The 71,304-nt window shown below is 50.0% G+C and overlaps 1 protein-coding gene across 1 annotated transcript; it reads right to left on the reverse strand.

Annotated features, from left to right (window-relative positions):
- Positions 1-37,789: 37,789 nt before the first annotated feature.
- Cd82 (CD82 molecule) lies at positions 37,790-59,771 on the reverse strand. Its single transcript, XM_051144200.1, has 9 exons — positions 59,686-59,771; positions 54,655-54,737; positions 50,499-50,571; positions 46,405-46,529; positions 46,213-46,287; positions 40,298-40,414; positions 38,996-39,199; positions 38,670-38,753; positions 37,790-38,363 (listed from the first exon to the last, which is right to left on the reverse strand). Exons 2-9 carry the CDS (start codon positions 54,715-54,717, stop codon positions 38,286-38,288), a joined length of 819 nt encoding a protein of 272 aa, XP_051000157.1. The 5' UTR covers positions 54,718-54,737; positions 59,686-59,771; the 3' UTR covers positions 37,790-38,285.
- Positions 59,772-71,304: the final 11,533 nt, after the last annotated feature.

The raw sequence follows: 71,304 nt of genomic DNA on the forward strand, positions 1-71,304 counted from the left end.
GCACCGAGAGGAAGTCCTATAAAATGGATGTTTATTTTAGTGGGAGATGAAGGGAGAGAGGTGAGACCTGGGAGTGGGTGGGTGGGTATGAAGGATACGATGATGACATGGGGTCTGTGCTCACCAGTCACAGGGTTAGGCCTGGGGTTGCCAGTGAGGAAGGAGTACTGGAGACCAGGATGTAGAAGGCTCAGGCTTGGTATTGAAGCAGGCATCTGAAAATGTGGTGGCAGGGCACATGGCCACAGAGGTTGTCAGAGAACCAGGGCCCACCCCACAACCCCCACGTACACAATGCCTAGTCAGATGGCTTATTCATTGGCTCGTGAAAGTATTCACTGACTCACTCATTTATCTATCCACCCACCCACATTGTATTCCTAACTCTTAACCCTCTTAACCTTTTACCCTTTAGCCATACCTACGTGTTCCCAGGATCCTAGATACTCATGCAGCTGGCAAGCCGCCATACCTACATGTCCTCTGGATCCTAGATCCTCATGCAGCTGGGCAAGCATTGATCAAGCAGTCTGGTATCTTCCCAGGGAACAATGCACAGCATATGGAACTGTGCTCCCAGATCCTCTGTCCTTTCCTGAGTCTGGGTCAGGAGTCCTTGTCACCTTTGATAGAACTGAGGACCTTCCTCATAAGCGTCCAGAGCCAGACACACTTTAAGGAAACTTGTGTCCACCCACATCCCCTTCTCACTCAGCCCACAGCCCTTCATGAGCCCAGTAAGCGAGCTCTGAGGTCAAGGCCAAACTGCTACAACCACTCCCTCACTTGTTGCTTCTTTCCTTCATTCAACAAACTCTCACGGCTTCTTCTGTGCTGGGTACCATTCTGCATGCTGTGCCAGGTCCTGGGGACTTGTAGAGGGAAAAAAAAGGCGTAAGAAGCCTTTCTTCCCTGAAATGCTCACAGAGGAAAAGACTAGGGATGTGATGTGGCTCAGTTGGTAGATTGCCTGCCTAGCATGCATGAGGCTGTGGGTTTGATCCCCAGCACTGAATAAACTGGGCATAATCCCAGCACAGAGGAGATGGAGGCAGAAGGATCAGAACTTCAAGGTCACCCTTGGCAACATACTAAGTTTGATACCATCCTTGAGGACACAAGAGCCTGTCACTGACAGGCTATGGGAGGAGAAGCTGAGGGGACAGTCACAGCAATCTTTCTTGTACTAAGCCTTATCGAGTGGTGCACCAGATGCCAGCATCCCACAGGCTTGTCCCCACTTCAGTTGCTGCTGGCCTGAAGCTGGCTCTATGGTCCCTCCTACTCTTTGCATGGAAATACCTAAAGAGGCTGCCATAGTTGCCAATGACGACAACCCAACTGGGGTACAGCCAAAGACCAGTTTGTACCTACCAAGGAAAGGTGTTGTCCCCACCCCCTGTCCTCCAGCCGCCCCCCCCCCCCCCCCCCCCCCCCCCCCCCCCCCCCCCCCGCTACCAGGAACTTCCTATCTAGGAGCCTGCCATGGTCTTCTGCCTCCGTTCCAACCCTTGCTGACTGAGGCTCTGTCTTAGGAGAGGCCCAGGATTGCCTGTGTCCCAGGCCTCTTGCTGTGTGCTCAAGAGAGAAGACACTGTATGGTGGCCAGAAGGTGGGGCTTTAAGTTCAAATCTGCCCAGGTGGGTAGATGAGGATGCTGATGGTCACCTCTTTGCCTCTTAGCCTTCTGAACTGTGGGTTATCCAAGGCAATCCCATGGCTCTGGGCATAGACAGTATAGTATCCCTGTCTTGACAGGGTGGCTTCTTCTGTGAAAGCAGAACAGTGAAGAGGAAGTTCTTCTGAGGCTGTCCTCTGCCTTCAAGATACACACATACACACACATGCGCGTGCGCACGCGCGCTAAAGGAAGTTTTAAACTTAAGTTCTTCCACACTTTCTTCTCCTGTTTGCCTTCCAGGAACAGGAAGGGATCTGCTTAGTAAGTCTGAGGTGCCTCACTTGATCTGGAGCCTGGCTCACTGATGACAAGGACTCAGGGCCTGTGTCCATTCCTGCAAATGCTTCCCTAACCTGCTTCCAGCAGGTCCTGTGGAGCATAGAGGCCTCCCTCCCCCGGAGTCATTCGGAGAGCCCTCCCTCAACCACAGGTGCACAGACATATGCACACAAACACATGTGTGGTACACACAGAAAGACAGACACACAGAGAGAAATTCCCAGACAAACACGCACACATCCTCCCCAGCCCCCTGTCCTCTGGGGCACTTTACGAATCCCTTAGCCAGTGATTAGGACATATTTGCTAAATAATAAATGAATGTAAACTCTCATATCCAGGAAACCAGAGAGCAGGGCTGGGCTCTGCCTGTCTGCTGCCCAGGCTGCCTACAGTCAACTCTTAGGGCGAGGGCAGCTGAGTCCAGCTGGAATGGGGGAAACTGCTGAGCTGGCCTGTCTCCCATGGGGTGTGGGTGTTTCTCTGCAAGTTGCTGAGACTGGCTAGTCTTAGAGAAGGGAGTCTAAGAAGGAGGAGGACACCAAGGGAAGCTCCTGAGCTGATGATCTGTCCTGGCCCAGGAAGCCTCTGCTCCACATACTGCCACCTCCAAGGGGCCCCCTACATCTGCCTTTTGGGCCTTCAGGGACACAGTAGGGGGAAGGGGCTTCTCAATCAATCTTCCACATGTGTGAACACTCTTAGCCTTTAGTATTGTCTTCTGTGGCCTCACCCACCCAGCCCAGTGGGGAGTGAACTTAAGCTCAAGTCTCTCCAGATGCAGAGCACTTACAGAGATCCGTTGGCAGCCATGTTGTCTCGTACCGGGCTGTCCTTGTGTGGCTAGTCAAAAGATCCCTAAGGGAGTGGGCATTGCTAGTTAAGCTGAGGACAGAGGTGGCATGGCTCACCAAATGCAGGGTTGAGACACTGCTTGTGAGGCAAGGGACCATGCTGGGCCTGAAAGAACTCTGCCTGCATCCACACCTGTGGGTACAAATACCTCTGGGGACAGTGAGAACTCAGGAAGGACACAGTAGCCATTACGTTTCCATCAGAGATGTGGAGGGGGAGGAAACCATTCTGGGAGTCTGCCTCAGATGGGGACTTGAACCTCTCTCTGAAGGGCCTTTTAGAAGTGGCTTGTGTAGGACTTCTTAATCTTGGGTTCTTTGTGCCAGTCAAAAATAACAAAAGGAAGGCTGGAGCGCAAGCTCAGTGGGCAGCGTGCTCACCACAGAAGCATAAGGATCTGCAGCGTCCGTGTGAAAAGCTAGACATGGCAGCCTGTATCTGTAATCCTAGCACTGGGAAGACAGAGTCAGGATGGGCCCTGGGGCTTGCTGGCCAGCCAGGGCAGCCAAATCAGGGAGCTTCCGGTTCAGTGAGAGTTAGCCTCAAGAAATAAGGTGGAACAACAACACGATGACTCAGCCGGTGAAGAAGCTTGCTACCAACTTGATAAGCTGAGTTCAATTCCCAGAATTCACATGTTAGAGAGAGAGAGAGAGAGAGAGAGAGAGAGAGAGAGAGAGAGAGAGAGGAGAGAGAGAGAGAGAGAGAGAGAGAGAGAATATTGATAACTGATTTCCCAAAGTTGACCCTTGACCTTTACATTATGGTACAGTGTACCCACCACCATAATCAATAAATAATTTTTTTTAAATGGAGAACAACTGATGAGGAAATCTGAATTTGACCTCTGACCTCAACATTGCATTTGTGTGTGCACTCACACATATTAACATGTAACACACACACACACACACACACACAGAGAGAGGAGAGAGTCCGAGAGAGGAGAGGAGAGAGGGAGCGAGGAGAGGAGCAGAGGAGAGAGAGAGAGAGAGAGAGAGAGAGAGAGAGAACCATCTCCCAGCTGGCCCTTTTTCACAGAATCACAGAGCACTGGCTTGAGCATCAGCCTTCTACTTGGTGACCAGTGGTCCATACTGAGCACCTTGGGTTTCTGGGGTGTCTAATACCCCATGCTTTGTGTCCTGCTGATAAGAACCTCACTACTGGGCATCATAGTATTTGTAACAATCTAGAAACTGGGGGAGGTCTGAGAAGAAGGCGGCATCAGAAGCGCCATTTTATAACGATGGTAGATAAGACTGAAGGTCAGACCCCTGCACCCTAAATCCATCACTCTTTTCTCTAGGCTTGATAGGGGAGCTAGAGGGGAAGGAGACCCTGTAAGCGGTGGCAGCTGTCCCAGCAGGTAGCCTGGGACTCTGTTGTTCCCCAGAAGAAGTGTGGTAACTGTGTCTGAAAACATCCTAATGCTGTTCACCCCTCACCCAGAGCCCTGTGGACAGACAAACCCCAACCCCATTTATTCTCATCTCAGCTTCCTGCAGGGCCCACCCCACAGCCAGGCTCCAGGCTGTCACTTCAGTGCTGCCTCCTGCCTGCCTGCCAGTTCCCTCTGGGAACGCTCTGTGCCCTCGGCTGCCAGCATCTCTGGCATGACAATCCTCTGATGCCAGGAAGAGGAGGGACACATGTTCCCCATATGCCACTGGGATGGAAAGTTTGGACCAAACAGCTGATCTGGCCTCACCTCCTCCTCCCCGCATGGAGACTCCTCTACTTTTCTCTTTGTCTTTCCCAAGGGACCTTCTACTCTGACCAGGCAGGAGATGCGATGTGGGATCAGGTCATGGCACGTGCCATTCTGGCCAGCACTGGTTTCAAGTCAATCAATAGCTGTGGCCCAGGAACCAAGCTAACCATTCAGGCACCTCCAGTCATGACTGGCAGGCCAGAGAAAGGTGAACTCCTCTGTGGGGTGGGGATGAGCAGCCTTGTCTCTGTAGACTAACCTCACCTACACATCTTTCACTGCTAGCCCCACTTCCCAGGTTTCTCCCTCCATCTTCCTCTCCAACCTGTTTCCTCTCTGCCTCTCCATCTTTCCCCAGGTTCTCCATTGGTTATGCTTAATTGTGCCCTCCCACATCAAGTTCCTGTGCCCGGGACTGTATCCCCCATGCCCAATGCAGTTAGCATTGAGAGGTGGTTAGATTGGGGAGCTCTGATTGCCGTCGCAGATGGGCCGATGTCACCCAAGGAGTGACCTCACAGCAAAGAGCACTCAGCATCTCTTACTCTCTCTTGCCTTGTAAACCTCCTTCCCTGGCAGGACACATCAGGAAGGCCCTGCCTGGCCACCTTCTCCATACATAGCTGTTCCTTATAAATGGCCGGTCTGCAGCCATTTCTTACAGTAGCACCAAAATGACTTCATTCTGCACCTTTCTCTGCCTTTCAATATCTTAATCTGTCCACCTCTCTCCTTCTCAGTCTGTCTTCCTGTCCTTCCAATATTGCTTCCTCGAGTCTCTACCCATTTCCATATCAACTATCCAGCCAGCAAGCCTTCCTTCCACCGTCGCATATTCCACACACCCGATCATCCACCGATCCGCCCATCCATCAACACTTCCATATCTTAATCGCTGGCTGAATCTCTCTCTACCTCTCTACTGTCCCACCCAATTCCTGCCCTTCCATCTCTTCATCCGTCTCTCTTGTTCCAGCCACCTCTTTCTCCATTCCTTTCTCTTTCCTTGCCTTCCATCCTATCCCTTTAATCCCTCATGTAGCAAACAAGCCAGTCTCCGTCGCCTCCCTCTCTCAGGCCCCTCATCTGTCATACCCAACAGGAACAATTGAAAGGAAGAAAGAGCTACCAGGGCTCAGGGTTTCAGGTGATTTCAGTCCAACATGGCAGGTAAGGTATGGTGGAATGGTTCTCCATCTGTGCTTCTGAAACATGTGGCTGGGCTCCTCCCGTGGTGAGCGGGCTAGGAAGCTAAGAGCTAGGCCAGAAGCAGAGGCAGGAATAACCCTCTGTCTAGTATCTTGCCTCCCACCCACCCACTTCTCTGTGTCTCTGTCCACTTAATGAGGGTTCTTCCTGGCATGGGACCATCATTGTGTCTTCTCAGACCAGCATGTCTCACATCATGGGGTGTCAGTCAGGTTTCTCTGATTGGGCCTCATGGTGCTGCCCCCAAGAGCTTATGCAGAGGGAGAGTTCAGCCTCCTGGTAAATTCCGTTCTGCAGGGTCTGCAGTTTGAATGGAGCCTGTGCTTGGGAAGCTGCTGGACAGCAGAAAAATACTGGAGGGACTCAGCTGCTCTGAGCACATACAAAGAGCTGGCTTTCTCATCCCTGTCTCTCTGTCCCCTTCACTGTGAAGCTATAAGGAAGCTCTGGTTTGTTTCGTTTAGCCACTGAAGTACAAGGCCAGAGGCCCTGGTGTGGTGGGGAGTGTGAGTGTGCCTCTGCCCTCCCACAGCCCACTTTGAAGGTTTTGTCAGTGGCTTTTTTAGTCTTTCAGAACATATCTGACAGAAGCAACCTCACGAGGGGACTTATTTGGGCTCACAGTTTCTGAAGGCTTCGTACATCATGGTGGGGAACAAATGACAGGACAGCTCTCTGCCTTTGCTACAGCAGCCAACGGCAGGGCTTCTCACATGGTGAATAGACCAAGAAACAGTGAGCCACACCGGAACCTCCCAAGCCCCACTCTAGTGGACTACATCCACAGCCAAGCTTTACATCCCAAAGGTAGCATGGCCTCCCAGCACAGTACCACCAGCTGGGACCAAGTGTTTAAACATGTCAACATTTAATCCAACCTACAGAGGGACTCCAGTGAATGGTGTTGTCAGCTTCACTTTTACCCTCTCCTCAGGCATGGTATGGCTGTAGAGCCTGTCTGCAATTTTCACAGTGCACCAAGACTGCCCCCAGCCCCTCCTGACATGACATCCACCCATTGTGTAGGTATTTCCTCTGAAATTCCGTTAAGGCTCAGGAAAAAAACAAAACGTCTGTCTTCAGAAAGTTCTAAGATTCCCAAGACCCCCTCCCCAAGGTTATATGAGCAATAAGGGCTGCTAGGGAGAGGGGGCACTCTGAGGAGGTGCTGAAAGTCATCCAGGAGGCCCAAGGATGCAGCTTTGTGAGTCTCTGTGCTGAGGTGTGGAGAGTGATACACCTGTGTTCCTGTTAGTGACCCCTCACCCATACACCTGTAAATAACCTTCACCTCTACACCTGTATGTAAACCCAATAAACTCACTAGGTCCGCTGAGCTGGGCTTAGGTGAAATCACTTCTTCACCTCTCACTGGTGCTCTGTTGGGGTGAACAGGTCTCCGGGGAATGCATACATCACCTGAACTTGGAAAAGAAGTTGGTGTCTTTGTTTATCCAGGGAGGTGCACAGAATGGGGAGCCCTGGCTCTGAACTTGATCTGACCATCTCAGACCTGAACCTTCCTTTGCCTTTCTTACCCAAGACCAGCTCTGTCCAAACTCTGGGGCAGTCTGGGAAAGGATGTCTGGAACCCAGGAACCCCATACAAAGAGCTGATGTGTCAAGTGGACCCTCAATGTGGAGCTGACTGGACTGGTACCACCCCATTTGGTCCAGACTGTTCTCTGCAGTGTTCACCATGGTAGCTCCCACTCTTCAGATAAGGAAAGTGAGGTCTAAAAAGATGAAGTGATTCCCTCAGACTTCCTAGTGAGTACAGACCCAGGACTGGAATTTGGAGATTCTTAGGACAAGCAGCAGTCAGCCACACCCCGAGCATTTTCTTCTTAGAAGAGACTAACCCTAAGTAATGGGCGTGGCCTCCTAGAGCTGGGTACTGGAAGCAGGATGGTCACTCCTGGTTGTGGGGTTTGTGGAGGCTGAGACTGCAAAAGCTGTTTAGAAAAGAAACCCACCCAGTTGGCAGAGCCTGGCTTTGCAGGCAGCGTGGCCTGGTTGGCATTGCTTCCCTCCCCTGCCTGTGTTTCTGACTGTGAAGTGCTTGTAATGATATTTGTATCTGCTGAGAGGATAGTGTGTGGTCAAGCTCTTGCTGGGATATAGAAGGGATCACGATGACCCCAACCCTTGGCCTCTTGCCTCCTGGGCAGCTGGGCAAGTCGGACAAATGAAGCTGTAAACTCCACTTCATCTCTGAGTGCTTATCAAAAAAGGTAGCATCCTGTGAGGTCTCCAGCTGGCTGGAAGGGGCAGAGACAGCAAGGATCCACTGTGTCCTCCTGGGCCATGCAGTGCACAGTGTGCTGTCCCTAGTGACTGTAAGGCCGCTTTCCTCAGGGGGCCTGCTACATGGCACACTCTGGGTCTGCCCAGGTGCCCAGGTGCCAGTTGCCTGAGGAAGGGAAGAACATTTTGCAAAGCATCTGAGGGCCAGAGGGACAGAGATGGAGATGCAATTGAGTCCCTCCCCCTTCTCACTGAGCTTTAGAGCCAGCCCAGGCCCCACCTCTCCCAGTTTAAGGCCTCACAGGTGAAAAAGCAAGGGGAGAACAATGCTGCCTAAGAATGAAAAGGCCCCACATTGCTTACTTTGATTCAGTCAGGAGCAAAAAAGAGCACAGTCAGCAAATCCTGCCCCTGGCCTCAGATCCTGCAGGGTCTCTCTCCTACTCTTCCTGGCCTAAAGCTGTGGACACCTTTCTGATGGAACATGGGGTCCAGTGTGGGGATTACCCTTGGAAGTTCTCACTTGGCAGATTGCTCCAGGTTGGTGTGGGGACACAAAAGAACTGGCCTTCATCAAGCCCTTCTTGTGATAACTACTGAGTGTGTTCTTAGGTCTACATGGTAGCATGTGGGTGAGAGGCCTCCACACTCTTACAGATGCAAAGACTCAGGAGAGAGTACCCAGCTGAGGTGGGTAGGTTGGCACCCTAATGACCTGCACAAAGCAGTCATATTCTCTCTCTCTCTCTCTCTCTCTCTCTCTCTCTCTCTCTCTCTCTCTCCTTCCCTCTCTCTCTCTCCCTCCCTCCCTCTCTCTCTCTCATGGTAGGATGCATCCACAGGAGCATACAACACGTGTGCACATTTGTGCTGCCTTCTTTTTATTTCCAGGTGCTGTCTGCTCTGAAGGCTGAGTGAGTTTGCTGGCCCACCTTTGAAAGTCCCCACCTCACTCTAGTGAAGTTCACCAGTGCCCACTCTGGTCCTCTGCTGTGTGAACAGCCTAGTTGGCCCACGCAGATGCTCCTGAGCTCAGCAACTGCCTGGCCTTGTACTGCAGGTTAGAACCCACTGGGAAGGCTCAGACTGACCACCCACAGGCATGTTTTCCCTGTTACACACCCTGCGAGGATCAGATGAACAAGAAGATATACTGTCATGCTGCTGTACATAACAGATGCCAGGGTGTCAGGGTCAGGACAACATTTCTGTGACCATACAAGGGAATTCATGCTGGTTTTTTCTGGAGGTGTGACTGGTTTGGGCCTAGGGACTCTCATTTAGGGCCCTTACTCTTCTCCCCACTTGTGTTCATGGAGATGCTGAGAGGCAGGTGCCTTAGTTCCCTGCACCTCTCCCAGTGGGTGATCCCTGCGTTCTTTTCTCAGGAGGGGTCCTCGGTATTCTTCACATTAGCCATAACCTCTGATAGACTTGTTTCTCTGTGTGTTAGGTTATGGTTGGGCTGCATCCCTAGCCTCATCTCTTGGTACTCCACATCACAGGTCTGCCTGCACTGCAATTCTGCCTGGGACACTATTTTGCCAGTCTGCCTGTGAGACCCTGAGCCGTAAGTGCACTCAGGAGAAAACACAAAGCACTTTTCATTCCTATTCTGACAAATCCCCACCAATGGACTTGCAGGGAGCCAAGACTCCAGTGTAGGACAGGGCAGGGTGGGCATCTAAGCCTGAGAGCTGGGAAGGGAGAGGGGAATGGCCAATCAACACCAGCATTCAGACATCCAGGCCACCTTCCCTCTTCCTTCCCAAATCCCCAGTCAGCACTCCCACCTGGCTCAGGGCCACCCTGGCTCCCCTGGTCTCTTCAGTAACCACCTTGTAGAGATTTCCTCCTGCAGACAGAAGGGGTCTCTAAGATCCTCAGGTCAGAAAACCACTACCCCAATGGGAAATGGGGGGGTTGAGGGAAGGTACCAGGTCAACAGAGCAGGGAACACAAATGATGTCTCTACTGAGGTCAGAGGCCAGCATAGAAAGGAGTGTGTGAACCACAAGAGAGCAGGATACTGCTCGCCTGGCCTCCTATCCTGTGCTTTTCCACCTCTGTGGTGCATCCCACCATCACTGCCCTGCCCTGCAGTACATCTGTTCTTCTTTATGACATTTAGCCAGAGTGGATACCAGCCCCTTCCTTCCCTAAGAACTCTCCTACAGCCCGAGCCACACTGTTGCATCAGAAGCCTCGAACCTCAACACCTGTCAAGGGCCCAGGAAAGAGCGTCAAGTGAAGGGGCACACCCACCTATGACCCGCTCTGCTGTCACCGGGGCATTCTCTGCCTTACATGGTGATGTTCAGGTGAGGCTTCTGCCTGTGCTCCTGGAATTCCTGGGATCCGGGGACCTGAGTGTGGCCAGGTGGTCCCTGAAGTGCTTGAACCCAGAGCTGCAGGGACTGATGACCTCTACTGACCCAGTCACTCTGCTCTTTGTACAGTTTACTTTCTTGTTCTGTTGAATGGTCATGTGGCCTGGTGAGGTAGGCATTGCCATTTAGTCTGTGGAAGAGGCAGCTACTGTAAACACGGCTGTCAGTGCTCTCTGAGCTTCTCACTGTTGGCACCAAGGCATAAAAAAAAAAAAAAAAAAGGTTGTGTTAATTCCATTCTACTCCTCCACATGTGTTCTTCCCTTCCTCAGGCAACTGGCACCTGGGCACCTGGGCAGACCCAGAGTGTGCCATGTAGCAGGCCCCTGAGGAAAGCGGCAGAGATGGCTCAGCAGTTAAGAGCACTTGCTGCTCCTGCAGTAGGCCCACTTTCCATGCTTAGCATCCACATGACAGCTCACAACTATCTGAATTCCAGTTCCAGAGAAATCTAGCGTCCCCTTCTGGCCTTTGAGGACATTGCACACACAAGGTTGTACTAACTTCTTCACCATGTGCTGAGGGGTCACCTCATCTACTCTGACCTCTTAAATGCACTAAGTGTGCTGTGTAACACTGGAACCATCCAGAGCTGGAGTGCTTGGCAGAAGTTGTCTGTGAAGCTGTCTGAGTGGATTCCCAAACTGTGGAAACTTTGAAACTTCTGATTAAACCCTGAGATCACTGGGCCAAGGTCCCGGGTAGGACCTCCTTGATACTTTTATATCATATTTCTTAAGTTTTACATCTCTTTTTTACATTTTAATCAATTCACTAATTCATATTTTATGTGTAAAAGTGTTTGCCTCCATGTAGGTGTGTGTACCACATATGTCACATGTATGCGAGTGTGTTCGTGTGTGTGTGCATGCACACATGTGCATACATGTGCATGTGTGTGCATGTGTGCACACGTGTGTGCATGCATGTGTGTGCACATGTGTGAGTATGTGTGCGTGTGCATTCACATGTTGCATTGTATTGTTTGGTTTCCATTGGCATAATTATTTTGAAGTTCATCTAAGTCACTGTGTATTAGCAGCTCATTCCTTTTCTTTGCAGAGTAGTATTTCACTGTGTGGATATACCACCACTTACCTCTTTACCTTTCAATGAACTTCTTGGTTAACTTCAGATTTGGATACCAGAAACAAAGCTACTGGTGTGCAGTCTGAATGAGCACACCTTTTAGTAGAGGAAGGGCTGTGTCATGTAGGGGGTGTATGTTTAGAAACAAACATTCTTTCCTAAAAGGTGGGGCTACTTTACATTTCTGCCAGCTGTGCATCACAGATCTCCTTGCTCCTCACCAAACACTTGATAAGTTCAGCCTTTTAAAATTCAATCATTCTATTGGGCAGTGGTGGTGCGTGCCTTCTACACTCATGTGGATCTGTGAGTCAGAGGCAAGCCTAGTCTACAGAGGGAGTTCTAGAACAGCCAGGGCTACAAAGAGAAACACTGTCTCAAAATAACTAACTTGCTAAATAAATAAATCATTAAAATGATAGCTCACTGCTTAGAGAGGGAGATAGAGAGTGAAAGTGAGAGAGAGAGAGAGAGAGAGAGAGAGAGAGAGAGAGAGAGAGAGGACAACTTCCAGTTCTTTTTGGTACTTGAGTGCCCTGGTCATAATCCCCAAGAGAATCTTGACTAGAAATCCTGTCAGCTGGCATCCTTGCCTGGCACCTCTCCCTGGGGAGAGGCACTCAATTGTGCCCCCTTGGAGATGCTCAGTTGCAGGGTCTACAGTTCTATCAAGTTGATAACTTCCATGGTAGTCTAGTTTGTTCATTGTGCTCTGCTCTATCCTGTTATCTTATTCTACCCCTGAGGGCTTTTCTACAGAGTGGAACTGGATTTGACAAACTCTTCCCACACTTGTTTAGATGATCCGATGGCATCTATTTTCAATCAGTGGATTCTTTTGATTGATTTTTGCATGGTGAGCCAATTTTACAGTCTGTAACAGAACCACTTGGTCATGTGGCACCATCGACCCTGCTGTATTGTTGCATTTCATTCGGTGAAACCTTAGTTAAGAATTTTGTACCTGTGTTCATGAGGACACTTGCCTGTATCCAAGCTATAATCTTACTTTCTTTTGTCTCGGTCTACCCGTAGCATCAGAGTAATACAAACCCATTAAGCTCATTAGCTTTTGTGTGTGTGTGAAAGAGTATGTGTATTATTCATGTGTTTTTTTAACTTTTAAGTTTCAGTAGAATTCCCTTGTGAAGCTATCTGAACTTGGCACTTGGCATCTTCCTTGTGGAACATTTTAAATATACATTTTTTCTTTCTTTCTTTCTTTCTTTCTTTCTTTCTTTCTTTCTCTCTCTCTCTCTCTCATTAGAATTATTTAAATCATTTTCTTCTTGAGTGAGCTTTGATAGTTTATGTCTTTGAAGGAATATCCATTTAATTAAAGTTGCCAAACATATTGGTGTGAGGTTTATAATATCCTCGTGTTATTTTAGTAGCCGAAGAGCGTAAAGTGATGCATTTACTCTGATTCCTGATACTGGCAGGGATGTGTTTCTTCCCTCTGGATAGAGGTTTATTGATTTGATTCATCTTCTCACTGACTCAGCTTTTGATTTCATTCTTCCCATATGGTTTCTCTATTTTTAATTGTAGCACCTTCTTCTGATCTCCATTATTTCATTTCTTTTACTTTGAATTTAATTTCCTTTCTGTTTCAACTTTCTTAGGGTAAAAGCAGAGGTAACTTATTGCAGGCCTATTTTACCTCATAAAAGTGCGTAAGAGTATAAACAATTGCTCCAAATTCTGTCTTGCATGCATCATAAAATATTTATTATATTATTTAAATATTTATTCAATTCAAAGTAATTTCTAATCCTCTCTTTTTAAAAACATTTATCTTATTTTTTTAATTATGTGGAAGTACATGTATCTGTGTGGGGTTATATGCATAAGTACAGGTACCTACGGAGGCCAGAAGAGGGTGTCATATCCGCTGGAGTTAAAGTTATAGGCAGTTGTGAGCCAGCTGTTATGGGTACTGAGAATGAAGTCCTTTGGAAGAGCAGTAAGTATTCTTAACTATTGAACTTTCTCTCCAGCCACTACCCTCCCTTGAACTTGCTATGTAGCTGAAGATAGCCTTGAACTTCTGATCCTCTTACTTCCAGCTCATGAGTGCATATCAGGCATGTGCTGCCATACTTGGTTTATGCAATTCTGGGGATTGAACCCAGGACTTGATACATGCTAGGTAAACACTCTACCAATTGAGCTACACCAGCCTACCCTCACACCTCACACATTTTGCAACTCTTGTTATTAGGTTCATAAATATTTCTGATTGTAATTTTTTCTTGATCAATTGATTTCTTTATCATTATAAAATTACAATGTTACACAAGACCTCAGTATGATGTTTGCTCTGGAATATACTTTAAATTAAGACATTCACTCTAGTTTTCTCTTCATTAATATTAACTATTTTCCCCAAAGTTTAAATCTGCTTGTGTAGTTACATTTATAGGCAATGTATTTTTGGGTCTTGATTGCCTTTCCAATCTGTTAATGTCTTCTTTCCTTTTAACTGGGATGTTTAAGCCATTTACATTTAGTGTAATCATTGATGTGTATATTAGAATTATCCAGAAAAACAAAGACAACAAAATTATCTATCTGTCTGTCTGCCTTGGTTTGTGTTTTCTTGCTGTGAAGAAACACCATGACCATGGCAACTCTTATAAAGAAAAACATTTAATTGGGGCTGGCTTATAGTTTCAGAGGTTTAGTCCATTATCATCATGATGGGAAGAACAGCAGTGCCCAGGTAGACATTGTGCTGGATAGGAGCTGAGAGTTCCAGCTTGATCTGCAGGCAGCAGAAGGAGACTGTGTGCCATACCAGGTGTAACTTGAGCATATATAAGACCTCTAAGCCAGTCTCGGCAGTGACACATTTCCTTCAACAAGACCACACCTACTCCAATAAGGCCACATCTCCTAATAGTGCCACTACCTATGGGCCAAGCACACAAATACATGAGTCTATGGTGGTTATACCTATTCAAACCACTACTCTATCTATCTATCTATCTATCTATCTATCTATCTATCTATCTATCATCTATCTATCTACCATCTAGCCATCTACTTACTATAGGATTAACTAGATGAGCTTACAAGATCAAAAGCTGAATAGTCTATAGAAGCATCCATCTGTCAGTAGTTACTCAGGCCAGGAAGCTGGGAGCGTCAGGATCAGAGCGAGGTGTGTGATACTCCCCAATCTTAGCTAAAATCCTCCTGCAAAGCCACCAGTGAGCATATCTTTCAAAGGCTAAAGGTCTTGATGCTCATGAGTAACAGCAGCGGAAACCATACCTTCCCAAGCAGAGATTGTGTGTCCTGCAAGTGTTTCCCCTTCTGACTCTTCACCTTCAGTCCTACTTGGGACTCACAGTTGGGGTGGGCATTTCTCACTTAGTTCACAGACCCACATATCTTTTCTGGAAATATCCTCGCAGAGATAAGTGGCTCCCTATAACTTCAGGTCCATCTTGTCATATTTAACAGGTTCCAGGCCAATTGGAGATACACAATGAAACCCGGTCTTAAACATTTTTTTAATGCAATAAAACAAAAAAGCCAAATTAGCATGAAACTGGGTATTTGTTTTAAATGGATTTAATCTTCTCTGAAAAACACACTGAAGGGAGCACAGAGACAGGTAGAGCAAAAATCCTTGTTGATCTGGCAGCAGTCATGGCCATCTGGACTGAGATGTGCCTGTCCTGTGAGTCTCTTCGTAGGCTTGGCTGGCCAGTTAGAAGACAAGGTCGAAGTTTGCACGTGCTCACTTTCTTTTACTCCCTAATGACCAGCGATTTTGGTTTTCCTGCAAAGACTTTCATTGCTCTCTTTAGTACCTCAACATTCTTACTCAACACCATTTTACTCTTCTGCTAAACAATATGAAGAACTCTTGGAATTTTATTCCGCCCACTCTGCTACATGCTTGCAACTCTTCCCAGCATGTTCCTTCTCCTTTATTACACAGCCCCTCAGCAGCTGTTTTGACTGTGTAGACGGCCATTGTTTGGATTTAAACCACATGTGTACTGTTATATTTTCCCACCATCCTCTTGTATCTCAGGCCATCCAAATGAAATGTTTTTCTTTCTTTGAGAAGTACAAAATAAATGCTTTAAAAATCCAATAGTTGTATTATTTTACACTCATGAAATCCATGCATTTAAATGGCATGGTTTAGTGGCTTTTACACATAGCCAACATAGGATGTTTTCACTACCTGATAACCAACTACAGAACCATTAGCTGCTCCACACTGCTTCCTAAATCCCTCAGCCCTGGCAACCAGTAAACACTCTGTTTTCCATTTTTACAGATTTCCTGTTTTAATCATAAAATTTATGGTATAATCATGCAGTATATAGTTTTAGAGGCAGGGGTAGTGGTCCATTCCTGTAATCATAACACTCTGGAGGTAGAGGCAGGAGGATTGGGAGTTCAAGGTCATCATCAGCTATAATGTGAGTCCAAGGCCAGCCTGGTTACACGAGATACTGCCTACAACAAAATAAAACAAAACAAAGTTCATTGTCTTTTTGTTTTGTTTTGTTTTTTCGAGACAGGGTTTCTCTGTGTAGCCTTGGCTGTCCTAGCTCACTTTGTAGACCAGGCTAGCCTTCAACTCACATAGATCCACCTGCTTCTGCCTCCCTGAGTGTTGGGATTACAGGTGTACACCACCACACCTGGCTTAAGCTCATGATCTTGTCTCATGTAACTAACACTATAGTCCTTTCTATTATCAAATAGTATTCAACTGTATGAATATACCATTTATTATTACTTAATTATTCTTCCACCAAAGTTCAGGTGTCTGTTAAGAATAAAGCTGTTGTGAGCATTTATGTTCCAAGTATATCTTGGTTGGGGTTTCTATTACAGTTTTAAAACACCATGACCAAAGCAACTTGAGGAAGAGAGGGTTTATTTGGGCTACACTTCCCCATCACTGTTTATCCTCAAAGGAAGTCAGGACAGGAATTCAAGCATGGCAGAAACCTGGAGGCAGGAGCTGATGCAGAGGCCCTGGAGGGGTGCTTCTTACTGGCTTGTTCATCATGGCTTGCTCAGCCTGTTTTGTTTTTGTTTTTGTTTATAAAACCCAGGTCAACCTACCTAGGAATGGCACCACCCACAATGCTCTGGGCCCTCACCCCATGAATCACTAATTAAGAATATGCTCCATAGGCTTGCCTGCAGTTTGCTGTTAGAGATACATTTTTCTCAATTGAGGGTCATTTCAGGTGACTCTGGCTTGTGTCAAAGCTGACATAAAATTAACCAGGACATAATGTTTGTGTGGTTGTGCTTTCATTCCTATGAAATTTATACCCAGGAACCCAATTACTGTATCATATGATAAAGTCTTATTTAATGTTTTGAGAAATTGCCCAACTCCTTTCCAAAGTGGCTGTATAATTTTGTATTACCACCAGTCGTGTGTGAGCCTTCCTGTTTCTCCCTATCTTTGCTAATACTGTATCTCCTGCCCCTCCTCCCTGATCCTCTGTCTTAGTCACTTTTCTGTTGCTGTGACATAACACCATGACTAAGGCAACTTACAAAAGAAAGCATTTAATATGGGGGCTCATGATCCCTGAGGGCTAGGGTGCATGACCACCCTGGTGGGACGCATAGCAACCAGCAGGCACAGTGCTAGAGCAGAAACTGAGAGCTTTACATCTAATGCATAAGCATGAGGCAGATAGAGAGCCAACTGAAATGCCATGAACTTTTTCTTTTCTTTTTTAATTTTTTTATTTAATTAATTTATTCAGATTACAACTAAATTGTTATCCCGTCGCTTGTATCTTCACATTCCTCCCTCCCTCCCGCTTTCACCCTATTCCCCTCCCCTAGGTCTAAGACCGAGGGGAACCTCCTCCCCCACTATATGGTCATAAGCTATCAAGTCTCATCTTGGTAGCCTGCTTATTCTTTCTTCGAGTGCCATCAGGCCTCCCCACCAAGGGGAGGTGATCAAATATGGGGCACCAGAGTTCATGTAAGAGTCAGTCCCTGCTCTCCACTTAACTGTGGAGAATGTCCTGTCCATTGGGCAGATCAGAATAGGGGTTTGATGTTTACTACTTGTATTGTCCTTGGTTAGGGCAATAGTTTGAGCAGAGCCCCCTGGACCCGATCCACCCATCATGATGGTCTTCTTGTAGGTTTCTAGGACCCTCTGGGTCCTTCTATTTCCCTATCTCCTATATTCCTCTTACCTAGAGTCCCAGTAGGATGTCCTCACATCTATCCCAATCTCCTGGTAAGTAGACTTTCGTGGGACCTGCCTTTTGGGCTAGTGCCCAATTATACCATGTGAGTCTTTCTGCTTCTGGGTTAATTCATTCAGTATGATCATTTCTAGTTCCATCCATTTGTCCACAAATTTCGGAATTTCCTTGTTTTTAGTAGCTGAGTAGTATTTCGTAGTGTAAATGTACCACAGTTTCTTTATCCATTCTTCAACTGAGGGACATTTAGGCTGTTTCCAGGTTCTGGCTATTATGAATAAGGCTGCTATGAACATGGTTGAGCATATGTCCTTGTTGTGTGGTGGAGCATTTTCTGGGTGTATTCCAAGGAGTGGAATAACTAGTCTTGAGGAAGCTCTATTGCCAGTTTTCTGAGAAAGCGCCAGATAGACTTCCAAAGTGGTTGTACTAGTTTGCATTCCCACCAGCAATGAAGGAGTGTTCCCTTTTCTCCACATCCTTGCCAGCATGTGGTGTCACTTGAATTTTTGATCTCAGCCATTCTGATGGATGTAAGATGGAATCTCAGAGCCATTTTTATTTGCATTTCTCTGATGACTAAAGACGTTGAGCCTCGAAGCCCACCCCTAGCGACTCACTTCCTTCATAGGGCCACATTACCTAATCCTTCCCCAAAAGTTCCACCAACTAGGGAACAAGTATTCAAATGTATGCGCCTATAGGGGCCATTCTCATCCAAACCACCACAGCCTCTCTTCTTTCCTGCCTCTCTTCTTTCCCTCTCCCCATCCTCCTCCTTTCTCCCTTCCCTCCTCCTCCCTCTCCTTTTTATAGCCATCCTACTAGGTGTAAAGTGGTAATGTCTCATATTAGTGTTGCTTTGCATTTCCTTAACAGCTAATGATGTTAGTCCCACCCCCACCCCTATGTGCCCATTGGGCGTTCATATAGCTTGGTCAAAGAAAAGTATTTTCAAATCTTTTGTCTGGTCTCTAGCACACCACCCTGAATGCATCAACCCCTCTGTCTATTTTTCAGTTTGGTGGTCTTTGTCCCAGCAGCCTGGCACTAGCTCCTGTCGCGTGTGTGCAAACACATTCTCACAGTCTGCAGTCCTTTGAACTTTCTTAATAGTGTTTTTCACAGTGCAGACATTCTTGACTATTTTTCCTTTCTATGTGCTTTTGGGGTTAAGATCCTCTTAGGAGTTCATTTGTAGTCCTTCACATTCTTAAAAGTGTTAAAAATTTTCAGTTCTTTGATTTAGGTTGGTGAACAATCGTCAGATAATTTTAGTACTCAGTTTGAGGAAGGAGCCCGACTCCACTCTCCTGTGTGTTCATAGTCCGTTGCCTGAGAACCATTTGTTGGAAAGAATATTCTTTGCCCACCGGATTGCCTTGGCATCCTTTCCATTCCTGTCGGGTTTATTTCTAGGTTCTCAGTGCTGTTCCATTGATCCAGCCGTTGCCAAAGTCACGTTGTCTTCATTACTTCAGCTCCGTAGTTGGTTTAAACTCGGGGAGTGCCAAGCCTCAACTTTGTTCTTTTTCAAGTTTCTTTCAGTTCTTCTCCTTCCCCTAAATTTCCATACTCATTTTAGGATCAGCCTGTCAGTTTCTGTAACAACAGCCTGCTGGGATTTTGATAGGAGTCGCACTGAGTGTGTAAATCAACTTGGACTCTAATGCCATCTGAACAATGTGCAATCTCCCAGTATAGGGAAAAGGAGATATTTCCATCTATTTATGCTTGCCTTAATTATTTCAGCAGTAGCTGGTGGTTTTTAGGAAGGAATCTTTGCCTTTCTTTTGTTAGCCGTACGTATTCCCAAGTATTTTCTCAATTTGATGCCACTGTAAATGGAGCTGTGATCTTAAGTCCATGAGGGTTAGTGCTGGAGAAGCAAAGTGGTTTTGTATACTGATCCTAGCTCCTACATCCTTGACGGACCTGTTTATTGACTCTTTCAAAGAACTTGTAAAAAAAAAAAAAAACATTGTATTATAAAAAAAAACTTGCAAATATAAAACCATCACACACTAAAGTTAACCAGACCCAACGTCTATACATCATAATGAATGTCTCTACAGTTACAGTGGCCATTTGGAATGGAAGCTGTTATACCTCACTGTTGAATCCACTTATCCACCACCATACAAACAAACAATAACAATAACAAAAACATCCACAGCAGGCTTACAGCCAGAAGAACAATATAACCAGAGAACTCAGTTCCCTAACAGAGGTATTACTGGTATTTGTACCCTCATGTTTGTGTCTGCTTTATTCATAATAGCAAAGAATTTGAATCAATCTTGTTGTCCAGCAATAGAGTAATGAATAATGAAAATTACATAAACATATACACATATACATACATATACATGCGACGTTATTAAGCTCTAAAGAAAATATAGTCACAAAAATTTCCAGGAATTAAGTAATTAAGTGAGGTCAAAAAATCTGAAAGACAAACCACATGTTCTCCCTCATATGCAGAATCTAGCCAATAATATATGTAGATGTGTAAACAAATGTGCAGAGGGATACAGTGTAACACATAGAAAGGAGTAAGTAACACATATACCCCCCCTATATGTGCCAGACATATGAAGCAAGGGGAAGCAAGGCACAGGTAAGAACATGGCGTATAAGATGACCTCTGACTTTGGCATGGATTTTTCAGGGTTAAAAGTCATCTTATATGCTGGAAAATACTGTTTGTCCGTGTGAGGGTGTTGGGTCTCCTGGAATTGGAGTTATGGACAGTTGTGTGCTGCCCTGTGGGTGCTGGAAATTGATCCTTTGGAAGAGCACTTAGTGTTCTCAACTGCTGAGCAATCTCTCCAGCCCCATGTTTTGTTTGTTTGTCGTTGTTGTTTAAATTATTACTTTGTTGCCTTTTATTTGATTATTTCAAGATGGTCCCGCTGCTTAGACCTGGCTGGCCTGGAACTCACTACATAGCTGGCTTCAAACTCATAGGGATCCTCCTGCCTCTGCCTCCTGACTAGTGGGATTATAAGTATGTGCCACCACAACTGGCTGGGAGGTTTGTTTTAAGAAGTGTTGGGTTTTCTGGGTCTAAAGTCTGGTGTTTTTCTCCAGTTTTTAAGAACTGCCAATCATCATCCCTTTAGACATCGCCTCCTCCCTGGGCTCTCCTTGCTGTCTTCTTAGGAGCCCTCTTACCACATTCGTTCTTTCTCTTTCAACCATGGTCAGGACACTTTTGTCTTTGTCTTTACTTGTTTTTTTTTTTTTTTTTTTTTTTTTTTTTTTTTCCCTATCCATACTTTGAATTCTTAAAATTTAAAGATTATGTTTGTTTCCAGGAGCTTCATTTGCTTCATTTCCCAAGCCACTTTGTTTGTACAGGCCCCTTTGTTACATGTTCATTTTTTTTCCAAGTCTCTCTTTTTTTTTTTTTCAAAACGCCCTGAGCTGGGCACAGGGGTACACACCTGTGATCACAGCACAATGGAGGCAGAAGCAGGGGGGTCAAGAATGCAAGGTTAGCCTGGGCTATAATGAGACTGTATCTCAAAAATAACAAAACCCCTGATTCTGTCTCTGAATCTAATCACAGTTTGTTCATTGCCCCTGGTCTGATTCTGCCACCCAATTCTTCTTCTGTCTTTTGCTTGACTATTTTCTTTGTGTGTTTTAGGATTTATTTTTTAGCAGGATATTGTATTTCTTGGCACACGCTCTGTGAGAGTCATTCATATTATAGCTCTCCAGAGGAACTGGTTCTGTTTTCTTTGTTGTTCTGTTTTTTGTTGTTTTTTTCCCCAGCACTGGGGCTTGAACCCAGGAATTCCTCCATGCTAGATAAGCATTCTACCCCTAAGGTGTAGCCCTAGCCCTCCTTGCTTTGCTTTCCTAAATTTTTAGTTTAGTTTTGTTTTTATCACATTTGAACATTACCAACGAGGGACCACATGCAGCTCGCACATGATCCATTGGCTGCATCCATGCAAGGCGCACTTGCCTCAGGGCTGGCTTGTGTTTCTGTGTGCTCATTTCCCCTTCCCATGATGCTATGCTTAAAGCGGGCATACTCCCTCACTTCCCCTTAGTGTGGAGGGCTCTTTGTCAACTGCCCTGACATGAAGGGTAGAGTCTTGTGAGATACCCCCATGCCAGGCTGGTCCCTGTGTATGTTCCCTAATAGATTCCCATCCTGGGGAGCTGGGTACCCTCATATTCTATTTTTGGTACTGTCAGTGGGGATAGTGTTTCGACTGTGACATGCCGTGCTGGAGCAGAGTTATGGATGATACACCTGAGAGAAGAAGCAGCCGCTGGGGCAGCTCAATGGTCACCCCACAGGGAAGTGGACAGAGCACTTCAGCAGGGCCTCTCATGTTCAGGCCTCCAACTTCCCAGACAATCAACCCTCTATGTTCTGACTTCTGTGGTCAGACTCCAGTTGGCAGGGGGTGAGGTGAACAGCCTGGGCTACATTTGCAGGCTGATCCTGCATAAACCTCCACTTGGAAGTTTCCTTGGTTGAGAGGAGGAAAAATCCATATTGGGAGTTGGGGTGGGTGTTGACCATACTGAGGGTGCAGAGATGATGCTGGGAGTTTTCATGTGGTGTCCTGGGACCCCCCCCATGCTGTACCCCACAAGAGGGGATGGCCTTCATGGTCCTTGGAAGTCAATGTTGACTTTGCATGGTAAGCACACTGCTGAATGGTCGGTCCTTTATAACCATGACAGCAGTGAGAAGGCAAGAGTGAGCATCTCATAGGCAATCAAAGTAAACAGAGGGTCCCTGTGCAAATGGGGGCAAAAGTTGGACTCATCTGCCTTCAGTGTGTCACCCAGACCAAGGAAGAGCCTGTTACTGTTGCCTGTTATGAGCACAGGAGGTAAAGTCACCCATCCCAGCCACCCTCTCGTAAGTGAAGGCACCCTACTTTGCAATTGGACTGGATATGATGGCTGGAGCCTAGCAACTCCACTGCAAAAACATCACCCAGGAGGCAGCCCTTGGTCTGCCTGTGCTGAGCTGAGAGGGGACCTTCTGTGAATGTCCCAGGGGAGGGACGTCCCCTCCCCCACATGGAATGTGTCATCCTCACAGGGTCAGCCAAGAGTGAAGGATAAGCTGTAAGGGCGGTGGGAACAGAGAAGGTGACGTCACCACAGCTTAGTAATGCTTTGGCAGAGCCTGGATTCCCACCTTGGGAGGGGGAGGGTGGGGGAGGGGCAGTTCCTAAGCCCTAGCCAGGAGGCTGCCAAGTCCATGTCCTCAATAGGGCTGGGCTCCCAGCCAGGACTACCTCAGACCCTACGGGCCTCCTGAGTGGGGGAGGAGGGAAGGGGGCTCCAGAGAGGATAGTTCCCCTTGGTGTCTTGGGAGGGGACAGTGGAGAAAGGTGACCAGACAGACTACGTGCAGAGTGATTTTCAGACTGTCTGACTGCCTGACTGGCAAGGCTGGTGGCCAGCCATCTCCTGATCAATGCGCGACTGACTGACTGTCTGACTGTTGGTTCATTCCCCCATGGCCTCAAAAGCTGTCTAACTGATTTCCATGACTGACAGCTACAGATACCAGGAAGGATGGGCAGAGAGCTTGCTCTGCCTGGGATCTTGGGTTACCTCTGACCCTCAAGCCAGCTCCTTAGAAAATCCAGTGTCAGGTGGAAGGAAGGAAGATCACGTATTTGGCCCTGGTCCCTAAGGAGTGCACATTCTGGCTGGAAAGACAGACTCACAGAGTTGTGTGAGCTGGACTCATAAGCAGCTGGGGAAAGTCACACTACCTTCCAGTGTCATTTTATGAGTCCCTCTCAGGAAATTTTCACCCAGCGGTCCCAAGAGATTTCTGATCTCTGTGGGACGACAAAACATCTTAGGTTGCTCTCTGTTGCAAACACTGGCTAATGATGAAAACGACCTAACTGGTCCCAGGGAGTGGGCATGGCACAGTACTTGCTACACCTGCTGCCCTCTTCAGGCATCCGGATGGAAATAAGATGGCCTCCCTGTCCTGTACATGGCTTGGCCCCTCTTCCCTAGGACACTGTTTGTAGCTCTGGGTGCTTCTGAAATAGCAAGAAAGGTAGAAGTGAGAAGGAAGCTGTTTCCTTGATGTCCTCCTCCTGGGAGGTATGGGGTGGCCGCCTCAGTTCCTCAGGACCTGGAAATATTGGGCTGTGCTTGTCACTCGGAGGACCGTATGTGACCCCAGGAGCTGATCCCCCATGCTTAAGCTTTCTGCCTGAGCATATTCTGTTCTAGCGCCCTCAAACATGCTTGATGATGTGACCCCAGGGGTCCAGGAGAAAGGATAACAGAAGGAAAAAGAGAAGGAGGAGGGAGAGGAAAAGGAAGAAGAGAAGAAAGAAAAGGAATAAGATGAGGAAGAGAAGATGTAGGAAGAAGGGGAAAAGAAAGAGGACACAGGAAAGGAGGAAGAGGAGTAGGAGGAGGAAGAGCTGTACTTGGGGAAACAACTTGGTAGACCAGGCTCATCTTTGAGCCACAGGGGGAAAAAAAATCCAGGTCTTGTACTCTAAAGAGCCCCAGGGGCCCCAGTCCATCCTCCCTTCAGAGCCACTTCCCGGTCCTGATCTGTTAGGTGTTGCAAATAGAAACCAGATCTATCCACTCCACCATGCTGTCCCCATCCTGCTGGCAACACATACTGTCATCTCCTCTGGTCCATGGGAAACCTTGACCAAATCCAACAGAGGAAGAGGCACTCATGTGACTCTAGCCACTTCCTGGAGCACCCTAGTTCTCTCCACACAGACATCCTTCCTTTCCTCCTCACTAGCTGCTGGCCCTGCACATATGTCCCCACAGCTCAATACCCAACCTCTCAGCCCAGACATCTCTTGGGGCTCTTGTTCCATGATGGCCTCCCATCTGCCAGAAGCTCTGCTCTCCTTCAGGGTCACCAGCTGGAACCTGCGAGCATACGCAGACCCTCCTCTCTCACCCATGACCTCCCTTGCTTGGGGGATTTCTTTACTTAGGATCACCAGCCTATCCTGTTTATCTTCGACTGGTCAGGTTTTAGTGGTGACGTCTGGTGAGAAATCCCTCTGTCCCTGGCAGAGGCATAGCTTGCTGTCCTGCTCTGTCTCGTGAACAGCAACTGTGTCATGTGTACATGGCCATTGAAACTGAACCCCCTGCTCTGAGTCAAGCCCCTCCAGCCATCACAGTGACCCTATGAAGATGCTAATTGCCCCCTCTTCCATGTCCATCCATACCTCCGTGCTTGCTTCTTCAGCCTCCAGCTTCTATTCCTCCTGCTTTGGGCTTACTTCTAGAATTGGCTCTCCGAATTCTCTTCACCTCCAGGGTCTCCTGATACTGCTCCTTACACTTGGGAACCCTTGTCACTGCAGAGATTCTGTGGTCTCCTTCCTGTCTGTTCACAGCTAGGAGTGAGTGTGGTCCAGGGCAGAGCCCCGAGGCTCTCAGTAAGTCCTCTTGACTCAGGAGTCCGGAGATGATTACGTGCAGGTGCACTGGAACCTCTGTTCATTTGTTGAGCATCTACTGTACATCTGTGCTAGGTGCTCATCACACAGAAGTATCAACATTTCTGCACAGATTCAAGAGCCATGTGACATTCATGCAGACTCAAGCTCATGAGTACACACCACACACACACTCCTCCATACACACATACACACATATGAGACTCTGGTGTGAACAAAGACTCTACTTTGGAGAAGTTTTCCTCAATGCTATGCTTCATGAGACCCAGGTTTATAAGGGATATCTAACTCCCCATCACATCCCCCCACTTCTGCACAGACAGCCTCTTTCCCTTTCTGGGGTCCCAAGGGACCTTCGTTGATTTGTAGCTCTAAGGCCTGGCTGTAAGTCCATCTGTGGCTTACCCAGACAGCTGTCTTGCTAGAGCTCAGAGGTCTCCTCCATTCCAGACTCGGGGCTGGGAAGGGGCTATGGCTCTGTTCTAAGTTGGTGACTTTGGAAAGCTGTCCTCTGCTGTCTACAGACAGAGGAGATCCAGGGCCTGGTTCAGGAGTGTCCTTTCCCTTTAGGACATCCCAATACATAGGACCCAGATCTTCCTCTCTTCCATCTCTTCATCCCCTGGCCAACCAGCATTCCCCTCAAGGCTGGCCCCTATGACACCTCCTTCAGAAGCCCTCCATGTCTCTCTCCTGACCTCCCACTCAGTCAGGAGAGCATGGTGGCACCAAACCTTGGCAGCAGACAGAACCCAGGGCCTCCCACATGCCAGGCAATTGCTCTACCACTGAGCTACACCCTCAACCATTTAAAAAAAAAAGATATTTATTTATTTATTTATTTATTTATTTATTTATTTATTTATTTATTATGTATATAGTGCTCTGCCTGCATGTACACCTGCAGTCCTGAAGAGGGCATCTGTTCACATTATAGATGGTTGTGAGTCACCATGTGGTTTCTGTAGTTGAACTCAGGACCTCTGGAAGAGCAGTCAGTACTCTTAACCTCTGAGGCATCTCTCCAGCCCCACCCCTAGCCATTTAACCATTTAGAAAATACACACATTTTATTTTGAGATGATAATCTTACTGCGTTTCCCAGGCTGACCTTGAATTTATAACCTCTGCCTTAGCTCCTGAGGAGAGTAGCTGAGATTACAGGCCTGAGCCACCACATCCATTGGCAGCATGTCTTAAATCACCTGTGTGTCTATACCAGCAGGTGCTTACTAAAGGTTGATTCCCTGAATTCCTGAGTCAAGGACCCAGGTCTCTAAGAAGAGGCTGAAGGTGACTGGGCAGGAAATACAAGACTAAGAATGGGCATATTTTCTCCCTCCCTCCTCCCTCCCGTCCTCCCTCCCTCCTCCCTCTCTCCCTTCCTTCCTCCCTCCCTTCCTCCCTCCCTCTCTCTCTCCTTCCCTCCTTTTCTCCCTTACTTCCACAATGTTTATTAAATGCTCACTACACGTCAGTTCCTGTGCTGTGAGCTGGGTGTAGGGGGAAGGGACATAAAACAAACTAGAAGCCCTTTCAGCCTCCAGGGACTCTAGATTCCATCAGAGGGTAAGAAGTCCAGGGCAAGGCTGGAGGCAAGCATGGCTGACTCTGCACTGAGCAGCCTCTCTGGACCTTTCTTGGCTGGTGAGCTCAGTACCTGGAGGTGTCCTGTGGCAGCCATGCAGGGCAGGGCCAGGATTATGTCCAGTTTTGAAAGGAGGGACCAACAAGGAGAGCAGAGTTTAGATTTGAATTTGTGGCTCACTTGGCAGAGAGATGAGAGACACTCATCACAGGGAGGCCAGGTCAGGCTGCTTGTGTATTCAGGGGTGGACAGGAGCTCCTGAAAGCTGATCCATAGGGAGAAAACTGAGGGAGATTACTGTGGATCCAGGACCTGACAACGTGATCCAGGACCTGACAACGTAACCCAGGACAGCAGGAAGCAAGGTGGAGTGAGAGCTAGACTGCCCATTTGCAAATATGGCCTGTTGGGGAAGGGAGGCTGGCAGGCATAAGGCTTAGACCGTGAAAGGGGGTAATGATGGCTGAGTCCAAAGTCTGTGGCTACTTCCTGAGAAGTATAGACTCATTGAGCTGTGCAACCTTGCTCTCTCTCATCTGTGAGAAGTCAAGGTTGCCCAGACTTGTGCACAAGTAGGTGGAGCTGTCATGGGGGCAGGGGTAGCTATGATTGTGTGTGCAGCACACACTGTTGTTGCCTGGTGCCCACCAGGCTCCAGAGTTTAAAGATAAGGTAGCTGAGTGAGGTGGCTCCCATCTCTAATCCCAGCACGTGGAAGGCAGAAGAAAAATTGGAACACCTTTCAGAGCAGCCTAGATGTATAATAAAGTACGAGGCTAGCCTGGGCTACACAGTAAGAGGCTGTCTCAAAAATGTAATCAAACAGAAACTGAAGGTAGAGAGGACAGTGGCTTAGCTAATGGCTCTCCACTACTTAAAGGCCCCAGTGTCCCAGGACTTGGGACTTGCCTCATTGCTCGGAAAACCCTCAAGAGCCAGCCCCTGCTCCTGGTGCAATGCCTTTGGGACACAGAGGCCACATTCTTTCTTTCTTTTGATATTTTTATTATTACTTTTTTCTTTTTACATATAGATTTATATTATACAATAAGCTACACACAACAAGAGACAATCAGGAATTATATTAATGTTACATTCACACTGTTTTGGCTATTTATATTTGGTAACCTTGAAGAAAACATCTTTCCCGTCAATTTTTTCATTTTGTAAGCTGCTAACCTGTATTTTCAGTTTACTCTAATTAATTTTTATTCCTTCTCAAGTCTTTGATGGAGTTGAAGACCAGATAGTTTAGTTTTGCAATTAAGATTAATTGTTTAGAGGTTAAGATGTTCTTAGGTCTAGATAAATGTTTTAAGTTGATAGACACTGATTTACATTCAGAATTTTAGACCCACCAGCAGCCACATTCCTATTGATAAGGCACTGACTGGCAAGACATTTGAGGTGGCCTCTGGATCTTACAAGTTAGGGGATATGGTCACTTGGAAAGAGAAGGCATTCTGGAAACTCCCTGCATGCCTGTGTGCCTCCCCCGCCTCCATGTTCAGGCAGGAGGGAAGGGGCTGGTACCTGTAGCCTGTGGAGGAAGATGGCAATGTGAGCAGCTGAGGGGTGAGGCGGCATGGGGGCGGGGCAGGGTGAAGGATAGCTATGCCTGCATCTTTCAGCTAGGAGGATGGAACAGTGGCTATTTCTCACTCCTTCAGCAAGTGCACATCTTTCTCAGCCATGGAACTCTCTGCACCACCCTGCAAGTCAGCAATCTGACAAAAAGCCAGCTGGCACTTGAGGTCAGGAGACACTGTCCAGCAGCATCTTTCTCCTCTCAGCCTTCCAGACCCCTGCCTACAACACACATAGAGTCTGGAGAAGTTTCCTGATCTGTCTATCTATCTATCATCTATCTATCAATCATCTATATTCTATATATCTTCTATCAATCATCTATCTTCTATCTACCTACCTATCTAATCTCTATCTGTCTGTCTGTCTGTCTGTCTGCCTGTCTGTCTATCTATCTATCCATCTTCCTATTTGACACAGGGTATCATGAAAGCCCAGGCTGGCTTGAATTTGCTGTGTAGGCAAGCTTGACTTTGACTATCTAGTCTTCCTGCCACAGGCATACGCCTCCACACCCGGCTTATGCAGTGCTGGGGATCAAACCCAGGGCTAGGCAGGACATCTGCCAGATGAGCTACATCCCTAAAGGTACAATGTCTTTTTTAAAAGCCACAGCTATAATGACCAGGGGCAAAGACACCTGCCTGAAGTCAGCCAAACTGGAGGCAGAGCCTGGGAGAGCCACTTTTATTAGGAGAATTCTGTACCTCTCTGGAGCTCCCTCTCCCCTCATTTTCTCACCTGTAAAGCAGGAGTATCCTAACCTTTCCAGCCTGGGTGAGAAGACCTCAGCAATGAGAGAGGGCTTGGCACATAACAGGAATACAGAGAATTCATCACTAAAGAGGGAACAGTCTCAACTGGGTCTGGTGCTGCATCCTACAATTCTAGAACTTGTGAAAGTGGAGGAAGCAGTGTCACTACCAGTGTGAGGCCAGCCTGGATTACATGGCAAGTTTCAGGCCAGCCAAGGCTACAGAGTGAGACCCTGCATCAACTCTCCTTCTCCACCCCCTCCAAAATAAGTAAAAAGATAAAGATCATTCCAACAACGAGCCTTTAGAAGCCCCTGGATATATATTTGCTGATCAAACAGAAGGTGGGAAGGAAGCAAACAGCCCCCACACCTGGAACGGATGTTGCCCATGCTCTTCCCAGGGAAGAAGCACATGGCATCTGAGACCCCAGCTGGCCACAGGAGTGCTGGGGAGGCTCAGAGTGAACAGGGAGCTGGAGACTGAGAGCATTCCAAATGACGTCAGCTCCCACACCGCTGCTTCTCTCTGACATTAAAGTTTGTCCAAAGGAGACAGACAATGAGTCTGTGAGGATGGGCGCTTTGGCTCCACTCTGCTTCTGACTGCCCTCAGTCTAGCCCTGGACCACTGTCCCCTGCCTCGAGCCTGTTTTCCTGACTCTTAACTGAGAGGAACTGCCTGGAAGGATGAGATGAGGTTCCATCTGTCAAGGGCTCAGAAGCAAGCTGTCATTACTGTTATCTGAGGTCACCATCAGATTGGTTAGTGGCCAGGGTGGAATAACTGGCCTTAAATTTCTAGGCACAAGAGAACCACTGTTTATGCAGATCAGCTACAGGCTCTGCTGGCTTTCACTTGCACCTGTGGCTACAAGTGGCTGTGAGTGAGCAGGTGGCTCTGCTGAGGTTGGGATATTGCTGCCTGGACCAAGTGATGGGAGCCCCTACCTCTCATCTTGCTTTCTGTCTCTCTGTGGTGTCTTTCTCTGTGAGTGTCTCATCTGTCTGTCTGTCTGTCTTTCTCTCTCTCCCTCTCTTCTCCCTCTCCCTCTGTGGGTGCTCACAACCACTTGAGACTCTGGCTTAGAGTTGGCACACTGTCTCTTCTCCATATCCAGCTGGCCAAATCAAGTCACAAGCCCAGCCAAGTCCCAGAGGAGCTGGCCAGAGTCATTGTGCTGACCGGAAATGCAGAACTGTATAAGGGTAGCTACTCTTGCCAACAGCTGAGCACAGTGCCCAGACACAGGGTAAAACTTGTATCTTCCTGCCAGGGTAGTAGCCCCTCAGCCACCCTCTCTGTCCCTTTTCTCCACGCCCCCTCAGAAGAGCTTTTCTAGTGTCTGACTCCATAAGAGATGAAAAGCAGATAGTGTCACAGAACAGGCATGAACAACCCCCAGTGCAGTCATGAGGACCCAGTGACCCCTTCCCTCATTAGTCAAATCCTCAGAAGCAGGATGTCTGCACAGCACACCTGGATGACCTTTGTCCTTAGCTGCTGGATAAGTAAATCATTAGCCCATCCTGAACTAAGCAGTTTTGTCCATCTAAGCTGCAGACAATTCCCCTGGCCCCTTGAGAAAGGTCTTCCTGCCAGGTGCACAGATGGGAGGCCCAATCAGGGAGCTGGGGGGAGGAGTAGGAAGGTGACAGCAGCTAGCCTAGGGACTGGCTTCTTCCTTTTATCACATGTACTAATGATCAGGGAAAGAGTATTTCCCACTGCTGCCTTCTCTGTTCCGTGCTTGTCTGTGAGCCCGGGCTCCTTTCAAGCCGGGTATGAGTAGACACTTGGTACTAGTTACTGCAGGAATCCATGGATGGAGAGGTGGGCCTTATTGGATGTGCCACTTCAGAAAAGGCCTAGCTTCTCCATTCTCTTTCTGAATGAGATCTTCAATTCCTGCTGGTCTTGTGGCCTGATGAAAAGGGCGTTGACCCTGAGACCGAGTCCCCAGGAGTCCACCTAGTCGTGATATGGTGGGTATGGTGCTACCACATGCTGAATTAGGGCTCCTCCAGTCCCTACCTCCTGCCCATTCTGCCCATGGGCCCCAGGCTTTAGCTGTTCTTGCTTCCCCCAGTATCTTGCAGAAAGGTTTATCCTGCTCCCAGACAGAGGCTGTTGCCAGAGACATTTAAGGTAACCTGGGGAGGGTTCTGTTCTCTCAGGCTCCCCTGCCTCTAGGACATGTGGTTCCTTTCCTGAAGGTCCATGCCTTGTCTCCTCAGAGACTTTGCTCAGCAATGGGAGGGCCACTTGCAGGAGATGATGCACCACTGGTACGAGGGGTTCTCAGGAAGTTGCACCAAGGTTGCTTGGGAAGCATGCATGGGCCCTCGTGTGCTACCCCAGTCATGCTGGGTTACAGCTTTGTTTTCCTTACAAGATCAAAACACAATAAAGCTGTTTATCCTGTCAGCCCTGGGAACAGGGGCTCTTTTGACCCGACATTCTTGATTTCAGTGGGGGTAGTTGGGGGGATAGTGTGACTAGCACTCCCTCCTTCCTGCTTATAGCCACTCTCCATTCTTCTATTTCCTTCCCCAGGATGCCCTGAGGTGTCCCATAGTGCACTTGGCTTAGCCCTGCTCACAGCAGTTGGCCTATGAATGCTGAGGTGTATCTTTGTGTGGGTGGGTGGGTGTGCCTGTCCCAGGCTTGTGACATGTGCATATACTCATGTCTAGGTGTACAGGTAAGGATCCTTATGTGGGTTAGGACAGGGCCATGTGGGCTGGGAGAAGGGCTTTCTGCTTCTGTCTTCTTTTATTCTGTGGAGTGCTAGGGATGGAGCCCTGAGCCACATACATGCTAGACAGATGCTGTTATTCTCCAGGCCCAGTCTCACCTCATAGTGCTGTTGTTTAAAAGTATTTTGTGTGTGTGTGTGTTGCCTGCATGTATGTCTCTGCATCATATGTGTGCAGTGCCCTCAGAGGCCAGAAGAAGGCATTAGAGCCCCCGAGACTAGAATTACAGACAGCTGTGAGCTACCATGTGGGTCTAGAAGAGCCAGTGATCTTTTTTTCCCAACATATTTTTATTATTTGGGAATTTCACATCAGGCACCTGGATCACACTCATTTCCCAGGCCTCCCAGGTCTGATCCCCGCCCCCCCCCCAACTTATATGCTCTATCTTCCTCCAAGGAGGAGAAGGAGGAAGAGGAGGAAAAGGAAGAAGAGGAGGAGGAAGAAGAGGGAGAAGAAAACCCAATTTGTGTTACCCATACACTCACTGGAGCATGGTCAAACACCCAGTGGCCAGCCCCTAAAGAAAACTGAGCTCTTCTCCACACACCCCCCACCAGAAGCCATCAGTTGTGGAGAGCTATGCTTCAGCATCCTTATCACAAAATTTTAAGGGTTCTCTTCAATGCTTTCCTGCCTAGGCTATTATTTGTGTGGTTGTGGTAATGGTAATGGCGGTAGTGGTAAGGGTTGTTATAGAAGCCTTCTATGTCCTTCTTTCTCAACTGTAAGTCTGCAGTCATCAATAACACTTCAAAAATAGTTTCTGTGCCTTCTATAGTCAGTGTGAGCATGGATCATGGACTTCTACATAGCCTCTGGCAGCAGTCTGGCCCATGGACAACAACATGGCCCTCAGCTATAGCAGATCACAGACACCACCATGATCCTCCACAGCACCACGGGCCAAGGATATCAACATGGCTTCCAGCAGCAGCACAGACCCCAAACATCTGCACGAGCAGCTAGTGCTCTCAACCACTGAGCCAACTCTCCAACTCCTGTGGGTGTTAACATTTATTATCAGGGTAGGGGGTGGGGCGTGCATACAAGGTAGCATATGGGAGGCCAGAGGACAACTTTCATGGAGTTGATGCTTTCCTTCTACTTTTGTGAGTTCTCAGGGATCAAACACAGGATTGCATTGTTCTTTGTCCAGCAACAGCATTTTGTGCTGAGGCATCTTACTAGCCCCATAGCTATATTCTTAAGATACTCACAATTCCATTAGTTTCCAGTGAGCACTCATGGGATGAATGGAAAACCCCCCAAAGAAGAGCCAGAAACTCCCAAGGCAGAAAGGAGTGCCAGCCCTAGGCAGCAGATGCCCTGGTGATGGGATGACCCAGGTTCTATGTCCCACATACATCCTTCCCTCATCACTCTATGGAAGTAACACCCCAAACTAGGAAGTCAAGGAAATGAGGAGCATCTGGAGCACTCCACTTTGGCAGGGCCCTCCCACTGCAGTACACTGCTTGGTCTGCAGGGAGGAGCTGGGGATGGACTAAGACTTTGGTAATTTCAATGATCTGGCTCACAGGTGGGGTGCGTGTGCATGTACATACCCTGGCCTGGTATTTAGAATAACTCCTCCCTACTGGCCATGCCAGCTAGTCAGACTGAAATAACTACACTGGCCATTGAAGTTCCCCGAACACATCCCCTTAGCCTCTGCATCTCCCTCCAACCCATATCCAAGATTTCCCTTCTCACTCATCATTTAGGCCTCTCATAGCCCTAGCGCACAGCCATTGGCTTCCCCAGGAGCTAGGAGTCACTGTCTTGCCTGGCCCAGGCATGACTGGGTATTACCAAGGATACCCTTCTTCCTTCTACCCAGCATGCCCTTGTGCCAGTCTTCTGCCCAGCACTTCCAAGACTGGACCATGGCAGGAGGGACAGCAGCCTGGACGTGGCTGAAGGCCTCACAGGAGCACAGAGAGCTGGTCAGCCCAGTCAAAGAGTGGATCTGGAGGGCCAAAGGCCCAGGTTCTAGAGTAGGGCACCTCAGGGTTTAGGGGGCCAGCCGAGGTCAGGTCCCTCCAGACAGAGCTTCGTTTCACAGGCCTGAAAGGAAGGGAAGAATGATGGGGTGGGAAAGGCTCGCAATGAGAGCTCATACTGACTGGATTTCACACAGGAGAGGCTCATAGCTTGACAGCATGACAGCCTGGGGTTTTCCCAGGTTCAGTGAAACCCGAAATTTCCTCCTGGTAGGCAGAGCTGAACGCTGAGGTGGGTGGGACAGACCCAATGTCTGTCTGGGGCCTGCTCAAGCCACTGATCCCCAATTTTCCTAGTTCCAGGGTCCTCTATGGAGTGATTGCCCCACAGTGCAGGCAGGAGTGTACAGAGAACATATGGGTCATCCAATCACCAGGGCATTTCTTGGACTGTCATCTCCATCCCTAGCAGGGTCAGAAGCTCAAGAGGCCTTTGAAGCCAGAAGTGTGGCTACAGTCCTGGCTCTGGTGCCCTCTAGTCAGGAGGTTTAAGGTAGAGTGAGCAGGTGAGAGCTGTCAGCCTGGGCTGTACCCCTATCCCATGACCTTGGCATGTTCTTAGTGGTTTTCAGTGTGGAGCCTACCATAAGCTACACTGGCTCTCAGCTCCCTGCTAGCTGACAGCTGCCACTCCTGTGTGTTTGTGTGTGTGTGTGTGTGCGTGTGCGCGCGCATGCATGTGTGGTCTCAGCTTCCTAGACAGTCCAGTACCTACACTCAGCTTTCCCTACACTCAGGGCAAAGGGAGGCTGAGGAGAGACTGTGGCAAGGAACAAGAGACCCATCCTGTGAACTGTTTCCAACTCCAGGGGACTAAGGGACCCCAGGCAAAGACCCCCACCTGGAACTCCTTCCTCCCCACAGGCTGAACTGCAGAGTAGGAACATTCTGCTGCCTCCCTGGCAGCCAACCTTCAGTTACCCCCCACAGACCTTGGCATTCCTACATCCCGACTTCCACAGACTGGACTGGTCTACTCATCCTGGGGTACTACAGAATGGGTGGGACCAAGGGAAATGGGTACACCGTTTGATTGGGATTGCCAATCAGAGGGCTTCACACCACCCTGCTAAACCCAAAGCTTTAATGGGGAAAAGGAAGACCCTAAGAACCCCACCCAGGGTCCTGTAGCCTCCTCTGAGTCCAGCAGCCACTTGTCAGAGCAGCAGTGGCTCTTCCTCAAAGTATGAATGGGCTACTTCCAGCCTCCCTTCCCATGGCCTAGGGAATCAGACCCTTTTCAGGATCCACATGGACCCAAGACCAGCTTGACCCCCACTTTTCCGTATCTGATGCAGGCCCCTGATGTAGCTCAGAACTAAACTGGTGTAGCTAGAACCCCCATCCTGCCCTGCATGCTCTCTTATAGAATGGTCAGCCACACGGAGACAGGCCACAGCTACCTCCTCACTAGCTGCCTTTCACCTTTTTCAAGGGCCAAGGCTAGGTGTCCTTGTTATAACCCCACCATGCAGTAAAACCATCAAAAGTTCCTAACCCCTCCCCCCACCCACCTGCTTGGATAGTACCCGGAGTTTATTCACCTCAAGCTCTTCAGTATCTGTGAAACAGAGATCTTGGTGCATGCTATTCCAACACTAACTGCTGAGTGAAACTGAGACCCCTTTGCATCAGACACTGCCCTTCCCAGGTCATCCTTGGCAAACAGAAGAGCATCTGTGCCTGCGGTTTGTGGGTAGCACATAGCTGGGCACACCGCAGGCTCCCTTTTTCCCTCTTTTGGCCCAATGACAGAAAAGTTGTCAGGGGTTAGGGATGAGCAGGGAGTAGCAGCCTTGAGGTCGGGAGTCCAGGTAGTCACACCTTCCCTTACACTAAAAACAGGGACAGGAAGGAGTATCTCTGAAACTGACAAAGCCTCCCCCCTTTTGCTTTCCACCAGGAAGCTCAGAGGAACTTCATGGTATGTCTTAGCCCCTAAAGCTTAAGGAGGGCAAATGTTTTCACTTTGAGTTTCAAAAGATTGATTGATAGTGCTGAGCTGAGAAATCTAAGGTAAGGCCACAATAAGTGATTTAGGCCATTAAGTATGGCCAGAGAGCGCCTAGGCTGAGAAAATGGGATTGGTGATTGATTGGTGATGTCTGTCGAAGATGTAGCTATGTAGAGTGGTCCAGATATGCTGTATGCATTTTCTCCCTGATGGGCCACTGGGCTGTTTATTTCACCCACACTTCCTCAAAGATATATTTTTCTTGTAATGTTTTATGATGTGGTTTTGGGTGTTTTGCTTTGCTTTTTAATTTGACAGAGTCTCACTATGTAGTCCTGGCTGTCTTGGAACTTACTACTTGGACCAGGCTGGTTTTAAACTAGCAGAGATCCTCTTGCCTCTCCCTCTGAGTGCTAGGATTAAAGGTGAACCACTATGCCCAGCTTTATATTTTAACGTGACACTTTGTAGGGCAAAGAAGGTTATCAGTGTCAATGGAAAAGGCTAGACCAACATTATTCAGAGATCTCCAGCCCCTAGAACATGGTAAATGCTCACTCCACGTCCCAAACAAGGCTCCACATTGCCTGGCTAAACCCTTGCAGGGAGAGAGAGAGAGAGAGAGAGAGAGAGAGAGAGAGAGAGAGAGAGAGAGAGAGAGAGAGAGAGACTGAGACAGAGAGACAGACAGACACAGAGAGAGAGACAGAGACAGACAGGCAGACACACACACACACAGGAGGGGGGGCAGACAGACAGACAGACAGACAGACAGACAGACAGAGACACAGAGACAGAGATGAACCCTAGTGGTTGAAGCACTCAGGGAACCAAGGCTTCCTGGGACCTTAGCCAGGCCAGGATGCCCCAGGGGTTCTGGCAGGGTCACAAAGTCTCTTAACCCTCTCAGTCCCAGGACCAGGCTTTTTGGCTGAATCCTGCCCACTCTTCTCTTTGGCTCACACCAAGGCTCAGTCTCACCAGATCCTATTAATCTAAGTCAACTCAACTCAAGACCCACTTCCTGGCTCGCAAGAATGCAAATTTCTTGTCACCTTCAGCTTCAAAGATAACCCTCACTCCTCTTTCTTGAGCTTAGGAGTTTGCATTGTCCTAAAAGGCCCCACTGGCTGAGAGAACCCCAGACTTGGAGCAGGCCTTGTGCCCATGGTAACAGGAACCTTTGGTTCCTTAAGCTCCTAAAATGGGGTAGCAGCGCCCCCTGGTGGGTACTACTGAAGCATTCCCTCACCCTCCCCTACAACCTAGAGAGTAGCTCACTAGGAGGCAAGTCCCTCCCCTGGAGCCTACCCTTCCCAGCCCACAGGTGAACAGGAGAAGTGCCCACCTGGTCGTCCCTCCCACCTTGCATCTGCTCCTGTGTGAGGGCTTCATCATGCCTCTTGTGCTCCGAGTGTGTCCAGGCTGAGTGCTGAGTCTGTGCAGGACAGTCCATTTCAAAAGGCCCTGAGTCTGCACATCCTACTTGCCTTGCTTATCATGTTCCAGAAGGAAGCCACGCTGTACTGTGGCTTCCTGGCTTTCTACGGCCCATTTCCAAGCACCTGTACCCGGATCTCTGAGGAGGAAGGACCAGTGTGGGCGAACTGGCATCAGTTCTACCACAGGAACCTCATGGCATGCTTTCGGCTCATCCCCATGTCTCCCTCCCGTTAGCCCCACATCCTCTTCATCCCATAGGTCAGAAAACCATTTCCTCAGGCTAGATTGTTATAAACCCTCCTTTAATAGTTGATTTCAGAGATGAGCATATGAACCACTCCCCCCTCCCCCGCAAGGCACAGCCTCACCCACCCTTAGCCCATGGGATAGGGGACAGCTGCCAAGAAACACCAGTCCAGATCCTTTTGTCCACAGACAACTCATGGTCCTGTGCCAGACCTGCAGGACCCACGTCCCTAAGCAATAGGGTCCATGGTCCCTCAGTAAGGAAAAGCTCACTAGAGGCTGCCTGGGGCAGTCCCCCAACCCAACTCCTGCTGAGCTGAGCTTTGGAAGGCTGTTTCAAGTGTGGGGAAGGACTGACTCCCCACTCTGTCTCCCACAGAAACATGGGAAACCCACAAAGAAAGTGTCACAGTGGAAATAACCCACTAACCTTTCCTGTGGTCTGTCCCTGGGCAGCCATGGGTGCCACAACCACCCTTCCTGCTTTTTTTTTTTTTTTAAATACACTATGACTTTAGGGTAGGCACCCAGTCATCCTGTGTACATCAACACTGGGAGCCATTTTAAGCTGTTAAGAGACCCCAGGCAATAGTAGAAAGAGCTACAGAACAGCCAGGGCCCCATATTGGCAGCACAGAGGCATGGAGAAGATCCCAGGCCCAGAAAGTTCCTAGTACAACCTGCCCAGGATGGTCCAGAGGCCTTAGTGACAGGTGGAGCACAGGCCATGGGGTAAAGAGCCAGAAAGGCTCATAGGAGGCTGAGGGTGGAAAGACACAGGACAGTGGGGATGTCAGTAGCCTCAATACTTGGGGACCTTGCTGTAGTCTTCAGAATGAATGTGCCGGCACAAACAGATGGACAGGAGCAACCCAAGCAGCTGTTAAGGACAGAAGAAAGTCAGGATGACCAAGTGGCCCAAGTCTCAGAATCCCACCATCCAGCTCCACCCTGAGGCAGACAGGCTGCTGAAGGAGGCTCTGGGAGGGGCAGTGCCCTATCTGAAGTCACACAGGCAGGTGGGATGAAGTCAGGGCACCTCTAAAAGCCTGAGGATCACTCACTTCACAGGGTAACAGTAATTCAGGGACAATGGGTTGTGGAAGTGGGGGTGGGGTAGGGTGGGGGAGTAGGAGTATGTGAAGCAAAGCCCAGGGGAAAGCTGAAGGAGAGGGAAGGGACAGACCTCAATGACAGCAACACCGACACACACTCCCAGGAGGATGCCAAGGTTCTCCTCCAGCCACGCCTGCACCTTCTTCATGCACCCCTGTGGAAAGACATCGCATCAGCCCCCACCACGTGCAGGTGCAGGGGGCCTGCCCGAGGGCTCCCTGTTCTGAGTAGACCCCCCTGGTGCACCTGTGATGACGTGTCAGCAAATGATTGGAAGGAAGGGAGTAAGGAGGGAAGGAGGCCTGAGGGACAGCCTGGGCAAGGCCAGCGGCTGGAACACCCATGCCTCTCAAGAGGCAAGAGTCCAGCTCTGGGCTGCCAGCCCTGTGCACGCACCTCCGGGTACACAGGCCACTCTTCAGGGAGGTTTTCGCCCAGGGTGCTGTTGCCATCGACCTCACAGAAACCCTTCTTCACAATGAGCTGGTTGTCCTCTTCCTTCATGATCTCACAGGAGCAGGGGTAGGTGGTCACTGTAAAGTTCCTGATCTCGGCGTTCTCTGTCCAGTTGTAGGGGCTCTCCCAGCCACAGCACTTCACCTGTGCCAGGGGCAGGGTGGGGGTGGGGGACAGGCTGCTTGAGTGGCCATTCAGCCCATCCCAAGCAGCCCACCTCCAGGTGGAGACTCAGACTGGACACCTCTGTGACCCCTGGGGTGGTGAAGCTGCATAGCACCCGTGGGCTGAACTTTGGTGCTGTGCATTGGGGGGGGGGGGGGGGGAGACTTCAAGAGGCTTTTCAAGAAACAGCTAAACTACAAAGCCAGCCGAGAGCCAGAATTGGAAGCAGTTAGCATATGCATAGTAAGTGGAGGAGGGGAGCTCAAGTGAAAGAGCGGTCAGCACAGGTGTGTGGGATGGGAGACTGGCAGGAGGCAAAGGCTGAGCATGGGGGTCTGGGGTCAGGGGTTGGGTTCAAAGCCCAGTTTTGCCACTTCAAGCTGAGCTGAGGTTTCTCCATATGAAAAATTGGAACTAAGGTCCTTAATGGGGTGGAGCAGACAGTGTTCCCAGATAGATCCAGAGAGCCCAGTGACAGCTCCGCTCCGGCAAGGCCAGGGCTACCTGCCAGCAGCTGAGGTCTGGTGTGGCTTCCTGGTCACCAAAGTGAAAAAGGAGACAGGATCACTTCTGCTGTCTCAAGGGACAAAATGCTCCATCTGGAGGGCAGAAAGCCTTTCTGGGATGGAAGCTAAAGCTGCTCTCCCTGGGTCCCTTAGATAATCACAGCGGGGGACTGGGGAGTTGTTTGGACTAAGAGTGCTCTGGGCCATCTCCTATGTCCAAGCTCAGATCTGCAGCAGCCAGAAGGGGGCGCTCCAAGCATGTGCGGAGAAGCTGAGCTCCAGCCTGTTCCTCAGCTGTTAAGAGAGGCTGGAACCTCCAGGGCTGGGTGCCACGGGGCTCTGCCCCAGTGAGCAGACAGAGGCAGGCGTCACTTGTTCTGTGACACTGGGAAGGGACCACCTTTCTAGGGCCAGCAAACAAGAGTCTGTGCTGTGGGCCCAGGAGCTGTCTCCAAAGTTGTGCTTGAGGGCAGGGAGCACCCATGTCCTGTCCCCAAGGGCAACACAACCACACAACCTCAGACACCAGATTTCAGATGTACCATCATGTGTGGCCACCAGCCGTCCTCACCTGTGCCTGCACGTAGTCCCAAGCCTCCTGCTGCATGTTCTCCTCATGGCTGCTGTTGGCATTGACTTTGTAGTTCCTAATGATGTCCATCACCACGTTGCCCATCCCCTGCTTCAGCTGCAGAGGAAGTACAAGGGTCAGACTGGACTTGAATCTGGGTCTCACAGCTATGCACGTTAACACACTGCCTCTCCCACCACAGCAATCCCAGGGCCACGTCGTTTGCCCAGGTCCTCCCAGTCCCGACTCCCTGTTCTTTTACCCTGTGCTTCTTTACACAGGCCTCTTGCTGTCTGTGCTGTTTGCTGTTCCCTCTGCTCAGAATGCTGTTCCCCTGGATATGAGCAGGGTTGGCTCCTCTGTCAAACATCATTTCCTCAAGGCCTCAGGGCTGCTCCACAGAACACTCTGCCCCTCTGTCACCCTTCCCTGGCCTCCCTTGTCCTGCAGAGTTAAAGGCTGGCACCAAGTGTTCATCTGCTGTTTGGGCTTACAGGCTATTTCTCAGCTGGAGGAGTGTCAGGGTTGCGGGCAGAGTCTGGGTGCTGGCTACAGAGCCCCAACAGCTGGAATGAAGCAGGATGCAGCTAGGTGTGTGGGTCCAGATACTAAACGCCCTTTCCCTGTGGTAATCTTCACAGAAGCTAGGCTGAAGGACAATCTCCTAGAGAGAGCAAAAATAAGAGGCACCACGTGTCCTATTTCTTGCTTTTGTGGCACAGGCTGTAGTCTCTCAGGAAAGCCTAAGACCACAGGCAGCAGGCCGCAGAGGGCCACCAACCAGAAGCCTGCCTCAGCCTCAGCCATGTGACCAAGCTGTCTTCCCCTCCCCATAACTGTTAGAGGGGTAGGGTGCAGATCTGCAGGGCCCTCCATGGCAGCCTTCTTCAGGACGTCACTGTCCATATTCTGACTAGTGGTCCCCATCCAGCTGGGGGATCCCCTGGAACCTGGTGTGAAGAAGCCCACGGGTGTGAGGTGGGGGTGGGGGGGTGGAGCTTCAGATAACAGAGACCATGGCCTCACAGCTTCTCACCAACAGCCAGCTGAGACCAGCAAGGGTGGAAACAAGGCCTCCAAGAACCCCGTGGGCAGTTCCTGCAGGCTTCCCTAACACTCAGCTGGGACACGCTGGCTACTGTCACCTGCTTAGCCGTGAGGGATCCAGAAATATCACTGTGCAGAGGTAGACCACATGCGTGTCTCTCTTCCTGACATGTGAGTGCCGCATCCAGGATGCCCACCTCCTCCCTGCTGGGCACTCCTAGCTACTTACTTTCCTGCTCAGCCTGGGGAACCAGCCCAGGGATGTTGGCATTCCTAGCTTCCAATAAGGCTCCTAGCATAATCTTTAAGAAGCCTCATGGGCTGGGGATGTGGCCCAGTCAGTACAGAACTTGCCTAGGTCAAGCTGAAGTCAAATCCCTAGCACTGCATACAGTGGGCGCAGTGGCCCACTCCTGTAAGCTAGCACCCCAGAACTCAAGAGGGTGCCTGGAGGGTGACAAGCTCAAAGTCATCTTTGGCTATATATAGCCACTTTGAGACCAGTCTAGACTGAGACCCTGACTTAAAAACAAATAAAGAAACAAACAACAACAACAATAGGAAAAGAAAGAGAAAACAACTCTTTCCAGTGCACAGCTAAACGGTGGCTTATTTTTACAGAATGTGCTTACTGAATTATCTCAACTCACCCTCCCACCTGACCCGTGGCCCAGGAACCGGCCCTGTTTCTTCACCACAGGCCCAGAGAGGCTTGTGAACATAGCCAGGTCACAACCACATGCAAGAACTAAAGTTTGGACTTGTGCTTCTTTGCTCCCCTCCACCTGCAAAGCTCCCTCTGCATTCAACCACATGCCAATCAGAAGACTTTTAACTGGGGCCAGAGAAGCTCCTGCAGTTTGCGCACCCCATAACTGGGCTGTTTGCCTGCATGTCTTGGGTCCAGCTGCCCTGACCATGCGGGCCCAGCTTCTAGTCCCTAGTAAGCAGATAATCTCCAGGCCTTGACAACCTACCTCCCAGCCACTGCTGTATCTTCCCTTGTATTAGGTCCCCCTTTTTGTGGCCACAGGGCTCTGTATTTTCCCAGTGTGGTTGCCATGGCAGCCGGACTTCCCTACTTCCTCCACAACCCTGTCACAGACACCAAAAGGTGACAGAGACCCTAGGTGATTTCCACCAGGGTGGGTGATTTCCATGGAAATCACTCACCATCCTGTAGTCCAGGATGTGGCTGACACAGCTGGAGTCAGAGTCGCCAGCTGCCACCTGGTGCTGCACAGCCATGTGTGTGGGCCTCTTGTGTTAGTGGAGGGGTTTCCTGGGGGACAAGCCACCCGAGGGGACAGACCAACAGAGGAGTGGAGCCAGCACCAGGAAGGGAGTGAGTTCTGTCAGAGCTTTGGAGACTGAGATTCATGGCTAATTAAAGGTCTCTTTGGTCAGTCCCTGGGATGGTGTCAACCCCACCATGCTCCCCAACTTGCCACACTATTCCTCCTAATGAGACCACAAAGGGCAATGTCCCTAGCTCATGTCTTCCCAGGGCATCAGACCCACCACAGGCCATCTGAGAGTCAGAGCCCGTTTGACTTCACAGGTCCCCCCACTTAGTAGGAGAGCAAGCCTCCTGGTCACACAGGCAGCTGGCAGCAGACCCTACATCCCAGATCTGTGCAGCTCCCAGACCCGGGAGGCCTCCACATGGTCAGCCCCCACCTCACCAGACTCTGCCTCAAGGCTGCACTGTCAATTTCCCAAGTAGAATGCTGCTTCAGAATCTGACTTGTGGAGGACCTTTAAGTACAGCACAGAACCCAACTTAAGACTCTTCCCTGTGCCTTCCTGACCTCTGCTTACTGTATTTTTCGGACTATAAGACACACCTGACCATAAATGCACCCAGTTTTTAGAGCAGTAAAACAAGAAAAACAGTAAAAACAGCAATTGGACCATAAGGCGCACCTTAATCCCACCACCCCCCCAACACACACACACTCACCCCACCCCCGACCCAGACAGACACACTTTTGGGCAGAAAAGTGCATCTTATGGTCTGAAAAATATGGCCAATGCTTCCTGTCAAGAGGAGCGCAGTGCCCCCACAGAAGCATGCCACAGGGCAGGGGTCTCTCAATACAAACAGCTCACCGCAGTTCATACTGTGTCACTGGTCTTGGTCCCTGTAAGTCCTGGATTGGACTACACAGGACTGATTTAGTCCTACTCTGGGCCACCAATCACTGAGTGGCTGCAGCTGCAGTGTCAGAGCACATTCCTGACACAGACCTCCAGCGGCCTAAAGCATCACTCCACAGAAGAGGGGGCTGGGACAGAAAGAGACCGAGAGACTTGCTTGCCCAGGGTCTCAGAATCAGTTCTGAGTGGGCCCTTGACAAAGGGTCGGGCATCTTCTAGAAGGCCTCTTCCTCTGCCCCAGAAACCTTGTCCTACCACCTCCCCAAGCTGTGCCAGTCTGCAGAAATAAACATCACCAAGGGATGTTTAGTCTCCTGTTGTGATTTACAATGTGCCTGGAGGAAAAATTATGTTCCTTTCAACTCAGGGGTGCAGGGGCAGAACCTCTTCCAGTGCAGGGGATCCTCTGTTCTGTGCAGGAAGGAGTGAGGTGTGGAGCCTGAGGTGGTCAGGTGGCAGAGGAAGGGCTGTGGAGCACACAGCACTGGAAAGAGCTAAGGCTTGACTCTTTAGGCAGTCATGATCCAGGGATAGAGGCAGATTCAGAAGCTGGGCTTCTACCACAGATGGGGGAGGGGACACACAGCAGACAGAAAGACCCTAGGAAAGTCACTCTGAGGCTCCTGAGTGTATAATTATGGCCAAAGTCACCTTGGCTCTTGCGGATCTCTGTTTCTTGAGTGTAAAGTATTTGTACATCTAAAACAAGTTCTGTTCAAGCTTGGTCCCTGACATGGGGTTGATGCCCACCCAGAGAATGCTGTTGTCATCACCACAAAATGGTGGTTCCATTAGGGGTGGGGTGGGGGTGGCTCAGACACCCTGCCGAGGCCACCAGCTTCCTACCTAGCAGCATTGCAATGTACCCTGACTGGGTCCCAGAAAAGCCACACACAGGAGAAATGAGTACCTGACCCTACACGCTGCTGGGGAAGGAGTTTCCTCCCCTAACCACAGGCTTCCCGCCTGACATCCAGAACGGCTTCCTTTCATCTAGCGAATCCACCATTTCCTCTTTTGCTGTGGCCACCTGAAGGCGCAGGCTCAGGCCAGCCCTCAGCTGCCATGGTTCAGAAACAGCAGCTCCGCTCTTGGCACAGGCTTTCTTTGCTCTCATTTTGATTACAGTCGTGCTATGCCCATGTCGGGAGCCCTGTGCCCATACTGGGATCCCTATGGCCATGCCAGGAGCCCTATGTGAGCCCTATGCCCATGCCGGGAGCCCTATGGCCACACTGGGATCCCTATGCCCACGCCAGGAGCCCTATGCGAGCCCTATGCCCATGCCAGGAGCCCTATGCCCAGGCTGGGAGCCAGCCCAGCTCTCCTGGAGAACAGCCTGGGTGTGGATTATAAACCAAAGCAGACTGACATAAGGAACCACTATGGAGAATATTTTATCTGCATAATCACTAAACCAGGAAGCCTAGGTTCCCTCCTATCCTGTCTCTATCGCTCACTAGCTTTGTGAACATGGCTAAGTTGATAAGCCTCTCTGTGTTTCAGTGTCCACATCTGAAAATGAAATTTCTCCCCTTTCTGATCTCCTGCATAGTTTCAGGAAATGAGCAAATTCAGTGTGTGAAGAGCCCAGCACCAGGCTCCTTCTCACGTCTATGAAGAAATCGAAGAGCTAGTTGATGTTGCACCAATGTTCTCAGCTTCCAAGGGGAAACTACAGCTACACAGGAAGCCCTTGCCCTGTACTGCATGGCAGGATAGAAAGGAGGCCCCAGGACCCAGCTGGGCCCCACTGGGGCCTCTGAAGGGAGTTGGGGAGCCTGGGCCTCCTGAGTCTTCCACCGGTAGCTTGGAGGCCCGAGTATGACCTTGCCTCTCACATGCCCCAGGTGGTGACTAGTGATGACATGGGTGTAACAGGATAAGCACCGAGCTTGGCCTGTGGCCTTTGTGGACTCAGCAACAGAGACGCTGGGGTCCAGGTGACTGTGACCAATATTCTCCCTCAGCATCCATTTCTCTAGACATGGTAGTGCATGCCTTTAATTCCCAGCAGTCAGGAGGCAGAGGCAGATGGATTTCTGAGTTCTGGGTCAGACTGGGCTACTGTCTCTCCACATTGCTTCTTCACCAATTGACACGGAACGTGCCCTGAAGGGCTTCTGTCTAGAGCTCATGTGTGGGAAGCATCTAGATGGTGCCAATACATACAGCAGGTGGCCAGACTGAGCACTGGGCAGCCATGATTCTCAACAGCCATGAATGCTTCATCTAAACTTTCTCAGGGGCCTTTGTGACCCAGTGTAGGGAAGCTGTGTGAGAAAAGCGATGGTCCTGACTGGTACTGTCCTCTGTTCTTCTGGACACAGCAGTACAGATGCTGAGCCTGGTGCTATGGCAGCCACCCTGTGACCATGAGGTGTCATGCTATAGAAAATCCATCGAAAGGGAAGGTGGATCAGTTTCTGAGCTTCTAAAGAAGTCAGCAGCAAACATCCTTTCAATTACAAGTGCCACCAAGGAGCCTCTCAGGGGCAGAGGGCCAACCCTAGTACCCCCAGTAGGAAAGACAGGCCTGCCTAGCCACTCTCACAGCCTTGGTCACCTTAAAGTGGTACAGTGTCCTTGTGCAGGGGGCTGCCCATGATCTTCTGGGCTGTCTGTGACAACTGAATCGCTTCCTGTCTGCTCCAAGGTACCTATCTCATGGGACCTCACCAGGCAGAAGTAGGAAGAAGGGTGCTCACCTTGCCAGAGTTGAAGTAGAAAAAGGTCCCAGCAGTCACCTGTGCAATGAGGATCAGCAGAAGGAAGACAAAGTACTGGGGACAAAGAGGTGCAATGTCAACTACAGGCCCAGAGGTATCTGCCCCACCCCATCCCAGGAAGAACTCCTCACCCAGGGATCTGGACCAGCACAGTTCAGGGCCCTGACTCACCAGTCCCAACAGGCAGCGGACCTCATTGACAGCACCAATACAGCCCAGGAACCCCATGATCATGGTGAAGGCGCCCACACCGATGAAGACATATGCTGCCACCTGCATTGAGCTGAAGGAGGTTTCTGAAGGAGAGAGGCATCCACTGAGTGAGCCAGGAACCACATGACAAAGGCAGCCTGAGTCCAGGGCTATTGCCTGACTCCCTGGAGCCGGGGTGGGGGCAGCCTCGTGCCTACTCTCTCCTGGTCCTGGGTACAGCCACACTCTGGGCCTTTTTTCTTCCTTTTGTTCTCTGCACCTCATACCTGATTTCCCTGCCCTCAGCCCCCGCCAAACCCCTGAGACTGAATGCAGGAGAGTAGGGCTGGGGGTTATATCTCCTAGGAGGCCCTGCATGCCAGGTCTAACATTTGAGGGAGGCTGTGGGTTAAGAGACAGATCACAGAGGTTCTGTGGAGGGAGGACCCTGAAGACCTGCAGGTGCCCTCTCTGGCCAGAACATGGGGCAGGAGGAGGCTAGAGGGTGGTAAAACCTCAGCAGGCTTAGGGGTCTGGCATGCTTTGTAGGTAGCCAAAGACACAGCCTGCGCAAAGATGAAGGAGGAGGATTTGGCACAGATGGGAGGCTGGGCCTGTGGAGGAAGGGGACCCACCAGGGGATGGCACTAGGGGGCTGGGCATATCTCTTCAGGGAAGGTGAAGTCTGTGGTCAGCGGTAATGGGAAACTCTGTGTTTTGTTTTTATTGAGATGGAGTTTCTCTATTTAGCCTTGGCTGTCCTGGAACTCACTATGTATAACAGGCTGGCTCTAACTCAGAGATCAGCCCGCCTCTGCTAGGATTAAAGGCATGCCACCATGCCTAGCACAACAGGGAACTCTTTGTTTTGTTTTCTGTTTGAGACAAGGTCTTACTACAGCCTAGGCTAGCTTAACCTCCTGATCGGTCCTCCTCTGAATGCTGCCATGCCACCATGTCCAGCTAGTGGAACCTCTCAGAGATTCGGATTCTTATACGGCCTTGGGGCCAAGGTCTGCTGAAGGGGAAAAAGCCAAGGCCTCACGTGGTCTACCAGGGATGAAGCACAGCCAGGGCCAACTCAGGCCTTCCAGCAGGAGTGACATAGGCCTGCTTGGTCATTCTTGCTACTTGCTCACCAAGGTGGTGGCAGTGGGGTGGGCAGTGTCCTTGGAAATAAATACAGCTGGGAGATGGGTATCAGGAAGCCCTGTGATCTTAGATCATGCTCTAGAACTCAGAAAGACCCAGGCCTATCCTCCTTGCTGCCAGGGTCCTGGGGCAGGCTTCTTTCTAAGTCCACTCAAAGCCTCCAAGAAGCTTAAAAGAAAGTACCCTGGGGTGAGTGGGGACTCTTAGGGTTGAGTTCTCCCCACTGGCCTCACATTCTGGGGATTAAAGAGATGGGGAGAGGCCAGCAACTCCCCGGTCTGGATTCCAGAAGACAGACTGGATGGGACAAGAAGGTACACCAGCCTGGAGCAAGGCCCTTGGACTAAAGCCTTCTGCATACACCAGCACTGTCTGGATTCCCATCCAGGTCTCCCTAGCTCTCCTGAGGCTCACCGAGGTGGAGGTGCAGTGAGCTGGCTCTGTGAACCCCTAAGACATGTTCCTACTCAGCCTCAATCTTTCTGAACTTCCAATTGACCAGTGCCTATTCTAGGGTGGCCCCTGCCCTGTGCACAGCAGGAGTGTGTCTGACTCAGCCAGCAGAGGACCAGGGAGGCAGAGCACTGGCCATACAAACTGAAGGGACTGGGCACTCAGTCAGGTGACCAAGCTCTGCCAGTATGCCACAACTTGTGGCAAGCCACTTCCTCCTTCCTCCTCTGCAAAGTGGGACTTAGTGCAGGGCCTCACAATCAATAGGTTTCAACTGTATTACACAAGTCACTCAGAGCTGTCATATAAGTTTCACACAGAAATGAGAGATCCTTTCTGGTGTGTTTGTTTGAGGCAGGGTCTTGTATAGCGTGGGCTGGCCTCGAACTTTCTCTGTAGCGGAGGATGGTCTTGAACTTCTGATCCTCTGCTTCTAGCTCCCAAGTGCTGGGATTACAGGAGCGTGATCTCCATGCCCCATGTAGAAGTGAGAAATTGTGGTCTTAGTCTCAGTGGTATAGTGCTATCATCCATGTTTTTATAGGTGAAGCAGCACAGAGGGGTAAAGTAACTTGCTGAGGACCACACAGATGTCACACAGCAGATCTGTGATGACTGATTCTACTTCCTCCTCCCCACCCCCAACACACGGACCCAACTCCTTGATCCTTAACTATGCCTGCCTGCTTTCTCTTCTGAAGATCCCACATGATACAAAGGCCAGGATCTGGGCTCCTATCCCCCCTCCCTTACCTCTTATCCTGTGCCCTCAGGCAGGCTGCCCTACCTCCTGTGCTCGGAACTTTCTCCTCTGTAAAAGGAGATGATGGGGCAAGAGGGGAGCCCAGTACAGGACTCACAGCAAGGAGGTGCCTAGGTAAGGGCAGTGATGTCATTCAGCAAGCCAGGAGCCCTGGGTTCCATTCTGATCCTCCCTTGTAAACAGGGCCTCCACCAGCCTCAGTTTCCCCAGCTGCCTGGGCTTTTTGATCAGGGTTTGTTTTCTTTTTTTTTTAATGATTTAATTAACTTATTCAGATTACATCTGAATTGTTATCCCCTCACATGTAGCCTCCTGTTCCTCCCTCCCTCCCGCTTTCACCCTATTCCCCCTCCCTAGGTCTATGACCGAGGGGGACCTCCTCTCCCACTATATGGTCATAGGCTATCAAGTGGAGTTTTGGTTTGTTCTTTTGGAATACTGTTTCACACTCTAGCCCCCGCTGACCTAGATATCCCAGCAGTCCACCTGCTGCAGTTTCAGTGCTTCTGGACCCTGGCTGCCCAGGAGCCCCAAGAGATTGCTGTAAAGGCAGAACACTGTAGATGGGTGTGTGCTGGGTGTGACTTGGGTCTGGAATTTACAGAGCTGTGGAGAGTCAGAAGCTTTTAAAGCTTGATCACACAGGGCAGGGTTCAGGCAGGAATGAGGTGGCCAGCACACTTTGCACCCTGGCACAGTGCCTGCTGGGTGTGGGCTGGACCCATTAAGCCAGAACCAGGTCTAAGGAAAGCTTGTCCCTGTGGGAAGGCACTGGAGTGTGGGAGTGGGCAGAGAAAACCCACCCAAGCCTAACCCAGACAGTGAGAGCACACAACAGGATCATCCTGCTTTCTACCTCCTGGGGCAAGGCCTAGCCCTGGGGCCCTGGGGCCCTGGACAACAGGTGTAGACCCTCCTCTCTCTGTGTCCCAGCCAGGTTTTGTCTTGTCTAAATAAAGCAGCTGTCAGAATGGCCAGAGTCCAACCCAGCTGCTTGGGACAGCTGCTGGAAGTCAAGAGAGCCAGGGCCTGCCACTCACTGTGGACTGGCTGGCACAGAGTGCTCCTGGCATGCTACACCCCTCACCACCCAGAACTGGGACGGGCCAACATGGCCAGTGTGAGGTCCTCCTAAGGGAGGAGGCAGGCAGGTTAGGTACTATGTCCTGTGTCAGCACATGCTGGTAACTTCTACTTCTAAAGAACAGAAGGGGCCTTGCACAGAGGCCCACTGCACCCTGTGCTGCATTCAGGACCAGAGCTCGTGCAGTTGGGTCTTGCAAATCACCATTCAGAACTTCAGCCAGGTCCAAATGGCTCTGTTCCTTCCTTAGTACAATTGGAATAGAACAGGGCTATCGGGGTTAGGCCCCCTATGCATCTGACTGTCTGTCACCCCTGGCTCTTTCCTATGGCTCTCTGAACCGGCATTTAGCTGAGCAGCCAAACACCAGGACAGAGGGTGTGAGAGGCTTTTTCTGAGGGTGAAGAGAATGAGTCCCTCCACCCCCAACCCAGTCACCCGGGAATCTGTAGACAATGGTGGCTTTGTCTGTGAGCAGGAATGTGTCCTGAAACCCTGGCAAGGGCCCCCTGTGCCACAGTCAGCAACAGGAGCTGGCCGTGTCCCTGGGGTCAGCTGTGCCCATATGTATGTCCATCCCCCTCAAGAGCAGGCTGTCTGTGGGGCAGGGGGGTGCCTTACGTAGGACAGAAATGAAGCTCTTCTTGTCTGCAAGGATCCACACCCCAAAGCCCAGGATCACGGCACCCAGGATCTGCAAGGAGAAGGATGGTCAGTGAAAGCCTAGAACAGGTAAGTCAGAAAGCTGCCCCTCAGCCCCAAGCAAGGGAGAGAAGGGTATGAGGACACATAGGTGATACCTCCATCCCAAGAATGTCTAGGGAATCCCCTTTGCCATACACACAAACATACATGAACACATATGCATGCATACTTAAATATACACACTAACACACACATACATACTCATACACACACAGACATACCCACTAACACACATGTGCACACACATACAGTCACAGATACACACTCACACACATGTCCGCACAAACACTTGTATGCATACATGCTCACACAGAGGTACTCACACATGCACTCACAAACACATACACATGCCCTCTCATACACTCACATTAACACACACACACACACACACACAGGCACGCATACACACATTCACAGCCACATACACACATGTGCATGTTTGCACACATACACATATATATGCATGCATACACTCACTGCCCTTCTTCCTGTGAACTGAAGTTTCCAGAAAAAAGATCTAACGAGCTAAAGCACATCTAGGTTTTATTAAGGGATGAGAACTGGGGAGCTGGTGAGATGGCTCAGAGGTTAAGAGCACTGGCTGCTCTTCCAAAGATCCTGAGTTCAATTCCCAGCAACCACATGGCAACTCACAACCATCTATAATGAGATCTGGTGCCCTATTCTGGTGTGCAGGTATACATGCAGGCAGAGCACTGTGTACATAATAAATAAACTCAGAGAGAGAGACAGAGAGAGAGACAGACACAGAGAGAGAGAGAGAGAGACAGACAGAGAGACAGACAGAGAGAGAGAGAGAGACAGAGAGAGAGACAGAGAGAGAGACGCTGAAGGAAGAGGGAACATTTTTTTAAAGGGACAAGAACTGTGGTTATGCAGAGTTGGAGTGTTACAGGTGAAGAGTAAATTACTCTGTTGTCGTTAGACCTCTAAATAGCCACTTATTGTACATTTGTGTGTGACCTAACATCCTTGTGACTTTTAGTGAAATCTCTTTGGAACATATAAACACTAGCTTCCACCAATCACAGACATTCAGATAACATGACACAGTCAGAATCTGAGTCCGACAACAGAGATCTCCCAGCCCTCATTTGCTGTAACCCACCTACCAGATGTTTCTACCAATGTATTTGACAAGTTTCCTGCCCTCATTTCATGCCTGATGGCCCTGCCCACTCCACTCCCCAGGCTGGTAGTCAGCATCCTCAAAGTTCTATATACAGGAGCCTCTGAACACCAAAGCTGACTGGATAAAAGCTGGACTGGCCTTGGACACTGTGGCCTTCCTGTTGTTTCAGAGTGTAAAGGAAGAAGTGTACTGGAATGAAGTTTGGACATCTGTCCTAGTTAGCACTGTCAACTTGTCAGAGCCTAGAGTCATCTGAAAGGAAAGCTCTGTTGGAGGAATTGCCTATATCAAATTGGCCTGTGGTCTGCCCACTGTGGGCAGCACCATTCCCCAGGCAGTGTATAAGAAAGTTAGGTGAGCATGATCCTATGAGCAAGCCAGCAAACAGCGTTACTCTGTGGTTTCTGTTTCAGGTTCTTGCCTTGAGTTCATGCCCTGAATTTCCTCAGTGATGGACTTTGACCTCGAAGTGCAAGGTGAACCATCGCTTTCCTCCCCTACATTGCTTTGGCCATATTGTTTATCATAGCAACATAAAGCAAACTTGAACCCATCCCAGTAGAACATGCTCTGTATAGTGACCTCAGCTGCTCACCTGGACCTGTCAGTCTGCTGAGCTGTAAACATTCTAGAAAACTTCTATATAAATATCCATCAAGTCAGAGTTTGGTTTTTGTATCATTAAATGAAAATATAAAAATACTTTGGATTTTTTTTAAAATGTGCTTTAATATATGATTTTGTTCTTTTACTATAAAAAACTCCTGAGGTGGGAAGATGGATAAGTGGGTAGGTGAGCTTGCTCTGTAAGGCAAGGACCTGAGTTCAAATCCCCAACACATGTGTAAAAACATCTGTGTATGCTCTTCATGTATGCTGCAACCCTAGCATTAGGAGGCACTGATAGATCATGAAAAGTCTCTAGCAAGGCAGCACGGCATAAACCAAGCTTTTGTCTCAGTTAGAAATCCTCTCTCACCAGCCACGCATGCCCACAACCTGGCTGACCTTCCCTTTCCTTGTGGCCTGGTCCTCTGTGGTTAGTACAGAGCATACTACCCACCAAGTCACAACCCAGCCCCGCCCCCTAACCTTTAAGTCACCTCTAGATGCCCTGTGATGCTTGACACTGACATGGGAAATGCTCGACGCACACTGACCACATTGCAAAATCCAGGAAATAGTGAGCAACAGAGGTCTGCACATGCTCAGTAAGGATACAACATTTTGGAGATATTTTTTAACCACATTGCAAAATCCAGGAAATAGTGAGCAACAGAGGTCTGCACATGCTCAGTAAGGATACAACATTTTGGAGATATTTTTTAACCTGTCCTGGGTGGAAGTCACAAATTCAGAACCCTGTGACCCTGTGCTGGGGGAGCGGGCAGTGATGGGAAAGGAATGAATAAGTGCTGTCCCCACCCCCTTCTCCCTCCAGGCTACATGAGCACCTGAACCAATAAAGAGGCAGTTAGCAGCGGCCATGCCAGCTCTCTGGCCTCTGGTTCTATGAGTCAGCCTAGAGAAGCACAGGGGAGATAACCAGGCCAAGCCATCCACCCAACTCTTACTTTCTACTCGCTCATGGTCCTTTCCACTGCCTCTCCCAAGTTGCAAAGAAGGTCCTACCACCTCGCCTGACACCTTTTTCTAGTTTCCAAGGCTCGAGACACTGCAATAGCATGCTGCCCTTACCTTGTAGTCTCTGTCAGCTGGGCCTTGATCCAGGAGCCTAGGGTCTGGAAGACCACCTATTCTGTCTACACAAACAGTTGTTCCCTAGAAACCAGATGGGAGGGATCCACCTGCCAGGTGAGGAAGGATAGCTATGTACCCAGCACAGGTGGCTTCTATGGCTGATGCCTTCATTGCAGGGCCTGAGACCTGGTAGAAGCAACATGTTGGTCCTAGGTCTTTGCAGAGGCCATGCCAGGACACTCTGCCTGTGTGTGCATACATGTGGGCATACATATATGAATGTGTACCATGAAAACTCCTGTAAGTACCATGCATGGTCTGGTTTTAAAGGGGAATTTAGAATGAATCTATGTAAGTATTCCAAAGTTCCTATAATCCTGTGCACTTATAATGTAGAACTTCCCCTTGTAAGTAACTCATTTATACTTCAGAGAAATCTTAACACAAGCAGTGAGAGGTTTATCTCTTCCCTCTCAAAGATACTCACGTTTTCAAGACACTATAAAACATAAAACCCCATCGTGGCAAGTACCTGCTGTTTAATCTGTGCCTTAAAACTATTTAGGGAGAACCAGTATGGAGAAGCCACAGCACTAATAGCACTCTGGGGGCCATGGAAGCCCCTTCAGGCTGTTCATACTCCCACCACACACAAGCAAGCACACACACACATGCAAGCACACACCCATGTGCACACATGTGCATGCCAGGAGTCTGGAAACACCAAGGCAGGACTGCCGGTTCCAGGCCAGAGGGGAAGCCTGGGGCCCCAGGAAAACCAGCTCCAGATGTGCCCCAGAGCTCACATCTGGGCAGGCTTGTGGTAGGGAACTTCGTGGGCTTATAAGGGAAAGGGCTAGGAGGGGGGAAAAGGTTGGGGAAAAGATGTCCCCTGTGGCCTCTGAGAGTTCAAGGTGGGGTGTTGGGGGCCTGTTCAAGCTAGAGTTGTAATAGGCAACAGATGGGGGGTGGGGCAAGGAGAAGAACAAACTGGAGATACTGAGGGGCTGTACCATTCTGCCTTAGAGGGAGGGGACACATCCACCCCTAGCCCAGGCAGAGGCCTCTGGAGAGGAACCTTTGCGTTGTCAGAGAACCTGCTGGGAGAGGTGACTCCATTCCACTATCACTGGTTCTCTCAGGGACAGTGTCTTTGGACCCAGGCAGCCAGAGTCTGAGGACCTGAGAGGGCTGCATGCCCTGGGGTCACATACTTACAAAGAACAGCAGGTTGAAGAGGAAGAGGAAGTACTTGGTGACTTTGATGCAGGCTGCCCCCATCCTGCCGGTCCTGGAGTTCCCTGAGGAGAGAAGGAAGAGGAATAGAGGAGGGAGGCATGCTAGGGACTGGTGGAGGGCACAGCAGAGCAGAGAGCCAGTGGCCTCATCCCCAGACCCAGTCATTTCAGCCCACTCACAAAGGAGCAGCAAGCACTGTGCCTGCTTTACATGGTGCTGAGGCACAGAGAGGTTCCGTGCCCAGCCCAAAGCCACACAGCTGGTGTAATTCTCTGCCAGAGAGATGTGACTATACAGGACAGGAGAACTTCACCTCTGGAACACCAGGCTCTAGGACTCAGCAGAGAGACAGTAGCAGAAGTTGCACGGTCAAGAAATTAGCAAGTAAGTGACCAACTGACCAGAGTGAGACTGGGGCTAGTCCCTCAGCTTGGCACACCTGTCTAGGACCAAGGCTGGGGCTTTGGGGATGGGAATATATATGCATCACAAAGCAGCCGAGGAATGCCAGCCACAGAATCTTACGCTGTAGCCCCACAGCAATGGCCACCATCTAAATCAGCTTCTTCCTATGTGCACTTTGTAGTAAAACTGTTCATGCCAGCAGAAGGGTTTGCATAATCTCTGCAAGACAGCATTCTCCTCAAACACAAGAACACAACCTTACATGTCTCATAGGAGTCTATACTATTGATCAGTAGCTATTCATATCCGGGGGTTATACATTCCTCCCAAAAATTCACGTGCAGGTAACATTTTCAGAATTTGGTGGGAGGAGGTTTACAGGTCCCAGGAAAATCATTCAACAGTTCCCACGACACAGCATGGAAACCCCTAGCCCCGGAAGCACACGGTTGGGGCTATACTGGGACACCACACTTCTGAAGTGGCAGAAGCCAGTGGTGAGCCACTATGGCCCTCTATGGAAAAGCCCTCCAAGTCCCTGGAAGCTAGAGGCTTCAGCTAGAGGCAGGAAGTTGGCTTCCCTCTCCTCCCCAAGTCCACATAGGACCCATGGGATGCAGGCAGGCAGCACCAAGCAGCTGAGCAAGGACAGCTGGGATGGGACAGCTGCATGGCAGCCTAGGGTGTGGGACAGTATAGGCCCAACTGTGTGCCTGCAGTCCTGGGGAGAGGAAAGGGAGGGAAACCCAGGGAAGAGGGAAAAAGGGGAGTTGGGGTTCCTCACAGTCTGCTCCGAATCTCCACGTCCACATACAGGTCCCCCCTGTCTTTTCTGGACTCTACCCTCATTGCTGAGTGGAGCCCCACTTCTACCCTGCACACACTTCCAGAGACTGAAGATGGGACGTGGCTAAGGGAGAGGCATGCACTCTCCCAAGAGGACCCCTTCTGTCTCGTAACAGCTCTGTTGAAGGAAGGTTTAGATGCCCCTTTGAAAGGGCAACGTTGGGCATGGTTTGAAGCAATGTCATCCAGGGAAAGGAAAGGCTACCCAATGGGAGCAACCTTCCATCTCAGGTGGCATGCAAATAGTGGAAATTAATGCTCACAGGGACTTAAAAGGAGATGAGAGGAAATGGCTGCTCCAGTCTACCAGGATGTCAGGCCTAAGTGTCCGAGGACTGCAGAGTAGAAGGAACCTTCCATTGTGAGGTGCTTCTGGCCTCAGCAGCTCCCACACAGTCTCCCCGAGAGGATAAAAAAAACTCCAGAGAGCTGGAGTCTGAGGTGCCAGAGCGCAGGCCTGGTCTGGGGAAGGTTGGCCTGGATACTACAGTGATTGTTTCTTCTCCCCCAGGCCTCCCAGGACAGCCTGCCACCTCCACAGACATGCCATAAGCTGCAGGATAAACAGACCGAGAGGAAAGCCAGCTCCCAGAGCAAGGAGCTGTTCTCACCTACCAGGGAACTGCTTCGCTCGGGCCTGTCTGCAGTTCCTTCCCAGCACATTCCTAGGAACAGCTGCTGGGCCCAGGCAGGCCAGAGACATTCCTTCCTCCACAGGAAGAATGTAATGTAATGTGTCCAGGGAGCTGAATGTCAGGAGCTGGTGCCCCTTTGTCTGTTAGGACACTCGGCCCTCCTGGAGGGGACCCCTGAGGCAGGTCCATGGTGCCGTGTCAGGGTCTAGATTGTCTTCTGTACTGTTTGGCTCCCACATTCTGTAGGTAGGTGGGGTTTCCAGGACAGGCTTCCAGGGAGTAAGAGTGAGGTTCAAACAATGGCCTGCTAAGGAACAAGGAGAGGCCGCAGTAAATAGCACCTGCTACTTGGACAGCTACCCTCATCTGTCAATCCCTTTAATCTTCCCAATAAGTCTGGGGGACCTGGGTCAGGCAGGCTGTGACTGGCCAAATGCCCAGGATGGAGTGTGAAGGCCGAGCCCCTCCCACTGTGATGTGCTCCCTGGAGGAGAAGCCCACTGAAGAATTAGTTCTTGTACTCAAAGGGATTCACCTGCCTCTGCGGCCATACTCTTCCTCAAAATAAAACCAAAACACTACAAAACAACAACAACAACAACAACAACAAGCTACAATTCCATGTGTAACAGACTTCAGGCAAGCAAAGACTGGAACCTGTGGGTAGACAGGGCAGGTGGCTTAACACTAGTGACCAGAGTGATCATGGAGGCAAGGCTGGCTGAGAACTGCCCTGTGCCATGTTAGCCCTCCATCATAGGGCGCTCTCTCCAGGCCCAGGCAGAGCTGGGACAAAAACACCATCACTTTTGAGCTCCATGCAGAGGAAAGGGGTGGGGTGGGCGAGAGCCTCCTCCCTCTCCAAACATTCACCCCTTCCTCAAAAACTCACATGAGATGGCCTCTACCCACAGGTGGCTACCACCACCATCAGCACCTGGAGCATGTTCGCCAGATCTTTCTCAATGCCTCTGCCTCTGCATCAGAGCTGGTCCTGGTCTGATTGCTACCCTACAGGAGACAAATGATGTCACCCAGGTGGTAACAGGTGGTGAGGACCCAGGGTTGCTGTTCAAGGGAGCTCTGGCTGGGAAGCCAGGAGGAGACCTCAGCCTTGGAAGCACTGGACCACACCCCATGCAGAAGGCTGACTGGTATTCCCCTAGGATCCCAGCCCTTAGAGTTTGCCTGGCCTCTTGGTTACTCACCCAGATCCTGTCACTCATTGGGGCTAAGTCCTTCAGCTATCCATGAATAAACTGAGACCCAAAGGAGTGAAGGGCATGACCAAGATCTCCAAGAGCGGACAGGCAAGGGCAGAGCTCACTTAAGAGGCAGTGGGTTTCTAGCCTGACACAAGAACCAGGTGGTGTCCGATTGGCAGGCAGCTCAGCGAACTGGGACGTGGGAACCACCTTGGAAAGAATAGAAGCCAAGAAGCAGCTTTGAAGCAGAGGGTATTGGGTGGCCCCAGCATAGCTGTCCCAGGTCTAGGCCACAGGTCTCTGTGCCTAGAGGCAACAGGCAGTAGGGCAAGTTCATTCTCCACACTGGGCACAGGACAGGCAAGACTCTCCTAAAGAAGAGGCAGGCAGTCCAGCTCTGGCTGGGGACATGACCAGGTTATCCCATGATAGGAAGTGGGGCCAGCTTTAGTGAATACACAGTCACCATCAGACCTGGAGAAGACTTCAAAGTCTCATTATGGGGGCACAGGGTTCTATCTGGGCATGCCTCGCCTGTTCTTGCCCAGCAGACAGAGATAAGGGCTGGTGGAGGACAGGGTGTGGCCAGCCCCGACCTTGTTCCCTAACAATTGGGCTCTAAGAACAGACTGGATATTTTAAAATAGTTAAAAGAGAGAGAGAAAAAAATAAAAATAAAAACAAAAACCGAAAAAAAAAACCCAAAACCTCTGGGGATGTAGCTCAGTTGGTAGAGCGTTTGCCTAGAAGGTCAGCGACACAGCAAGTTTGAGACTAGCCTGAGCTTCAGGAGACCCTGTCTCAACAGAACAAAAAGAAAAACAAAACAAACGAACACAAAGACCCAAACAGACACTTTGTGCAGTGCACAAAAATGACATGAAATTCAAATTCACACCCACCACCAGCCCAAGATATTTTATCTCTGGCCCAGCCTTGCCAGGAGATCACATGGCATAGGGTCTGTAGGAGGCAGCAAGGGTCATGCCTGGCCTCAGCTGAGATCTTAGCAGGGAATGGAACAGTGGGGAGGGGCCAGGGGCTGACTGCTCCTGGGAGAGGACAGACAGGGTCCCTGGATGAAAGTTCAGATTCTGGCTCTGCCAGCAGTCACAAGGAGGACTTTCCTGGGGCTAAGCTCCTCTCTGTGCAATGGGCTCTTCATGGCACTGCCTGACAGGAAAAGAAGAAGCTAAGGTCTGGTGGCCCTGGGGCTGGTGCTCCAGATGCCAGGACAGACAATGTGGCATCAAGTGATACATCACTCTCCTAAGTCAGGGGTGAATGTCAATTTCCAGATGGAACTGTACTAACAGAGCACCCTGGGCTAAGTGCTCTTCTGAGTACTTTACAAATGCCTTCCTGCTAGGGTGTGTTAAACATAAGTGACAACACAGGGGACCGAGCTGCAAGCTCATCTTATAGGCAAGTTCCGGAGTAGACATGGGGAGCCGTGTGGGACCTTGCCAGGGATTGTGTGGCAGGTCAGTTGGCCATTTCTGGTTTTTTGTTTTGTTTTGTTTGTTTTTGTGTGGGGGGGGTTGTTTTTGTTTTTGGTTTTTTTGGTTTTTTGAGACAGGGTTTCTCTGTGTAACAGCTCTGGCTGTCCTGGAACTCGCTCTGTAGACAAGGCTGGCCTTGAACTCACAGAAATCCACCTGCCTCTGCCTCCCAAGTGCTGAGATTAAAAGCATGCGCCACCGCCCCCCAGCCAGTTGGCCATTTCTAAGCATGAATAATTTAAGCCGACTGAATGCTCAGTTTTGTGCCGTGTCAATTTATACAAAATGAACACACCAACATTTCCTTCTTCTGTCTTGTGATATTCATCGTAGGCCTCCTGCGAGTTCCAGGCCTCCACAGGAGAGGCCATGCATGACCTGCATACATGGCTGGCCCACCTCCCACTTCCTTCTCACCTGTTCACTGACCAGCTTAGAGCAGAGCAGTAATTTCTGTTTCTGGCAGGCAGTTTCTCAGATGAGATCCGGACAACGGAGAGCTGTGGAGAACAAACAATTCTGCTGTTACCTGAGAGCAGAGAGGCTCATCCCAGGAGTCTGCCCATTCCAGTTCCCAAGATGCCCAGCAGTAACCACCTCCAGCTGAGTCACTCCCAATTTCCATGAAACCCCTTTCATTTAATGGCTCTGAACGCCATGGCTACTGCCTCTCAGGAAGCATCAAACTGTAACCCCAGCTTTCCAAGGCCCCTCTGGAGGCACACTCCTGGCTCTAAGTGCTGTGGGATTGAGAGAAGAGGAAATGGCCCTCATCAGAACACCTAAGAGCCACACAGGTGCCCTCCCACTTCCCCAGCCCTCCTGCCTAGGCCAGCCCAGAAGTGAACTGGGGGCCAGTTCCACTCCACCTCAGCAACTGCTCATCCACCCTGCAGAGATACTGCTGTGAGATGCAGCAAGTATGCTGCCTGTCTTCTGCCTCCAACTTTCTTGCTGACATACTGACTACAAAATCCAGATATGTACACCTGACTCTCTGGGCCCTGTCCGCTTTGCTCTGCCATGTTCTTGCCATGTTCTTGCCATGTTAGGTCTTTTACACATGCCTATCTGATCTCTTTACTATCACTCCAGTGCTCTCAGGCCGCATCTACAATAGGAACTTTGCACATGCAGTTTTTCTGTTAGAATCCCTCTTCAGAAATTCCTAATGTGAGCCGGGCAGTGGTGGCGCACGCCTTTAATCCCAGCACTTGGGAGGCAGAGGCAGGCAGATTGCTGTGAGTTTGAGGCCAGCCTAGTCTACAAAGAGAGTCCAGGACAGTCAAGGCTACACAGAGAAACCCTGTCTTAAAAAAAAAAAAGAAAGAAAGAAAGAAAAGAAATTTCTAATGTGAATTTCTGAGACCCTTCCTCTGCGGGTCTCACTTCTAGTGCACAGCATAGCCGGCCATTATCAATGCCTAGTCCCAGCATTGCCCAGTTTGCACCATCTCTAAACCCCTTTCATTTAATGCCCTGAATGCCAAGCTCTAAAGGTGTGCTTGGGCCTCTAGGTGACTCAAGCATAGCCAAGTTGTACTCCCAGCTGTGTCACACACCCTCCTCACTGCAGCTTCCCTCCAGGTCTTGCCTAGAATGCAGGGTCCTTTTGGGATGTCCTGAATGTATCTCCTTCTGCCCACGATGCAGTGAGCTCCTGTCACATGAGTGTGAGAACAAGGTTGAGAGGCTGGTGTCTGGAGAGCTCAGGATGGTCCCTTAGAGACACAGATCAACTTTGGTTCTGTAGAGGAAGCTACTGAACACCAGAAACGACATCACTGAACCCAGCATGGGCACAAGCTTGTAACCCCAACACTTGGGAGGCTGAGGCAGGAGGATCAGAGGCTCAAGGCCAGCCTCAATTTACATAGCAAATTTGAGGCCAGCCTGAGCTAAAGGAAAGAAACCCTATCTAAAATCAAAACAAAGCAAACACACACACACACACACACACACACACACACACACACACACACACACACACATACACACACGGGGGTGGAGGGGAGAGGGGGGTGGGGAGATGCTGGGCTATTGCAATGGAAGTTAGTTGACTCTCACCAGGATTAGCTTTAAATCTCCTTTAAGTCTGAGAAGCTGGGAAAAGCATAGATTCTCTTCCTAGGAAGAATCTGGTATAAAGAAGCCAAGTGACTGACTTCTGTAAACCCAACTCTTGGAGGCAGAGGCAGGAAGAGCTACAAGACTTAGGTAAGCCTGCTCTACATAGTAAATTCCAGGCTAACCAGGAGTGTGTAGTGAGGCCCTATCTCTGAAATAAATACATAGGGCCCACTACACTTGGTGGTTAAGAGCATGCACTGCTGTTGCAGAGGGAGTCTGGCTCCTCGCACCGGTGTAGAGCAGCTCACAAACGGCTTGGCCCAAAACTCCAGCTCCAAGGGATCTAGCACCTTCTCTTCTCTTTGGACCCAGGCACTCACATGCCCGTATCCACACAAAGGCATATAATGAAATATAAAATAAATCTTCACAAATAAGTAAATAAAGTAACACCAATGAGATGATTCAGTGGGGTATAGAACTCGCTGCCAAGCCTGACAACCTCCAGGCCCCTCAAAGAAGAAGGGAAAAAACTGATTCCTGAAAGTTGTCTTCTGACTTCCCCATATAGGTAGTGGTGCATGCACATACAAGCAAATGTGAACACAGACTTTAAAATGAATTAGTTAATGATAAACTTCTAAAATTCTCAAAGGCATGCTTCCACCCAGTTTCCAAGGGTTGCCAGCTTTGGAAAGCCCACATATGAGCTCAGTGTCTCTCTTCCCCATCACCCAAATCCTCTGGAACTGTGTGTGGTCCCATCTTGGTTGCACAGTGGAATTGCCCTGGAGCATTAAGGCTGGTGGGCACTTGATCTTCAGGGTAAGAGATCCTAAGAAGCTGCTCAGAGTGAAGCCAGGATCCAGGATTTAGGCTCTTAGGATGGACCATGCTGAGGTACACTCAAAGGTCCAGCCTAGATGGTCTGCTCTTGTGTGGTTCAGGGCCTGAGGTTCCTGGTGCCACAGTGCCTAGGCAGGAGCAGGTGACCAGAAACCAGTGCCATGTGATTCTCCCACCCTTCTGCTCTCCCACAAATTCATTCCCCATTCAGTCACTAACTCTAAAGCAAAGTCATGAGGGTCACTTAGGAGATTGCTGTCTTCAGAGAGGTAGACAGAGTTAAGAGAGAGCTCACACAGGCAGTGCACAGTGGAGTATCGTGAGTGCACAAGGCTATGCCTGAATAGGTCACATGGGCCACCTCCTGCCAGCTATGTAGCCCAGAACCATCGCCTTGCTTATGCTGTAGCTGGACCCTGTAGATGAGCCCAGTATTGGGTCCCCATGAGGTCCAAAGGTGAGGTGCCTGACACTCAGTGTCAAAGTCAACGGCAATGACAACTTAGAGTCAGAAAACAGTCAGAAGCCATCAGAAGCCTGCTGCAGCCCAATGTGCACCCAGCCTGCTGTGAAGCAAGGTGACAGAGGAAGTGCTGGGCCCTCTGAGGAGGGGACCTCTGTCATCCCCCACAGTAGAGCCTCTGCTCCCAGCTGAAGCCTGGCCATAAGGTCGCCTTGAGGCAGGAGGCACCTAGGAAGTCTGGCAGCTATGCCTGGGTGAGAGTGGCCATCACACATGGCAGGATGTGGAGAGAGGAAACTGCCTGACTTCAAGGTTCTGGAGACCACCCGGCCCAGGCTGGTCTAGTATAGTAGGCTGGTGTCTGACACAGATCTCCAACCTCTGGACTTTGTCCTAATCATTTATAAAAGGAGGCTGCTCATGGTGGCTGTGTTTATATTTACCTGTGTGTTGGAACTATCTATAACAGCTGACTTGAGAACTGCTGGCTTTCCCACCTATAATCTTATTTTTCAATCTCTGATTGTACTTTCGGTGGCTGCTGTTGTTAAAAGAGGAGAGGGATAAAAAACAAACACCCATTGCACTGGCAACAAGGGAGACATTGGGGCCCTAAAGCAGCCTGGGAGTCCAGGTTCCCTGGAAGACCTCTTGGGAGTGCTGCTCTGCATCCTAGCTGCTCTGTGACCTTGAGCAAGAGAGTAACTAAACCTCTCTGAGCCCTCATGGGCCTTGCCTTCAGCAAAGCAGTACTTGCGGGACCCTGTCCTGTTGAATTGCTGGGGGACTAAGATGAAGCGTCCCACATGTTTACTCACAGGGTTTCCAAGTCCAGTCACATGACCCCAAGAGCTGGATTGACAGCGTCCCTCTCTCTGGCATGCAAATATTGTGGCTAGAAGGTGACAAGCTTTAGCCTGTCATCTGCCATCACCCACAGTTCCTCACTGAATCTCTATAACGAGCCTCTAGACAAAGCACTGTCCCCACTCAGCAGATGGAGAAACTGAGGCCCAGAGGTGCAGTGACTTGCCTAAAGCAAGTGACTAAGCCAGCTTTCCTGCCTTACTTCATGCTACGTAACACATTGGTGGAAGCCACCCACGCAACCTTCCTCACCCCTGTCTATTGCCAGACCCTTTCCATCCTGACCCAGGTCAAGTGTGACTCTTGGCTTCCTGTCAGGGAGGAAGACCAGAACCTCCAATCCTGGCCAGGGCACCCCTTTGGTTTGACCACTGAGCCTATAAAGGTGTTCCTTCTTGAATTTTGCTCTGAAACATGATCCCATGATTGGAGAACCCTTGACTGAGGAAGAGGCCATGTTGTAAGGAAGTACCAGAGAGGGGAAGCACAGCTGTTGGAGCCAGTCTCCTCCCCTGGCCTTGTGCACAATAGAAAGCTGACCCATGGCCCCTGAGCACTTCAGTGTGCTGGGCTCTGCAGCTCCCACATGCAGATGCTCTGTGCTAGGAACAGGGCAGACACTCCAGTTCAGTCTCCAGGTTCCAGGGACGAGTCTGAGGCCCAGATTGAGAACTTCTGACTTTGTGTATGTTGTGTATGTCACTTCCGGGGAGGTGCATGTTGAGGTGTGTGCCAGGGCTGGGGAGCTGGTTAAAGCAACCAATGCTCTGGGCAGCTTCACATCCTGATGTGTGAGGAGAAGTGTCTGCATTTGCTCATCACAATGGCATGTACGGACAGAGCTGGGCTTGGCTTGAAGTGTCCTGCCCAGGGCTCTGCCCCCATGTCAATCTAACTGTAGCTCGTTTGTAAAAACCAGATAGAAAGCTGTAAGTCTGAGGGACCTTTGAAAGACTCAAGGATAGACTGACTATTCAGAAGTCTCAGATTGCAGGGCATTCCCAGGAGACTTCTCAGGAGGCAGCTACCTTTTAAGAACCTCTCCTCTCCCCAGTAAACCAGGTCATAATGTGGATTCTGAATAGTGAGAGGCATTCATTATGATCTCATTACTTAGAGCTGTGTGATCTTTGACAAGTACCTTGCCCATTCTGGGCCTTAGCACTGTCTGTAAATAAAGTGGACTACTATGGATGTCCAGGAAGAAGTCAAGTCCTGACTTGCTGACATCTGAGCCTCATGAACTCTAGGAGGTCTTTGGCCAAGAAGTGAAGAGTCCTCTCCTCACACGGCAAGAGAGTATGCACAAAGATGTCCCTTGAGACGTGGGCCAGGCCTGAGGTTCTTAAAGACTGGTCCAGAAAGGTCATGGTGACTAAGTCCTTAGAATGGAGTCTGGCAGAGGGCAGAATGAGGGACAAAAGGAACATGCTCACTGCCCAACCCACCTCATCCAATCCCCAAACCTAAGCCAAACCAGGGGGTGCTCAGGGGGAGGCAGGCAACATTCACCCTGGTCACACAGGGATAGTGGCCTAGCTCAGATGGGCCCTGCACACCTTATGATAGGAAGTCAGGAATGACAGTGGTAACTGGACCCTGAGCCTCTGGGCTCTGAGCAGGTGGGAGGGGTGCCCAGCATCTTCAGGCGCAATGGGTCAGCACTTCACAGTTCCTGCCTCCCCTGGCCCAGCCAGCTGAACAAAGCTGGCATACGCGGCTTGCTAAAACCACAGTATATGGCTCAGAGGTAAAAGGTTTAGGGTCCCAAAGGCATTGAAGAACCTCCCTCTGGGGAAACCCAAATGACTTCCATTCTGAGCCACTGTAGTCCACCGAGAGGCCACCATGGGCTAGCCTAAATCTGGACACAGGATGCAGATGGGCGGAACCCCTCTATGCCCTTGGGAGCTCACAAGACAGTGAGCCATCAAGTAGCACACTGTGACAAAGGCACAACAGTCCTGCTTCCTCTGAGGGACAGCAGGGCCATGGGAACACAGCCTCCAGCATGAACTGACCACAGGCGGAGCTTCTGTAGTTATCCTTGATAGAGACACTGCCGTGCTCACTTCCCACCTTCTCACCCTGTGACACATCTATGAAACTGTTAGCCCAAGGGCTGATCCAGATCCCCTGTACTGACAGCCATGACTTTCAGCCAGCATAAACCATTTTACATGATATGGAAGTGAGATAACCCAAGCTCGGCCCAGTCTACTTGGGGTGTTGATAGCCCAGGCACCAAGCTAAGCAGCAGCAATATAACCCACCTACCCACCCTGTGAGGTCTGGAGAAGAGACTCACTCACCCATCCACATGGCTGGCAAACTCTCTGGGCGAGAGTCAGGGTTCCTAAGATAGAGAGTGGGTGTGGGCCTGAGTGGGTGATTAGGGGGAGCGAGAGAACTGTAATCAGCGATGCCACATGACAGCAAGCAACAGGCTCAGGCAGCTCCATTGTGCCCTCCTCAGACTGAGCTTAGGAGGGAAAAGCTGCAAGGCTGCTTCTTGCGGGCAGCCCTCCCAGAACCCTCCTGCACAGCCCTCTCCACAAAGGTTCAGACAGGCTCATAGCCTGCTCCATCTGCTCTTTCTCAAGTACTACTTTTTTTTCCCCCTTTAATACAGGTTCTCACCAGGCAGGCGGTGGCAGGAGGCAGAGGCAGAGAGAGAGGGCAGAGGGCAAAGGGCAGAAGGTAGAGAGGCAGAGGCAGAGGCAGAGGCAGATGGATATCTGTGAGTTTAAGGACAAATGGAGTGTCAGGGTAGCTAGGGCTACACAGAGAAACCCTGTCTTAAAAAAAAAAAAAAAAAAGACAGGTTTCTCATGATTCTCAGATGATGTTATTTTCAAACTTACTGGATACAAGGATGGCTTTGAACTTCTGATCCTCCTGCCTTCATTTCCTGTGTGCTGGGATTTCAGGCATGTACCACATCTGGCATATATGGTGCCCGGGGCTGTACCAAGACTCCATGCACACTATGCAAACTCTACCGGCTGAGCCCCAGCCCCAGCCCCTGCAACTTACTTTCTGAACCTCTGCTTCCAAGCCTGAAAATGGCTCAGACTTCCCACTTCCCTTGCCTGCATGCAGATTTAAGAAGTGTTTGGCTTGTCTGGTGGGGACACAAGGTTGAGACACAGCATTACACACAAATACACACATACATCCTGAGTGAACACAGAGAGCTGGGCTGGAGACAGATGTACAACTTGGAGAGGGTCTTACCAACATCTAGCTCCAAGCACTAACCCAGGCTGGGAGGGGAGGAGAGGATGGGGCTCTCTCACCTCCTACCCCACCCCACCCCACCCCGACTGTGGATGCTGTACCTCCGTCGGCAGGTCCTCTAAGTCTCCCTGACTCCTTGTCTCCAGAAAGCACAGAGCCCATGAACACGCTGGGTTAAGAGCCACCTCACCCAGCATAGAGCTCAGAAGCCAGCCTCATCAGTCCTCTGCAGGGTGGGCACCAGACCCAAGGGAGGAGATGGCCCAAGACATCTACTTCCACCATGGGCAGTGGGCTGTTCCCTTGTGAACACGCTCAGTCGGGCAGTGACAACTGACACAGCACTTGCACTCAGCTGTCAAACATCGGCTGAGGAAACGAGCTTTCTGTACTTCCCCATTGGAACCCCCTAGGGCTCTTGGGTTCTGTGGGACTGCTGAGGAGCTGGGGACAGGAGACTTAACAAAGGTGGCTGTAGGATTAGCCAGGATGTCCCGGACACAGTCAGACACTCTGCTCAGACAAGTATAGAGGATCTCACTCATCGGGAGTCGCCAGTGGGGAACAATGGGAAAGGTAAGGGTACAAAGAGGCAGAGGAGTGTGAGAAGGAGAAAATGGAAGAGGAAGAGGGAGGGAGAATAAGAAAGAAAGAAGGCAGACACACATTCAGGTGAAAGAGCCTCTTCTCTCAGAATTCAGGTATCTCTGGTCCCTATAGACATGCTGTGGGAGGTACTCAGAGGCAGAGTATGCAAATCTAAGGCTCTGTTGACCAACTAGGAGTCAGGTCCCCGGCCCCTGCAACTCCAGATTCCACTTTGACTTTTCACTCATATTATGTCTTGTAAACAGGGGCTCTATGTCCCCTTGGGGCTTCTACGGGCCTTGTGCTCCTCTGGCTCTGCCTCTCCTCTGCTTTCCCCCACGAGTTACCAGCAGCTACCTGCTCCCACCCCCATCCCAGCTTGTTTTCCCCTATCCAGGCCACACCTACTCCTCCTCTGGACACCTGAGTTGTCCTCTGGGCTAGTTTTATCACCAGACTGGGTACAGGAGAACATGGAGTCTAGCCACCTACCACACCCAAAGTAAGGAAAAACAAAGGGGAGGGGGAGAAGGACGTTTTTTTATTGCGGGGGTGGGGGTGGGGGGGAGGTTGGGAAAGTCAGTTTGTTAGATAACATAGGCTAGCCTCAGACTTGTGGCAAATCTTATGCCTCAGTCTTCTAGGTGCTGGGATTAGCAGCTTGTGCCAACCGATGTGATGTGCCTGACTGGGAAAAGGAACTCAGTGTCAGCCAGAAGCAAGAAAGCCACAGTAACACCACATCCCAAAGAGCCCCTGGACTCTCCTCCACTCAGCCTTCAGGACTCAAGGGAGGAAAAACAGACCAGAAACCAGCTGGATCAGCTCTTCCCTTCATCACTTGTGGTCCCAAACCTCAGTTTACCAATGCGTTTCACCCCCTCCTACAGCTCCGAAAGCCAGTCAGAATCTGGGCCCTCCACCCTTACATTCTTTTTCTCTCCTCGAAAGACCACCACTTCCCTCCCATTCCTGGTAGAGGGCAGGCCAGGCCTCTGGGATGCAGATCCTGGCCAAGGTTTGGGTTAGAGTAAGAGCAGAGGTGGTGGGTCCTGGCTGTGGGCCGAGGGCAACTTTGCTGTTAGGATGATGGTGCTCACTCCTGCTGTAGGGGGAGTCTGGCCAGTGAGGGGACTAGTATGCTGGTGACTAGCATGGACAGAATGCTTCCTGTTGGCCTGAGAATCCCCCCAGTCAAGTCTGGAAACTAAGGCCTGGGGAGGTCAGGACTGAACCTAGTTAGCCCCGGGATTAGAACAGAAAGTGCCTATGTTCAGCTGTAGTGCCAACATTTACCTTGTCCCTCTGTCCTTGTCCTGGCCTCAGCGCTAGGGAAGCACACACTGTCCTCGAGTAGATGCAGGGTGGGAAACCACTGGCATTTCCAGAGAGCTTGGACAACCCAGGGGTGGTTAGTGATCCCCCCTGCCCCTCCCCCCAACATGTGCCTGCTTTTCTGTGGGAAAGCATCCTTTTCCATAAAATCTGACAGTCCCTGGAGCACACTGGCCCAAACACTCTGAGTCCCGAGGCCCCTGCAAGGGATGGGCCCAACATTTACTCTAATACTGCACTCAAGCCTTGCTGGGGAGGCCACTCAAGCTAACCAAGTAGCCAGGCTAGTCTTGTTACCAGCTACATAAGCTTGGTGTAAAAAAACTTGTGCCACCATGCCTGACTAGGAAAAGAAACTCAGTGTTAGCCAACAGTAGGGACATCACAGCAACTCCAAGTCCCAAGAGCCTGTGGACTTTCCACTACTCCGTCTTCAGTGCCCTAGACAGGACGACCAGGAACCAGTTGGACCAGTTGCTTGGTCAGAGGACCAAATTTTCCTCCAGGGAGATGGTGGCCTAGAACGAATACAAGAGATGCCAGACACTCAGACAGAGCAGTAGGTCCCAAACCCTGATGTATGAAAGTGTGCAAAACCCACAGCTTCTAGAAAAAGACAAGGGGCAGGGGAAGGTGCCTAGATCCTACCCCCACCCCTACTACCTGAGTTCTCACGTGCCAGGGCTGCAGACAGCCTGGACCATCATCACCTTTCCTCGACATGGGCTCACACTAAGTGAAGTTCCTAGCCTGGTCCTTCATGGGGTCTTGTGCCACTCACACCCAGGTCCCACCAGCCAAACGCACAGCACTGGGCTCTCTCAGCGTGGTGGGGGAAGGACAGGTACCAAATGGGGTTGACAGCACAGCCAAGCCCTCCAGAGCTGTGGGATCTGGGCAGCTTGTTTAGCACCCTGTCACAGTGAGAACAGACTAAGTAACCCTGCCCCACCCTCTTCTCCCCCGACTCCACCCCCATCCCCTATTCCCAGAATGCTGAAGGGCCTGAGGGGGTGTGTGAGAAACTGTCCATGGTCAACAGCTGTAAAGCACAAGGTATCATTATGAGAAAGGGGGAGTGGGTGCCCCAGGAGGAAGTGTGGGATTGCAGTGCTCAGCTCCGCCCCCTTCAGTTGCCGACCTGAGCTGGCTTTTCCACTCTCCTTGCTTAGTTTCTTTCTTTGAGAAATGGGCACTGGTGACCCCTACCTGAGAAGCTGATGGGTACAAGAATTTCCCACAAACAGCCCTAGGCAGGCCTGGCTCACACTCAATGTTCACAAAAGCCCAAAGCACACTCCCTCCCTCTGCTGCACATGACTGGCAGAGCCTAGGCTGAGGGAAAGTTTCTGCCTTCCCAGAGCACATACTGGCTGGGGAACAGGAGACGTGGACTTAGATCAAGTTACTGGGGAGTGTGGGGGGGGGGGTGGGGTTGAGGGGGAGGAGAGCAGGGCAGGGCAGGACAGAGCAAGCCCTACCTTAGGAGCAGCACTGAGACTCACCTCTCTGTCCCCAGGTAGGCAGCTTCCTTACCCACAAGGAAAATGGCAAGGCAGGTAAGGGTGAGGGGCATGGCAGGGTGAAAGTGAAAGACAGCCTTCAGCAGTCTTATGTCCTCACAGCCAGGCCCACCAGCTCAGTGCAGAGCAGTGGGCTCCCTGGGGTTGAGGGAAGAGGACAAGGGCCTCAGTTGTCCTTTCTGTAAAATGGGGGCTCTCTTAAACGTGTATAAAATTCCCCATTCACGAAGTGTCCATATGGGAAAAGGGATGGGAGGGGGGAACAGACATAAAGCATCACTGGGTGAGCCTCTATTAGACTTGACACAAGCCCCACCTCCATTCCACCCCAAGTTACCCTTGGGTATCTCCTGGTGTTAGAAACATGTGGGCCAGGTGGTAGAGCACTTACCTGGCATGTGTAAGTGCCTGGATTCAATATTCAATCTCCAGTGTGAAAAGGAAAAAAAAAAAAAAAAGGAAGAAAGAAAGAAAGAAAAAGAAAAGGCAGAAATGCACACTCTGAGCCCAGTGAGAAGGTCAGAGAGAACGTGCTTGGCTTGTGGCCTGGCCTGACAACATAAGTTCGAGTTCGGTTCCCAGAAATTCTTAGGTCCCATGTGGCAGAAGGAGAGAATGTATCATGTGACCTCCATACACATCGCCCAGCCCTCATAAACACACTAAACAGACAGACGAATAAATGTAGTATAGCATGAAATGCACACTCACAGGTCATGCTCCACCCCAGAAACCCTGGAGCAAAGCTCTTCAAACTTTCTAATGAGTGGCATGTGCGCCAGTCCTGCTTTGAAAACCACAGTGCCTGTCATGGCCCACAGCCTACTCCTGAGACATCCTGCCAGGTGTTTGCCTCCTGGAGCACTTGTTTCCAGAGGGCTACTAGAAGGGAGTCACTGCAGGGACAGGCCATTAAATAGTAAAGCGATCCGATGATTAGTTAATGATGCTACAGGCTCCATGGGAGGAGGGTCTGAAGTCACTGGAAGAGAGACTGCCCTGCCTCTGGTTGTCTCCTGTCTGTCTTTTCCAAATACAGCCAGCTTACCACCATGCACTGCCCTTCCTGTAATCTTGAATCCAGAGACCATCTGCCCCAAAAGC

The sequence above is a fragment of the Acomys russatus genome, chromosome 4 (genome assembly GCF_903995435.1).
Source record: "Acomys russatus chromosome 4, mAcoRus1.1, whole genome shotgun sequence".
NCBI classification, from domain to species: domain Eukaryota; kingdom Metazoa; phylum Chordata; class Mammalia; order Rodentia; family Muridae; genus Acomys; species Acomys russatus.

Bases quoted from the DNA above. Each gene is read 5' to 3' on its own strand.
- Cd82 (XM_051144200.1), bottom strand. From the start codon at position 54,717: ATGGGGGCAGCCTGCATCAAAGTCACCAAGTACTTCCTCTTCCTCTTC. The intron at 39,200-40,297 runs GTGAGGACGGCT...CCCCTGGCACAG, and splicing joins GGGACTACGTGCAGGCACAG to GTGAAGTGCTGTGGCTGGGA. The intron at 38,364-38,669 runs GTCTGTCCCTTC...TGTCCTTAACAG, and splicing joins TCGGTGTTGCTGTCATTGAG to CTGCTTGGGTTGCTCCTGTC.